Raw genomic sequence first — 70,563 nt, forward strand, 5'->3', positions numbered from 1 at the left:
GGAAGATGGTTTCCAGATAGTGTCACAAGAGGAAAAGCCATTTACAGTCTAAATGTCTCCTTAAGGAATGTGCATGTGCAAACACATAGTATGTTTGTTAGGCAGCTGAACCTATTTATAAATCAAGAATAGAAGAGTGAGTAGGCAGGCTTAGTTGTACTGACAATTAAAAGCATTTGGGATGCAGAATATTAAAGCTGAGTTTCCAGCCAGCCATTCTAAATACAAGTAGAAACACACCGAGTATCCCAGAACAGGTTTGCTAGGCCAGGATGTCTCTAGCAGAGCTGCAGGGTCAATGCTGTTAAAAGGCACCTGGTAATCAGGGAGTGGCCCTAATGATTCTTAGGTATTTTTCTTAAGTAAACAATTCTAGTTGATCTCAGGTAGAATGTGTAAAAGATAGCAAGTACACAGATGTTCCCACCTAATCATTTCCAACAGCTTGGGCCAGGCAAGAAGAGGAAGTAAAAAAATGTGCAGGAACCTTTGCTACCTAAAACATCTCTACACACCTCTGAGAATTTATGTCCACCAGGTACCAGAAAGTTTTCTTCAAGGTCATACAACATAAAGTAAGCCGTTAGAAGCAGCCAAGAAAAAAAAGAAAGAAAAAAAAAAAAAAAAAAAGGAAGGAACAAGGGCAGTGGGAAAAAAAAGAAGTCCATTCCCCACTTTAAGTCCTTCAACCACCATTTTCTTTTTCCATCACATGGCAACATCAAATTCTGTCTGTCTGTCTGTGTATATATAGAGAAAAGATAGGGGGAGGAGGGGAGAGAGTTTTGTATAATAGAACTTTCCCAGAAGGCTTCTCCAAGTATTGTTAAAAGTGGTTGGTGCCATGGCTGGTGTGTTCAATGCTTAGAGCATCAGCCCGCACACCTAAGGGTCACGGGTTCAATTCCTGGTCAAGGGCATGTACCTGGGTTGCAGGTTGGATACACCACCCTGGTAGGGGCATGTGTAGGAGGCAACCAATTGATATGTCTCTCTCAGGTAGATGTTTCTCTCTCCCCACCCCCCCACTCTCTCTGAAAAGCAATGGAAAAAAATATCCTCAGGTGAGGATTAACACATATAAATAAAAAATAAATAAAAGTGGTCCTAGCTTGTTGGGCTCAGTGGATAGAGCGTCAGCCTGTGGACTGAAGGTTCACAGGTTCGATTCCAGTCAAGGGCACATGAGTAGGTTGTGGGCTCAATCCCCAGTGTGGGGTGTGCAGGAGGCAGCCAATCAATGATTCTCTCTCATCGTTGATGTTTTTGTCTCTCTCTCCCTCTTCCTCTCTGAAATCAATAAAAATGTATTTTTTAAAAATAATAAATAAATAAAAGTGGTTGGTGTAAAGGTATAGAATTGGAGAAGGCAGAAAGCTTTTATTTATAACTGTTACTTTTCCCTATGAACATGTAAGCTTTTATAATTTAAAAAAGGGAAAAGAAAGAAAAATGACAGAGCCATCATCTCTTTTTTCTGATATCAGAGTGTTTTCTTTTCCACTTTCTCCCAAATTGACTCCTCTCCTAGCCCCACTTGCATTGCTTGTCAGGACAAAAGGCTGTCACGGGTGGGGCTACAGACACAGTGGAGGGGTGGGTAGGAAGGGAATGGGGGAGGGTGAACCATCCAGCGAGAGACCTAGAAATCTTTGTGGCAAAGCTGAGGAAGAACAGCTTCCTGCTCTGCTCCTGGGCCACCCAACCCCAGCCCCAACCCCAGCCCCGAGGAAAGGGATGGACAACCACAAATGGCCCCTTTTTCCTTCTTTCTTCCAGGTGGGCTGACATCAGCACATCATCTTCTGTGCCTTTTTCCACTCCACTCCCCAGCCTCAGTTCAACCAGGATTTACCAATAACTTCATATTTTAGGCACTCTGGGTATAATCAATATGCCTTCGAGAAACCTCCATCTAGAGTCAAAAAATACTTACATAGATATTTTAATATAATAAGATGTTAAGATTAGAAAAAGACTTCCACCCACCCAATAGTGCTGGCTCGGTGTGGCTACACCAATGACAATAGCTTGTGGCCTTCTCGCCATTTAGAAATCATTATTATTGTCCCACCAGGTCCAGGCAGCAGTGAGCAGAGCCTGCACAGGGTATCAGAGGAGCAGTACAAGGGAGGGGGTCCATACCTCCCAAGGTCTGAGCCAGATGGGCACCCAAAGGCACTGCAAGTGTCAGCAAGGTAGCAATGTGTGGTGGCTGCGGGGGGCAGAGCAAGGCAGATGGTCACATGGCGGAGAGTCAGCAGCCGAGGGAGTGGGGAAGGGCAGACAGGAACAGAGACCCAGGGCACCAGCAGCAGCACAGGCAGGTTGCTGGCACAGAGGCAGCCACTAGCAAAGCATCTGCTACCTTTTGCCTTCCTTCTCCTGAACCCAGGGGAAGCCAAAATTAGAGAGCTCCTGGCCTAAAAGCTTCGGTGTTTGTCACTGAAAATAGCCAAGTCACTAGGGGAAGTAAACATTTCAAGGAGGGAGGGTGGTGGTGGTAAAGATCTTTAGATAACCTAGCTGCTTGAGATTAGAAGTATGTTTCTCTAGTGGCTCCTGCCACTTCCACTCCTTTTAATGAGAATCACCTAACACAGGAAGTGGGTGCTCCTGGGCAAACCTCAGTACTCAGGCACCCCTTCCTGCCACCCAGAGGTGTGATGGATGTGGCAAATGGGCACCGGGTCTCAGAAAGAGGGGTGAGGATCTACCCAGAAGACCACATGTCTTTCTACTTAACTTCTCAACATGTTTGAGCAGCTGGGAGACAGGCCTTTATACCCAAGTGGGATGCTACCAGAGGACATTAATGCCACAGAGCAACCTACCTGGTTCCAACAGAGTTACCATTGTGTGCTCAGTAGTAGCATAGCGAAGGAGGCCTAGCATAGCGCATGCCACACAGCCAGAGCCTGTACACATTTACTGAGTGCAGCTGAATCCCAGAATCATTGAACTCTCATACTAGATCAAGGGAGGCCCTGTGTTCTGTAAAGTTAAATGGCTTTTGAGTCAGCTTGCATAATTTGTTTATTCACATAAGCATTTATTGAGTTCCTACTATGTGCAGGATATTTTCTCTGGTGCTAGGGATATAATATTGAGCAAAAACAGACATGGTCCCAGTCCTCAGGGAGGGTCTATGACCTTGGGGAGCCTACAAAGGGACATGAATATTAATCAATCATAAACAAATGTGAAACTGCCTCTGTTACAAGCACCTCAGGAGAAGGTACACGATGCATGTGATGAAGTGCATATTGGGATGGGACCTGGTTGTGGAGCTCAAGGAAGGGATCCGAAAGATACATAGGCATTAACTGGGCAAAGTGGGAGGGGAAAGCATTCCATGCAGAGAGAACAGCATGTGCAAAGCCGTGTGATGGCTGTGAGCACAGCCATAATCACATGTAAGCAAAAAGGAAGGCAAGCATGGCCTGGGTGACTGAGAGGGAGGTGCAAGCCCAGGCTGCCAGAGAGCTGGGGAGGGGGCTGTGCAGAGATGCCGACCATGTGTAAAAGTCTTGACTTTGTCCTGAGAGCAGTGGGGAGCCACAGCAGAGTTTTAGGTTGAAAAGGGTGGCATGAAAATACTTGGGAATTTTGAAAAGTCTCACAATAGGGGCAATATGGAGAATAACGGTAGGGTTCAGTTCAGATGCAGACAGACCTGTTAAGAGGCTATTGTAGAGCTTTAGATGCAAGGGGGAAGAAGGGGAAGGTGATGGACAAAAGTGGTTAGATTTGAGGGCTGTTTAGGAGATGAAATCATCAACAGAATCTAGTGATGGGTTGAATTTGGAGTGGGAGTTGGGGCTGTAGGGGAGACAGCATGCACTCAGCCCAGCTCCCAGCTGGCACCTACCTGGAGTACAGTGCTCTAGGATGAGAGGTTGCAGGTTTGGGAGTAAGACGGTGCTTTGTTTTGAACATGCCAAGAATGGGAGAGTATATGGTAGCTAGTGAGATATCTGGGTTTGGAGCGGAGAAGAACTGCTGAAGATCTGCATGTGTGAGTTATCTGCCTTGGAGTATGAATTTGAATCTTTTATTGGCTGAAAAAAAATCACCTATCCAGTATTGCATGGGAAGTTAAAAGAGCCAAGATGGGCTTTAATGGTTTACAGCATTTGATGGACAGGTGGAAGAGGGAGGCGGGACTCTCGGTATAAGGAGACCCCAGGCCCCCATGTCTGCTCCCAACAGGAGTGAAGCAAGGACACCTCCTCCCTGCAAACCTCCTACACTCACCATCTTGCCTCCATTTGCTCTGCCTGCAGACCACCAGCACTGATTGCATGAAGCCCTCTAACCCCATATGTCAGTCACCTTAAGGAGCCTCAGATTCCCAGCTCCCGCCACATCTTGTGCAACTCCTGAAACCAGTGCAGGGTGTTCTCCGGAGCTCACAGAACACTGTCAGCAAACGTTCCTCTTCCTCCAGCGTCTCTCCTCTGCTGCTCTCACCTGGATTACCTCTGAAGACACACCTCCCTCATAGTCTTCTCAAGTGGCAGTACATTTTCCTCCCAGCCCTAGAGGTGGAACAGATAGCCTTTTTAATCTGTGTTACTACTTCCATGATAGTCTCCTCTCCTCCCTAAAATCTCCAGCTTTGAGCATCCTGTCATCAAACTATACCAGCTGCTGCCTGTCTATGGATCACCATCTATTGTCCTGGGTCATCCACCCTCATTTCCAGAACATTGTATGTCCTAGATCATCAATACCATATAGATGATCTTTCCTCGCCACCCCCCACCTCTCTGTTCCTTGAACTTCTCACTTCCCATGATTTTGCTCGACTTCAACCACTATCCCCACGATGATGCCCTAAACCCACATTGACAAAGGAGATATGATGTAAGCCACTTATGTAATTTTAAAAGAAACTAAAAAAGAAATAGGTGACATTAATTTTGATAATATACGTTAACCCACCATATCCAAAATATTATCATTGCAACATGCAATCAGTATTTTGAAAGATCAAATGTTAAATTCTAGCCCCCATCGGAGAACACAGAAATTGCTTGCACCCCCTCCCTCAACACAGCTTTCCCCCATCAGTAATAAAATTCAACTCTGCTACCTGTAGCCATCACATTATATATATCTGAATTTCTGATTGTCTGCATTTTTAAATTTTTCAGGCTTCTTTTTTTTATTGATTTTTTTACAGAGAGGAAGGGAGAGGGCTAGAGATTAGAAACACTGATGAGAGAAACATCGATCAGCTGCCTCCTGCACCCCCCCCCCACTGGGGATGTGCCTGCAACCAACGCACATGCCTCTGACTGGAATCGAACCTGGGACCCTTGAGTCCGCAGGCCAACGCTCTATCCACTGAGCCAAACCAGTTAGGGCATTTGTCAGGCTTCTTAAGGTGACTGATAAACCATCAATGATGAGAGATAGAACCATCAATGATGAGAGAGAATCATGGATCAGCTACCTCCGGCACACCCCCTACTGGGGATCGAGCCTGCAACTCAGGCATGTGCCCTGACAGGGAATCGAACCTGTGACCTCGTTTCCTGGATCAACACTCAACCGCTGAACCATACCAGCAGAGCTAAAATGGGTTTTATTACTTGAGAGCAGCACATACACACCACCTGAAGGTCAAAATTTCCAGTTTCTTTTGGGCTTTGCCATCTGGGTGGGTCTGCTGCCCACTGGCAGAACAATCATGATTGACTCAGTGAGCCAACAGCCCTCAAGTGGTTGGCTGACCAGCACCCAGGAGCATAAAAGCTTTGTCCTTGCCAGCTTATCACCGTGAAAATACCTTCACCAAAGAATGACCTGAACATATACATGATGATTAGCATTACATATTCACCCATCCTTAAACACAAAGAGCAAATGAACAGTTACCTCTAGAATGCCTAAACTGAATAATGGTCCTTTCTTGTTCATTTTATTGCTGTGACAACACCTAGCATGCAATGTACCCACTTAGAACAAAGTTCTTTTTGCCTCATTTTATCCAAAAGGAACTGATTTATCTCAAGCTTGTCAAACACTGCATGCCTTATTTATTTAAACGAGGCTGCGGCCCGAGAGTTTGACATGCTTGGGGATGAGCATATTTCAACAGTATTTAGTATTATAATAAAACTCAGAAAAAAAAAAATCCAACATAGATTTAGGGAAGCTTCCTAGGGTAGGGGAAAGAATGCCAGGAAAGAGAAGACCTGAATTTGGGTTGCAGTAAAGCCATTTACTAGCTGTGTGACTGTAAAAATCTGAGAGACAAATAATGTTCCTTGTCTGTGAAGGCATAGCAATAGTCTCAACTTCTAAGTTTTCCTCCAGTTCTAATACTCGGTGATCTATACTTAGTGCCCTGTATACCCTTTGCGCTTTCATTGTCAGGAAAATTCCTCTGCAGCCCTCGCTGGACTTGGTTGGCTTGTTGAATGATAGCAGACTGGCAAGGGCTGAAACCTGGAGCTCCACCGACCCAGTATGCATTGAACACTACTTCGGATGAGGACCAGTTGCAGGAAAGCAGAAAAGACTTTGCAGCAAAAACAGATCCTCATCCAAGAAGGCATTTGTAAGAGGAATCCTAGCAAGGAAAGACACAGGGTTGGGGACCCCAACATTGAGGTATATTCAAGAATTTGAGAGGTAGGCTGGCAGGTAGCACCTGGTGACAGGAAAGTCTGGGAGGTAGTAACAGAGCATCAGCCACCAGGCTGTGATGCCGAAGCAGGACCAGGGGAGGATGCCTTATAGGCACGAGGCAGGGTCTCTCTCGGAGGAACTGGGCATAAAGGTGGGGTATAGGGGTCCCAGCACGGGTGGTAAGAAGACTCCAGAGCCCTAGCCGGTTTGGCTCAGTGGATAGACTGTCAGCCTGCAGACTGAAGGGTCCCGGGTTTGATTCTGGTCAGGAGCACACGCCCGGGTTGCGGGCTCAATCCCCAGTGGGGGGCATGCAGAGAGCAGCCGATCAATGACTCTTTCTCACCATTGATGTTTCCATCTCTTTCTTCCTCTCTGAAACCAATATATATATATATATATATATATTTTTTTTTTTTCTAAAGAAGACTCCAGAACCATGATGTGACATCAGTGGCTCCTCAACCCTGAGTTCATAAACACTAGCCAGGCAGCTATCTGGATGCTCAGGGACAAGCCTTCCAAGTCCATGTTGTCACTGGTCCTCCTGGCGAGTATAAAATTGACAGGGTCATTGAGTCTGGAAGAAGCAATTGCCTGATATTACATATTTGATTCTTCCCTTTCTCCATCAGTGGCTCTGGGATTTGTGAGTGCTGAGCACTCGCTTGACCTCTGATGATCCCATCTGCTCCTGCTCTCTGGGATTGATGAACTCCGTTTTTATTGCTTACCTGGCCTCCGACTCATGGTTGCCAGGGCCTGCTTCCTTGGTCCTGGCATCCTGCCTGGTCTGCTGCTGCCTGTGACCTGATGATGGCACCTCGAGGCCCTGACTATGCTTTGGGGCCTGACAAGGACATTGTTCCAGGCCCTCTGGACCCAACTCTCCCCTTCTCTGAGAAGGATGTGGGATTCCATTAGCCCAGAACCCCTGGCCTGGACTTCTGCATCAGATGTTTGGGTGGCACTCCCAAATCTGAAGTGATTCTCTTCCAGGCTTGCCCACAGACCTGCTTTCCAAAGAAAAGACAAATGCATTCCCTTCATAATCTAAACAATAGACTCTATCAGAGTCACCGGCAAACATTTATTTGGGCACTCTCCTCTGCTGAATGGAGCCACAGGATCCTGGGAAGTATGCATTCAGTGATGCTGACCTGCCTGTGTGTCTCTGGAGACTGCACCACAGGGGTTGGGTGGAGGAGAGGAGTCGCCACTATTGCCCATGCTGCCAAGCTTCTTTATCTCACTATGCATTGCAATGAGCTCATCTTAGATCCCTAATATTTTGCAAAGGTTTCAAACTTCATCTAAAAGTCAAATGAGCATTGACCTATGTTGGTCTAAAAATTGTTATCTTCCACAGAGCCCAACAGATCAGAGTTTGGTCAAATAAGGCCTTTTTGTCCTCACCACCAACCCTGGGACCAGAGAACTTCTGCTATGGAACGTGCCTTCCTTTACAACTAGCTGTCCTGAGATGTCCTTTCTTCCTCGGCAAACTTGCTGTGCCCAGGAAAGGCCCTGCCTCAGCACAATGGCTAGGACCCTCATCTATTGATTACTGGGGGAATCCAGCTGAAGGTGGGAGTGGGGGACAGAATGAGGAAGTGAACTCCATAGACCTGCACAGATTCTGTGGTACTTCCTCTGTGGAAATACAATTTACACTACCAACACCCCGCCCATCCATGACTTAGCTCTCGGTCTGCCCCCCACGTGTTAACAACCCAGCCCCCCAAGCTCCATTCTTGGTCTTCTTGTTTACTGACTGTTAAGGAAAGTATCCCACTAAAGGAATACAGACTTCCATCACTGCTTGTTCTCAGACTCTTCTGATTTCTGCCCAGACCCCATGCTATATTCCATGTACTATTATGCCTCCAAACCTTTCCCAAGGTTCTCCAGTATCAGCATACCGATTTCTGGCTGCTTACACAAATAGTGCCTCCTTGAACTCCGAAGAGCTGCCCCCAAGCAGACTGAACTTGGGAGCAGCCTGAGCCATCTCCCTGTCACCCCAGACACATAGATTCTGGTGCAATGCCTAGACTTTGACAAGCAGGAACTGAGACACTTCTGTCATCAGTACTTTCTGACAGCACCAACGACCTATAGCGGGGCTCGAAGTCACCCTGAGGAAAAGTCATCACTTTTCCATTTCAAAATTTAAGAATGTAGATAGAGTCATCCCTCTCTTCAGCTTATGGTCCCACCCTAAAAGAAAGGCAAGAGTGAAAGAATGTGTATCAAATAAAATTTCCTAAACCAAATCACCCTAATATTTAATTTTTTTATATTTTATTGATTTTTTTACAGAGAGGAAGGGAGAGGGACAGATAGTTAGAAACATCGATGAGAGAGAAACATCGATCAGCTGCCTCCTGCACACCCCCCACTGGGGATGTGTCCGCAACCAAGGTACATGCCCTTGACCGGAATCGAACCTGGGACCCTTCAGTCCGCAGGCTGACGCTCTATCCACTGAGCCAAACCGGTTAGGGCTCACCCTAATATTTAAAAACAAATGACCAAACACATAAATAATGCTTCTTCCTACAGCAGGATGAACTTTCCATTTGAGGGGCTGAGTTGAAGTTCTAGCTTCTTCTGTCTCCAGCTGGGTAATTTGGGGGGAGGAAAGTTAATTGGCCCCAAACCCAGGTTTTATTAACTGTAATGCAAAGATAATGACTTCCTTATTGGGTTGTTGTAAGAAGAGACTGAGAACTCTTTGCCAACTGTAAAGTGATATTGGCATATTATTTACTATTATTTTATTCTCTATGTTCCCTAGTCCCAGACTCTTAGATGATCTCACCTCCTACTTCTCAAAGAAAATAGATACCATCAGACAGGAATCCCATCTTCTTGACACCAAATGTGCAACCTACTGGCATCTGCTTCATCCTTCTTTCTGCTAGAAGAACGTGTGTGTGTGTGTGTGTGTGTGTGTGTGTGTGATTTTTAAACAAAAAATTGATATACTATAATTCTTATATTATAACATGCTTTTAAAATAAATATGTCACAGTATACCATGAATAATTTCCGTCAACAAATACAGTTATAAAATACTATTAATGGCCCCATAGAATTCTATTATAGACATGTACCATAATTTATTTAATTAATCCCCAGGTTTAATGTTGCTTGTATACAATCTTTCCTTATTATGCAATTAGTGCTCTGATGGATGCTGTAGATGAAATCTTTGCCCACATTATTTTTATTCCCTTAGAATATTTCTATAAATGGAACAGCTGTGTCACAACTTAGTCACAACAACAACAATGATGCATATTTTAAAGATTTTTTCATCACTACTGTCAAATTGTCCTCCAGAAAGGTTATTCCTGTTCATGTCAGAACTGGAATCTTTGACCTTGACTCAGAAGATGGCAAGGAGACTGGAAGAATGCCTCCAAATGGTGAGAAGTAAGGGGATCCTACACAAGAAGCAGGAAGGAAGCTGGCCAAGGTTGTGCCTATGATATTCTACTTTTCTATGGTGCAAAAATATACCGTAAGACAGAATGTGGGGTGGGACTGAGGCCTCAGACCTGAGTCCCTTGTGTTGACCTTAATTTAAATCATTTGGATAAATCCAGCCTCATTTAGTTGTGCTAAGGGAATTGTGGGAGGGGTTTACATCGGATGTTTGGACCAGAGTAACAGTGGAATCAGAGTCCCCCAAGGGGGGAGCAATGTTAGGTGGGAAGGCTTGAGCAGAACTGGCCATTTGGCCCATTACCCCAGACCTGGAAACTCCCAGGCAGTGCTTTCTCTGCTCCAACCATAAGGGTTTGGGTGGTGCTGTTGTAGTAACAGAGGCTGTTTCTTTTCTTTCTTTCTTTCTTTTTTTTTTTTTTTTCACCATCTTTCCTTTGCAGCTAGACAATATATTCCAGGAAGGCAGAATCCTGATACTTCTTTTGTATAACCAACAATAGTACATATGGGGAAATACTTTCTAATTCTCCCCACTGTCAAAAGAGGGTATCAGATCCTGCCACAAATTATACTAGACAACTAACATCTAAGCAGATCTACAACGGATTATTCTGTCTTCTCTCTAATGGTTTTTATAAATGTAGATTTGGCTAACTAACTAACTAACTAACTAACTATATATATATATATATCACAGAGGAAGGGAGAGGTAGAGAGACGTAGAAACATCAATGATGGGAGAGAATCAACAATTGGCTGCCTCCTGCATGCCCCTTACTAGGGATTGAGCCCACAACCTGAGCATGTGCCCTTGACCGAAATCAAACCCACAGGCCAATGCTCTATCCACTGTGCCAAACCAGCTAAGGCAGATTTGGCTAATTTCTTCATGCACAAAGATCAAAGATTAGTTTTCTCTCCATAATCTCATCTCCCAGATCTGAGATTAGATTATCAGCATCATCTCCCATATCTCTCATGTGGGGGTTCCACTAATAGTTATCACCCTAAGCTTAGCTCTCCATCAGTAATCTAAAGGTTAAAAGTTACATTCATAAGACCTGGTCTCTCGCCCTGTTACATGCCCACACCAGGGACCCCTAGCCCACTGCCCTATTCCCTTTTCAACCTGAGGAGGGACATGAAAGAAGGTAGGGAGCAAATAGACTCCAGGTTAGGTCATTGGTGCTAAAACTGCCTTTTCACACTTTGGGTTTTCTGGGCACTGCTTAGACAAAAGTCTCGTTGCCCTTTCTCAAGTGATTTTTCTGGACTCCATTTCTTGTCTGCTGTAAATAAATATCTGCCCACTTGACCCTTGCCACTTAGATTTCAATCTTTTGTTCCTACCCCACCCTCCCCACTAGCCAGAGGGTAATCCCTCCTCTCTTGATTTTAACTGCTTCCTGACATCCACTTGTCAGAGAAGACCAAGGTTCAGAAAAGTTAAACTGGATTTCAGACTATGTCTTCTAGCCAGCCTCCGGTCCTGGCATTTTTATTTCACTCCGGGTGGGATTGAATTAGCTTCATTCCGTTCCCCCATCCCCATCAGGCCTGGAGTTAGATTATTTGCACCATACATACATCCCCACACCCATCCCCGAATTTCTGGCGAGCACCGAGCCCAGGGAAGTCTAATACACGATCCGCTTGCAAATATTTCGCGATCTGTTTGGTTGGGCAAACCATGCACAGGGAACGCAGAGAGCATCCTAAACTGTATCCAATCACGCCACCCCAGGAAGAAAGCAAGTGTTTGCTGAATTTGGCGTCCAAGGCCCTTCATCCAGGCTTTATTCTCACCCCCACCCCACTTTCTCTCTGAGCATCCCCAACCCGGACCCTGAAAATTAATCCACCAGAACCTAACGGTGGGACCGGGGCGCTTTACCCGGTTCCTGGGACCCCGAGCGGGCATTCTCCGGGACTCCACCGGTCCCCGGGCGTGAGCTCAGCCGGGACCCGTGGGAGCCCCCTGTGGGGCCGAGTGAGGGCAGGAAGGGGGGGCGGCGCGAGGCCCGCCGACAGCCCGGCCCCCGAGGGAGCGCTGCGAGGAGCTCGGGGAGCGCAGCGGCGGGTTCGGGGCTGGGGGAGGCGCCCGGCGCAGCCAATCCCGGGGCCACCCCCTCCGCGGCCGCCAGCAGAGCCGGGGCGGGGGAGCCAGGCGGCGGCGGCGGCGGCGGCGACGGCGGCTGCCGCGGGGAGGGATGGAGAGGGGCGGGGGGAGCGGAGCCGAGCGGAGACAGCCGCGGCGCTGCAGAGAGGCTGGGGCGGCGGCGCGGCTCCCGGTACTCCCCCCGCGCCCGCCCCGCGTCGGCGAGGGTCCGGCCCCGGAGGCCCCGCGCCATGGGCTGCATCGGCTCCCGGACCGTGGGTGGGTACCGCGGCGGGGCGAGCGCGGGCGTAGGTTGGGCTCTCCGGTCCGGTCCTCCGGCCCCTCCCCCACCCTCTCCGCGCCCCTCCGGGTACCTCGCTCCGTGCTGCCCAGCCCGGCCTGGCTACCTTACTTTCCCTCCGCTCCTCTCCTCCCCGCTCCTCTCGCGCGCTCCCAGGGCTAGCATCCCTCTGGGCTCTCGGCGTTCTTCTCTCCGGCTCCCTCCGGCTTCCTTCCATAACCTCCCCAGGCGCGGTCCCTCTCCATCATCTCTCCATCAGCCTCTTCTCTCTCCTCCGTCGCTCTCCCCTCCTCTCCAGTCCTTCACCCGCCACCTCCAGGCCATCCGCCTCACTCTGCCTTCTTCTGCGCCCCCGCGCCCCTGTCTCCATTTGTGGAGCAGCCCTCTTCTAAGAATCCTCAGCAGCCTCAGCCCCCAGTCTTTCTCCGCACGCACCTCCCCCCCACCCCCGCCTCCATCTGGCTTGGGTGTTTTGCACCCATCTCTTTCCCTCTCCGTTGCCTTTTTCTGTCATTCGTGCCTCCCACGGTTTGCTTTGTTCACGTGCATTTTCCCTCTGGGGCGGGGGCGGGATGCGCCTCGGGGAGGGAATGGGTTCCTCGCCTGGAGGGAATGGGGACGGGTCGGCTCAGGAAGGGTGGGGCGTTAGAGCCGGTGGACGCGGGGAGGAGGTGGAGGTCTAAAGGGATCAAGAGGGGTCTGGAGCCAGCTCCCAGCTGGGTGGGGCCGGCCCTGGGAGGATCCCCGGGACTGGACAGCACCTGTCAGCTGGGGGTGGGGTGGGGGCGGGGCCGGCGCTTTATTTACCTTTGACTGGGGGAGGCGCCTCCTAATTTGTTTACCCCCCTCAATCTTTGCCCTGCTAACACCCCTGGTCCCCCACCCCCTGCACACTCCACTTACCTCTCCCTAACCCTCCAATTTTTCACATTTCAACTCCCCATTTCTCCCGCCTACACGCTCCAGTGACCTCAGGCTGAGAGAATAATTTGTATTATTATTATTACAAACAAACTCACCCTCCGGAAGCCTGATTTCTCTGAGACCTGGTTTATTTCCATGGATACCCCCCTCCTCCTCTGCTTTCACCTCTTCTCCGGGTTCTCTCCCTCCCCCTCCTTGCCCCCCACGCTCTGACTCAGCTCTCCCTCTTTTACAAAGGCCACCTCTCCCCTCCTCTCTCTCCCACTTTGCCTGCCCCACCTCCCTCCTGGGAGATTGTTCTCTGTCTGCCCCGTTCTGGCTCTCTCCACTCAGAAGTCCATCTTTCCTCTTAACCCCAAGCCACAGCCTCTGGTCTGACCCATCTCACCACTCCCCTGCAGCCCCAAGGAACAGCGGCACACTTTGGAGGGGTCCTACCTCCCTTGGACCCCTTAACCAGGAGCCTTACCTTTTGCATCAGCTATGTTGTTGCATGCTAAATGCCTCCTCAGCCCCAAGACCCCATTCAATTTACCCCTTCTCAAGAGTGGGCCCCTAACCCGAAATTCAGAATCATGAAACTTCATGTATAGCAAGGATCTATAAGGTCAGATGGTTCACAGCCATCCAACTTCAGTCTACAACTATTCAAGTGGTTCTTCCCCAAGCCTTCCAGGAGGCACCACCCTGCCCTCAATCTCAATCTCCCTTTGCTATGAACTCTGGCCTCATTTTAGCCATTACCATTCTTCTCCCCCCAAACCCTCAAATCCCTCCCAGCATCTTCTGTCTTCTCTTTGACTTGAATTCGTGTTCTTTTAGTTCCTATTTTTAAAAGTCCCCTTCACTCCTCTGGTGGTCCCCTACACTCCTCTTTAATCCATCACTTATCTCCCAACAGTCAGGTAAAATTATTCCATCCCACACTTTGCTTTCTTTGCTCTCACTGTTTCTGGGTGGACACACCCAACTTCCTCCTCTATCCTCTCCAAATCCTTCCTGTGGGACAAGTTCACCAACTCCTACGGAGGGTCCCCTACATTCCTAACACCTCACAAATAATAAAGCCCACACATAGAGCAGCTAACCCTTAGAAAAGCCCCACCCTTATTTGTAGAAACATAATAGGTGAAAAGCGCAGCTCCCAGTGTACTCCTGCATAGAAACCCTCAAGGATCCCTCAGGACAGAATGGACGCCAGTTTTCCTACTAAAACCCAACCACTGACCCTTCCATTTAAACAACAACAATAAGTGAGGTCATACACCAGTTTTTCTGAGTTTGGTATTCTTGGTTGAGTTTAAACGGAATATTTTGGCTCAGGATTATGATTTCTTCTATCAAAAATGTGGGCAGAGTAGGGATGTAAAAGGGATGGGCAATGGGAAGAAGTGGTAGCTAAGGGTAGGAAAGGGTCTAGAGAGGCAGCCTCAATGTGTGGCCTCAGCATCTGAGACCAGGAGGGGCTTTTGGGTTGGGCGCAGGGGAGTGAGGTGGAGCAACTAACCCTCTGGCCACTTCAGGGAATGAGGTGATTGCAGTGGATTGGAAGGGTCTGAAGGATGTGGACCAAATCAACATGGACAGCACCAGCTCGCTGCACGGAAGCAGCCTCCACCGGCCATCTACAGAGGTGAGGCCCGTGCCCAGCTGCCCCTCACCAAAGGACCTCTAAAAGACTCCAGAACCCTCCCTAACAAAGCCTCCCAGTTGCCTGACCCTTGAAATCCACTCTTAAAGTCCAAGCGAACATTCCAAACACTCCTTCAAACTGACACTTGAGGAGAACATTTCTCCTACATTCCTCAAAATACAAGCGAAATGTTCCACACCACCAACACCCTGATTTCCTATGCTAATCTCAGGAAAGCCCTCCCTTCTTCACACACTCTGGAAGTTCCTCGGAGGAAAGGGGTGGGGTTCCTTGCATTCCTGGAAGTGCTTGGGGTACCCATTCCCTTTTCTCTCTCCTCGCAGCAAACCCGAACTGATTTCTCCTGGGATGGCATCAATGTGAGTGCAGCTCTCCCCAGCCCAACCTAACTGGTCTTCCTTCTATTCTCCCATAACACAGTGCTCCCTCACTCCAGCAAGCCCTCCCATGCTCTACCTACACCCCAAATTTTCAAGGGTGGTTGGAGGATATGCCTCCTTGGGACTCCTGGGTCTAATGGTTTTCCCAATCACCTGCTCTAGCTCAGATCCTTCATCTAGGAAACCATGAACTTTCCCCCACATATAGAGCACCCCCATACCCTCTCATTCCTCTGTCCCTCCTCCCACATTCTCCATTCCAGCTGTCCATGGAGGACACCACTTCCATTCTTCCGAAGCTTAAGCGAAACTCTAACGCCTATGGCATTGGAGCCCTGGCCAAGTCATCATTCTCAGGTAAGATTCCCTATCTAGGGATGCATCCAGACAGGAGATACAGGCTCCTGGTCTCAGTCTCCCTGTTCCTTCTAGCCTGATGGGGACCTTCATCTTCCTACCCCTGACCTATTTGTCCTTCCTGTCAAACCTCTCTTATCCTTGAGGCTGCCCTCATATATGGGAGTCATCCCCCATGGGATGGAGCCCCCTGAGAGTGGGGTGGGGATAATGAGGAGGACCTGTTATGGGTATTGTGTGATATTCTGGAGGATGGGGGGAATGTCTGGCCCCTTAGGGATTTCAAGAAGCATGAAGGACCATGTGACGAAGCCCACAGCCATGGGGCAAGGCCGGGTGGCCCACATGATTGAGTGGCAGGGCTGGGGGAAGGCACCAGCCATTCAGCCACAACACAGCCACGAGGCGGTGCGCAGAGATACCGATGCCTACTCCGACCTCAGCGATGGCGAGAAGGAGGCACGTTTCCTTGCAGGTACTTGTTCCCCCAAACCCTCAAGAGGCACATCTTGGGATGGCCAGAGACTGACCCTTCAACCCCACCCTGTGACAAGATTGATTCTATCCATAGGATGACCATTAGACTTAATTTCAAGTACTTTGACTTGTTAATTCTGATAAGTGCCCTCAAACTTATTTTTATTATCATCTCAGAAGTTGAGGAGAATTAATGTGGGCTTGTGGGTTCTGATGCCATCTCTCCTACATGGTGGGACTATCCAACCCCTGTTCTTCCTCAATACAGGGCAAAAAGAGGCAGGGGCTGTTGGCTTAAAAAACAACAACCTCTGTTCTCCTGTTTCTTGAAGAAAAAGAAAGAAAGCCTTGGAGATCTTTACTAGCTTTAGCCCATCAGCACATTGCAGTCATGGAGTCACATAAGTGGCTCATTACTGTGACAACCACTAGACGGTCAAGGGGACCTGGGCAAGGAGAGAGTGGTTTACAGAAGAAGTTTCCTTCCAGGAAAGTAGTGTAGGTATGAGACAAGCCTATAGTGCACCTACAATGGTGGCCGAGCCCTAGTGGCAGGTCTCAGTAAGATCCCTAGGGAGAAGGACAGATCTGGAAGAGAAGGGAGGTATCTTTGTATTGGTGTGGGTGTGGTGGAAGAAATATCAGTGAGGGGGAAGGCAAACATGTAAGGGGCAGGTCATGGTGTAGAGCTGCTAGCAATGTAGGCTTCAATTTACGCATGGCTATGGCTAGAATGGGGACCCCTAAGTCTATCCATCTTCACTATTTTATCCTCCCTCCCTTCTCCTTCCAATTCCTTTAACTATCAACTTGGTGGTCCTATAATCCCATGGTGCTCTCTTGGGGATTTTCTGTTAATCTTGAGGCACCATTCCCCGCTCCCCGCCCCGCCCCCTCCTAGATATCTAGATTGCTCTGTCCTTGACTGCCTAATACCAGCTACCACTCCTAAAAACATCCACAAAATAAACTTCTGGAAATCCCAAATTTCAATCCCTTAGGATATCTCACCAGAAGACCCCCAACTCTTCCCATTAGGAATCTTAAATCTGACCTTTTGGGAAATCTCCCATGATATTGCTTTGTTTCAGGGCATGTACAAAGGCTGTGCTGTCCAATATAGTAGCCACTGGCCGAATGTGGCTATTGAGAACCTGAAATGTGGCTAGTTTGAGTGGACAATGCTGGAAGTGTAAAATATCAACTGGATTTCAAAGACTTTCTATGAATAAAAGAATGTAAAATATCTCACTAATTTTTATATGGGTTAGATGTTGAAATGATCATCTTTCATATATATTAGGTTAAGTAAGATATAGTAGTAAAATTAATTTCACCTGTTTCTTTTACTTTAATATGGCTACTAGAAAATTTCAAATCATGCAAGTGGCTTGCATTGTATTTCTATTGAACAGTGCTGCTCTAATGTCCCCTTCCCCATGCATGTGTCTAAGGGTTCTCAGAAATACCTTGTGCTAACCACATTTCTTCTCCCAGGCGTCATGGAACAGTTTGCCATTTCTGAGGCCACACTCATGGCCTGGTCTTCCATGGATGGTGAGGACATGAGTGTCAACTCTGCCCAGGAGCCATTGGGCTGCAACTATAGTGACAACTACCAGGAGTTGATGGAGAGTCAAGGTGAGGGATAGTTCCAGAATCCAACCCCTGAGGCTTAAGGGGCCTCCCCAGCTATCTATGCTACTTCTGTACATCTCTGTGCTTCTAAGACGTTCTGTTCATCCTAGCTTTCTATTCCCCTCCTTCCCCAATGTCTCACCCTCAATTGTCTGTGCTGTGTTTTTTTTAATATATATTTTATTGATTTTTTTAGAGAGGAAGGAAGAGGGATAGAGAGTTAGAAACATCGATCAGCTGCCTCCTGCACACCCCCTACTGGGGATGTGCCCGCAACCAAGGTACATGCCCTTGACTGGAATTGAACCTGGGACCTTTCAGTCCGAAGGCCGACGCTCTATCCACTGAGCCAAACCAGTCAGGGCTGTCTGTGCTGTTGTTACTGCCTTTGATAGTCTATGCCCCCACCAACCTCTATGATTCTCTTTACAGATGCCCTCACTCAAGCCCCCATGGATGGATGGCCTCACTCCTATGTCTCCCAGGGCATGTACTGTCTGGGATCATCAGATGCCTGGGAAGCAAGCGACCAGTCCCTCATTGCCTCTCCAGCCACAGGATCTTATCTTGGCCCTGCATTTGATGACTCACAGCCAAGCTTACATGAAATGGGGCCTTCCCAACCTGCTTCTGGATACTCTGCTCAGGAGCCTCCACCTTTGCTGGGGGGAGACACTGACTGGGCTCCAGGGATGGGTGGGGTGGACCTGGCAAGGGGCTCTGCAGAGGAGGAGAAGAGGCCCTTGGCCCCCGAGGAGGAAGAAGATGCGGGATGTAGGGACCTGGAATCACTTTCCCCACGAGAAGACCCCGAGATGGCCACTGCTCTCAGCCGAAAGGTATCTGACGTCACATCCTCAGGTGTGCAGTCCTTTGATGAGGAGGAGGGTGAGGCCAACAACTAGCTTCTACCCACTCTACACTCTATCTTCCACTCCTACCTGAGGGGCCTGGCTGCAACAATACCCTCCCTTCCCCCAGCAGTACAGCTGAAACCCGGGCAGAAGACCACGAGGAACCCAGGAGCTGCCAGTTCTCGCCAGGAAAATGGAGGGCCAGGATGGGATTCCATCCAGGCTTGTGCTGTAGAAACCACAGGTCCGGGGACTGAGCCCCAGGCAACTAGATGGCTGTGAACTTGGCTTGCCTGCGGGCTTCTGGGTCTGTGATGATGAAGCCCCAGTTTGTATCCTGGGGACAGGAGCCATCAACTAGATCTCTGTTTTTCACTCCTGACTTCGTCTTTCAGGAGCCTTGACAGTGGCTGTCTGAATGCCTCCTTTCTCATGTCACTTTTGCTTTTTCCAACTCTGTGTTTTCTCTGGCTGTGGTCCCAGCTTGACCCTACTGTGAAGAACAGACCTGCTGGATGTGACTCAATGAGTGTAGGGGAAGCCATGTCTCCTTAGAGAATGGAGAGGCTGCCCTCAGTGGGTAGTTTGGCTTCTGAGATCAGGAGTCATGGGGGAGGTGGACATGGCAGCCGGGGTGCACAGGGCACAAACAGGATTCTTTATATAAGGCCCACCCAGAGACCAGAGAGTCATTGATGGGACCAACAACAAACATGGCCACCTGTTCTGGGATTTTGAATATCCTGTGACTGAAAGGTGGGTCCTAAGGGTCTGGGAAAAAGGACCCAGTGGGCTGACTTCTCCAGCTCTTGCTTCCTTTGTCTGCCTTCTTCCATCCCTTGCTCCAGGAGCCCTGCTCAGAGGGGGTGACAGAATGCAGGTGTCCTGCCAGGTGGGGAAGCATGAGGGCTGTGCCTCCTTCCCTCCACCCCCAAATTCTCTGGAGCTGTTTACACTTTTCTCTTTGCCTTTTCTACATTTTTATAACTTCTTGGGGACTCAGGTTGAGTGGGGTGGAGGGAGGAGTCTGGTGCTGTCAGGCCCCTGCCCAGTGTGTTGTTGGCTGAGAATCAGTGTGGGCACTCGGCTTCTTTTTCTCCTTCTTCAGCTCCTCCCAGGCGGCCTCCCTTCCCAGGCCTCCTGCGGAGAGTGGAATCAGAGTCTTTCTTCCTTTTAGGAGGGGTTTATAGTGAGGCAGAAGCCCCTGAACCGGCTAGTCCTTCCACACCCAGTTCCCATTCCGGTGGGGACTTCTGTCCATAGCACACAAAGCCCCACACTTCTGTATGTGATCCTGACAGCAGGGCCAGGCTGGAGCAAAGGCATGGCAGCTGAGGAACACACCATGGGACCCCATTCCCTAGCCCCTGGCAGAGGGAAAAGCTAAGATGGCCATTGCCTACCTTTTGTCTCCTCTTCTAAGACTCCAGCTCCAAGGCCTTGTGTCCTACTTTGTCAGAGGTCCTATTGCTTCTGTCCTCTACTAGGAAGGGGGCACTGTCACTCTCACAGACCCTGGGCACAAACGAGCCCACCCCCCATCCCCAGATGTCTATTTCTTTGGAATGAGGAGGTTACAAGTTTGTGTCCATGTATGACCCCGACCCCCATCAAGTTCACACTTTCATAGGCATGTGGTCCTGCAATGCAATCAAGGCCGGGGTCCCATGTCTTCAGGGGAGGGAGGTCAATTGTTGGAGGAAACATGAGTAGGCCTGGTGAGCACAGATGAGTGAAGAGTTATTTACCTCATCTAAAGCTGTGGCTTGTGTCTGATCATGTGACCTGACTCCGGGGGCACCAGGACCTCTTGTCTGGGAGCTTTGGGCAGTAATATTGTGGCCTCACCTTGCACTCCTGTCACAGGTCTTGGGGTTTGCATGCTCGAGGCTCCCTCCTTTCAGGGGGTCCTTGTTACCTCACCTTGTGCAACCTGCTCTCTGGATGAATCATCTTTTCCTCTTAGTCTCATCCTCTTCCTGCCCCCTGTTCTGCCCCCATACCACAGTGGACATCCACTCCAGTGAGTGGGTTCATTTATTACAGTTCCTTTTTGCTCAGGGCCCTGGGGAGTTAGGGAAGGTAGAGGAAAGCAGTGTTCTTTCCTCCCTCCCTACCGTAGGAAGCCTTCTTTTGGTCCCTGCTGAAAGATGACTGAACGGTGGAGAAATCTAGCCCATTTGACTCCAGCAGGGCTCCACATCCCTGGTGCTGGCAGCTGGCACATGTGCAGGCAGACCAGCGGTCAGCTGGGGATCTGCATTTGCAAGGAGCTTCCCTACCACTTTGAAGAGGGAGAAGACCCAGGGAGCTGGCCTTGGACCCTCTTAGGACTCTTCTGGAAGGAGGAACTGCCTCTTTGGTGCTGGGGGCAGGGTGCATGGGGTTTGCTTATAGCCTATTTGGGGGGAGGGGAGGGGCATGTGCTGGAAGAGGCTATTGGGGGTGAGGGAGGGTTGCTTTTCCTCCGCGGTTCAAGGCTGTGCAGCACGATTTACAACAGTTCCAGAACAGGGCTGTTTTTATATTATTGTGAATGAAACTGCTCTTGCTAAATGATTTTCTTTTGGTGGGGGTGCACTTTTATTTTCAGTTTCATTTTATTAAAGGGAAACCCAAATCTTCCATTCCTCCCCTTCTGCCTCCCCCCTCCTCCCCTTCCTTCTTATCCTTGTGTTAAGGAGGGGATCTTGGTGAATGTGTTTATGATCTTTTCCCTGTCCCCACCTATACAGCCCATGCTTGTCTTCCAGGTCTGGGGAGTATCCATTTTTGTGGTCAGTCTTAGCATGTTTTCTTAATGTGACACCCCTCCCCCCCAGGCCTAAGAGAGATTCTATGACATATATTACAGAGAGAATTATATATAAATATATATAAATACTATAGATTATATACACATGGGCATTGGGCTCCAATGCCCACTGCCAGCCCCCTCCCCAGGCTACACTACAGACTCTCTCTCTTGGCCTGGGGAGGGGGCAGGGATGTAACGCTGGAGAGGGATCCAGGCTGTGTTCAATGGCACTAAACAGAATGTGGTGGCATCTTCTGACTATGAGTGTCTTATTTGGGGGATGAAGGAGACTGGGCCCAGGGGAGGTGAAGGAGGAGAATGTCACATTGGAGAGGGGACACAACTAAAGGGCATAAAGCGGGGAGGGGAAAAGCTTGGAGTGTGGGTGCAAGGGCTTTTGGATGCTCAGAGCCCCTGGGACCACTGGCAGAAAAGGCAGGCTCATGGCAGGCTCCCTGTTGCCGATTTGGGGAGGATATGATTCTGACCTCCCAAGTGTGGAAGCGCTGAAGAGGTCTGCCATCTTGACATTGAAACCCCAGCTCTCCACCTCAAGAAGAACACAGAGAACTCATCTAAGGGCTGGTGTCTGAGTGACCAACTGAAGGGTTCTTGGCAGGAGAGGTCCCGGCCAGAGCAGTTCGAGGGCAGAGCTAACCTTTGGGAAGGACAGATCAATGACCACAGTGGGAAGAAAGGGGATGAACTTTTCTAGGAAGTGACCTGGAGATGAGGTAAGGAAGCTGTGATGTGAGATAGGGAGGATTTCTGATGGAGGGTGTTTGATGGGGCAGCATGACTATTTGGCTCAAGGTGCCTGCCCCTCCCACATAGAGCCTTTTGTGACATTTTCTCTTCCAGGCTTCTCCCCCTGATAGTCTTTTTATCCACATTTCACTGTGTAAATCCGGGACAAAGAAAGGGGAATGGGATTGGCCTTTCACTGCCCCAGTAATGGCCTCGCTTGGGGACAGAGAGTGGGAGTCAGATGGAGTCTGGAGGCAAATCTCAAGGAGTGGGGAGACCATGGGGTGGGGAACTTGAGAGAAGGTTGGTCTGAATGCTAGTCACTGTCCAAATTCTTACTCCTCCTCTAAGACTATTATTATCACATTTTAAAATTCCCAGGAGGGTCAGGATATTGGCCTGATCTCCACAACTTAAGGACATACGGTCTCCCACAAAAATCCACCCTCAGGCCTGGGCCTCCTGACGGACAGAGTGATGAGGCAGTCCTGGGGTGTGGTCAAAGGATCAGTTCATCCTCATCTTCCTCATCGGTGGATCGCAGGCTGGGGCCCTGCAAGATGTCAGCCAGCTCCTCTTCCAGCCCCGGACTGTCCACCAGCTCCAGCTCCTCCAGCTCACCTTCTGCCTTGGCTGGAGCCAGAGAAAGTGGGGGTTCTGGGGAGGGAGGCAGCTCAGGGGTGTCTGGGGAGGTAGGGACCACATCCTTGGGCTCAGTGGCCCCAGTTCCATCCTCAGGCAGGTTCCAGGCCTCCAAGGGAGGAAGCGGGCCCCCAGGAGTCATTCGAGTTGAAGTTGTGCTCCGGAAGCTGGCCAGGGGAGGGCGGAGATGCACCCCCGACTTGGTGTGCCCCTCAATGGCCTTCTGCAGCTGGGAAGCAGAGGGAAAGGGGAAGAGGGTACAGAATTGGGAAGAGAAAGAAGATGGGGCAGTGTGAGTGGAACAGACACAAGAGAAGAATAGATATGATAAAAGGAAGAAGGAATGGGAAAGCGGTAGAGTGGCAAGAAAGATAGACCACATGGAAAGATCAAAGAAGACAAAAAAAAAAAAGGAAGAGAAAGGGGTATGGCCAGCAGACAGCAGACCCCTGTGGAGCAGTGAGTCTCAAGCCCCATAGCACAGATGTCCTTTGGCTCCTTCCTAGTGACCTTCAGGCCCTCTTCAGCCACATCCTATCTCCTCCTTTCCCTGGCCCTCCTCATAGAGCACCCCTATGAAACCATGTCTTGTGCCCTGAACCCCAATCCCAAACCCATGCCAGCTATGGAAGATCACAAGGCTATCTATATCTAAGGTCAAGAACTATGTCCCCTTCAGATCTTCATAGTCGTCTCCACCTGTACCCCTTGATTGCTGAACCCTCTCTCCCTCCTCCAATCTCTGCATGAGAAATAGAGAGGGAAATGGGGGGTTAAAATCATTCCTCCCCCACCTCCACATCCTGCGCCCACCCATTCCTCCTGCTGCTCAAATAGGACGCATTGCTGTTACCTCTTCCAATGCCAGCACACCCCGGAGCTTCCCCATACTGGTCACATAGGCAAGGTGGAGACCAAGGAGCGAGAACAGTGTGTGAATCTGCATAGAAAAAACAGCAGGTCAGTGCACAGTGAGCTCCACACCTCCCCTGCCCTCCCAGCAGCCTTGAGTGGTGGGTAAGGACTAGCCTTGTGCAGGGATGTCTGTTCCACCAGCTGGAAAGGGGACTGGTCAATACAGCAGCAATCAAAGCAGACAGGCTGGCTCAACTGCTCCTGCTCCCAGGCCTCAATCTGTGGGGTAGAGCAGAGTAGTCACCCCATATCTCAGCATCCCTACTAGCTGGGAATCCTGAAATATGCAACTGAAATATGCAACGAATGAGCACAGACCTTCCATATCACTAAACACCTCCCTTTTTCCCAGGGTACAACACCAGGCTCCAAATCAACCTTCAGCCTCAGGCACTAGCACCCCATTCTCTCCTTCACCACCATCACCCAAATGCCCCAAACACCTGTTATTTTCAAGCTATCATTTCAGTCTTTCCCCTCCTCCTGTCATACCCCATGCTCACATGAAACCTGACTGCTTGTCATTCCTCACACAGGTCTTCTGGCTTCTGTGCTGGTCGAAGCTGCATTTCCCTTACCTGCCTACCCGGCACTCACTCTGTACTCCTGCCACTCCCAGGCCAATGTGTTTTGCCCCTTTTTCAATTCCTGCAGCACTCTGCTGTTCTCTCCTTTTCGGGAAAGGCATGGACTGTGCTCACTCTTGTATTGGCATTTGTCTCACCTCTGCCCACTGGACACGAACTCCTGGAGAATGTTACTGGTATGGATGGGTGCCTGTTGTGAAGACACTAGAACATTTTCCTTTTACACAGTGTAGTGTGCCAAATCTTTGTTGGGTTTGAAAAGCTGTGCTGGGTCACATGGTGCTTAGTGGACTTGAGCAAAGCCATCTTTTTTGTTTGTGTTGTTTATGACAGAAGCATTAAAACAGGAAGGCCAACTCTCTTGATTTAGACATGATGCTCAAATCCTCAAGCTTCTAAAGAATCCAGGATGGCTCTGGCTTTTATAAGCAAATCTAAAATTTTCTGAAACTCTCCTCTTGTCTTACTGAAGGTTCACATGAGGACTGACCGGCTCTCACAGCACAAGATGGTGACCACTTAGCAGGTATGTCATAGAGATGATTTACTCATGACAGGCAGCCACCTTGTCAACCCTGGACCTTTCCATGATCATTTCTGGCTTCCCCTAGTTCCATTTCTGCCTTCCCTTAAGGAACAACAATAACAGAACCTGAATCAAGCACATTCTCTGTCCTGGACATTATTCCAACTGCACAGAGGTGAAGCTGGGCTTCTAACCTTGACTGCTGGTAGTGTTCCAGGTACACCCAGCTCTTGTCCAAGGGGAGGGGTATGTCTGTTCTTGAGTCTGAACTTGAAAAAGCTAAGCCCCAGTTACAAACAGGAGCTCTAACTGTGTGTACTAACAGTGTAGCAGAATTAAGTCATATCATGGGCTTCTGGAGACCTATAATTGAATTCTTTCAATATTCCCATAGGTATCATCTTGATATTGCCAAGGGTGTCACCTTGATCTAGTCTGAAAACCATGTTCAAAATAATCTGAATTCTGACTCCAATTGGATCTTATTCCTCCAAAATGTCAACGAGTCACATGGGAGCTGGGAGCTGCTTAAAGTCTCCCTTGGGAAAGATATAAACTAAAAAGGTATACCTGTCATCTTTTTGTCCCTGGCAGCACTTTATTTTCAGCAGTTATTAAGTAGCCTCATTGATCAAATAGCTGGCATTCTCTCTTTGGTGTGTTAACAACAACAAAAAGCATTATTTTGGGATTAGCATCCTACTTTTTAATTGCAGATATGACACATCTCATTCCTGCTTATGGACCGAGGAATGATTTTTCTTTTTCCTTTGTGATCATCTGTTTGACTTTTCCATAAGTCATTTATCAGAAGTGTCTGTGTTTTGAGGGGTGGCAAGGGGAGAAGGAGATTTCCTTTCTCTCTTGTCACTCCCCACCCCTTCCTTCAACCCTGGAGTACTTTTCATTTTCAGCACTTATTTATTCCGGATGTCCAATAAGATATTTATTCTAAAATAATATGCATTATGGTTTTGTCAGCTACAAAGCATGAGTCTGCATTCTCACTTACTAAATGGAATGGCTGCTGATGGACTTTGTTGTGTCTGCACACCCTCTAGGGTGTGTCCCCATTAGTACTGCTCCCAATCACTGCTCTACGTTCTTTTATTGCTCAGTGGTTGGAAAGGAGGCATAACCATGGAGACAGGTCAAGGCCATTCAGTGTGCTCGACTTTCTTGCTCATGGACTTGATAACTAGCTTTCTTGGGAAATAGGCATTTGTCCCAAGAGGCAGCACTATGAATACTTGTCCTCAGGTTGTGGTTCTTCCCAGTCCTGCTACCTGGCATTCCCTAGTTGTCCACTGTCTCAGGGCCCTGGTGGATCAGCAGAGTAACCTCTACCAGGTGCTGATCTCACGTTTATAGCCTCAATGCTGTTTCTCCACATGGGGATGTGTAAGTGCTGGTGCCCGGTGCTCAGCCTTCCTGCAGAGCCTCTGCCTGTCCAGAATGTCCCTACTGCCTACAAGATCTGAGGTTCATCTCAGCAGCATGGGCCCATCGATGCACGGAGACTCAAAACATCCCTCTTTTCAAATGACGGTGGTCCTTCTGAGAATACAATCAGGTCTCCCCACCTCTGCGCCATGTGCCCATCACCGTCTCCATAGTCATGCCTCCTTTCCAACCTCTCAAAATGCTTTCCCGCCTAGACTCACATTTTATTCTTACAACAACACAAAGAAGAAGACGGAAAAAGATGAGCAATATCTTCATTTGACAGAACAGTCCACCCCAGGTTGCTGTTTCCCTTACTTACCTCTTCAGGTGACATGTTATCCACTAAATCGGTTGAATCCTAGAGAAGAAAGATATAGGTCCAAGTTCTTTCCTAATGGAATTATAGCCATGACTCCCTGGCCAGGGCCACAGATGCCTGCTTTCAACTCATCATCCCTTCCATACAATGAAGGTTCTCCTTGGCGGGACCCCTTCCCTCTAAGGACCAGGCAAGTTCCCTTTCCCCTGTCATGCCCCCACCCCCATCCCCATCCCCACCCCCATCCATCTCTCACCTGGCTTGTTTCCTTCTTTGTGGGGCGAGTTTTGCCCAGCAAGCAGCACAGCAGAGACTGAAAGATGGAGCGCCTTTCACCTGAGGAGTGGGGAGCAGATGGAAATAGAAACAAAGCAATTCCTACCCGACCTGGGAGGAAATAGCCAGGGGCTCCCAAGTGGTCCCCTGACACTATGCTGCCACCATAGACACCCTCTCTTCTACCCTCCTAAATACTGGTAAGCCCTTGCCCCTCTCCTTGGGGTAGCATACGGAGACTCAATGAATAGGAACCCTCTCCCATCACCCTAGCCTCCCCCTCCTCAGAGTAGCAGCCCTTAGGCTGAGTGAACGTGCATGATGGGAGAATCTTCACCTGCAGGCTCCGGTGCTTCTGGCTGCTGTTTGAGGCCTGGCAGGGGCCCATTGGGCTCTTCAGGGGGCAGTGGAACAGTAGGAATGGGGTGAGGAGGAGGAAGTGGAGGCAGCTGTAAGGAGCAGTAAAAATTCTCAGTCCCAGAGAAGAGGCTGCCTAGTGCTTTCCTGCCTTTACCGGCAGGTGTCCTGGGAAATCCATCCAATTCCATTCTTCCTCCCCATTTCAGAAGTCCTATATATATCCCTCTGAATTCTCATCCGTACCATCATCCACAACCTTATCTCCTTCAGTCCTTCGGACGGACCGAGGGGCACTGCTCTCTTTGACTTTCTAAATGACCAGCATCTCCATTCCCTCTTCCTACTTTCCCTTTGTCTCAATCTCTCCTGCTCCCCGGGCCCTTCCCAGCCTGGTCACCTCGGATTTCCCAGAGAGATCTTCATCTTCATCCTCATCCACAAAGGCGAAGGACTCTGGTCGGCCCTGGGGCGAGGAGCCCGGTTGCCCCTCCCCAGCCTGCCATGCCTTCCCGTCAAAAGGCAGCTCTGACAGCTTCCTGGCCAGGTCCCGGGCTTCCCGCAGCCTCCGCTCAGGACACAGGTGGCGCTGCAGGAGGGCCTGTAGCTCGGACCGCTCCACGGAGCCCAGCAGGATCATTGACTCTGGGGGCGATCCAAGCTTAGCCCAAGGGCCTGCTCATTACCAGCCCCCTACCCCGCACCTCCACCCCGCTCAGCAGGGACAGAAAACCAGCGCCCATGCTTCCATTTTTTTCTTCAGTTTTTACCTTCTCTTCCTAAACACTCATTTCACAAATCTTGCATGGTTGACCTGACTCAATCCTTTTGATTTCATCATCTAGTACTTAGAGACCCAATTGATAGTACACTAATTGGTGATAATTGGTGCTTATTTTGATATAGTGTGTTTGCAAATAGGTGAACTTGGTATTAAAATAGGCTAATCAACCCTGTCTCCAAAGAAGAAACATTAAAGGGCATCCATGTAGGCTGAGATGTGAATATACTTTGAAAGAAGTCTACAAGGTTATTTAATTCTTTAGAGTCTGGGTCCTTCTAGGATATAAACAACAAGCCTACTTTTTCTGGGAATGTCGAAATTCTGCGACTGTAATTACATTTTCATTAAGTTTTAAGGCCATAAAATTGCAGCAGTGTTATTGAGATAAATCTTACCATTAAGTCTTAGTCATTATCATAGTGGCTGAACTACTGCTCCAATGACGAGCCCCCAGTGTACAAGACACTTAGAGGTATTGGGGTTTGGGAAAATATTAAAACTGACCTAACTTGAGCAATTTGAATACTCTGATTATCTGAAATAAGAACTATTGTAATGACTCCAAATGGCCTGCCACAATTCTTCTGTTACAGTAATTCAAACATCAGGCAAGTATTTATTCAATATTTACTAAATATCTACAAGGAGGCAGTCTGACGGAGATGGAAGTTATAGTCTCCACCCTCAATGAATACCCAATCTAGTGAGGAAGATCAGATATAGACATATAAACCGCAGTAAGAAATAACACAGAGCAGGATTAAGTGCCAATGGTGGGCAGAAAGGATGGTGAATGAAGGAAGGGAAGTTTGAAGACCCAGCTTACTAAAATCGTTCACTCCTTCATATGAAAGTTTTATCTCCTCTTCCAATTAGACATTAAAGAACAGTGATTATTTAGCTAAGTAGCAAAGAGAACTACATAAGGGGCTGTAAGACTTACAACTGGGCCTCATTATTCATGGATTCCCTATTTGTGAATTCACCCATTTGTAACACAAAATCAATACTCATGATGCTTCCTGTCATCCACAGATGTGCACAGAGCAGCAAAAAATATGGGTTGCCCCATGCACACATTCTTAGCTGAGGTTGAACAAAGTGATGCTATACCTTTTCCCCTCCCAGCCCTTATATTGCAAACAAGTGTTCTTTTCGTGGTCCATTTACTGCCACATTTTTCACATATTTTGTGTTTTTCTTTTGCTGTTTCAAATTGCCCTCAAGCATAAAGGCTATGATGTGCCTTATGGAGAAAATAAGTGAGTTATGTAAGCTTTGTTGAGGCATGAGCTATCTGCTGGCTGTAAATTCAATCTGAATGAATCAATAATATATACTAGTACTCAATAAGGTGTCTTTAAAGAGGAACATTCACAAAACAAGTTTATGCATTGATTAGTGGAAGAGAGTGGTGTGATCAGGGGCTTGCAGGAACCTAACCCTATATGTCTTCTAGGAGCAATGGCTCAGTGTAGTATCCCTAATTCAGTGTTCATGGTGACTTTATAGAACAAAACTGCAATGAATAAGATAATTGACTGTATTTCTTTAGTTGGTTTTTAACTGTGTTGTCGTGCCTGTGCTATGGGTGTATTTACCTTCCTCAGGATGATGTTCCCTAAGGAACATAGGCTGGGTCTCCTGTAGCAGACTGAGTGGCCTCTACAGACAAACCCCACCCCACAATGCCTCCTCCCTGACCTCTATGGAGCCCGAGTTCAGGTCACTAATTCAGGGGTTGTCTTCCTTCCTTCCCACCGACCTTTTGAATCAACCAATGGTAAAGTCTTGATTGTGGTGGTCTGAAGCAGGGCTTGCAACTCCCCATACGTGCAAGAAGCTGAAACAAACTTCACGTCACGTACCATGATGTCTTCAACAAAGATTGTAAATTTGCTATAGAAGGAGAAAGCATGGGGGGTTAGCCCCACCATATGCCCATCCCTTTGCGGGCCTTTCCGCTCCTCCTCTGAGGTTTGCCATTTCATCATTCACAATATTTATTAAGTACATGGGGATATAAAAATAAGTAAAAAGCAGTGCTTGCAAACATTGACCCTATCTGCAATCTCAACCTCAGCATCTCCCACCCCCACCGCATCAAGGCTGAACTAATTCCAGCTGGTGCCCCTGACCTGAGCTGGTTCCAACCAAGGTCAGGCAAGTAGGGTAGCTTCTTGACCTGGATGATGCTGTCATAGAGGGAGGGCTGCAAGCTCTGAGCCACCATGTTGGCCAAGATAACAGCCACCATCATGGGAAGGATGTGGGCAATCTGACCCGTTAATTCGAAGCAAATCACAGCTGTGGAGACTGTGTGGGACACTGCACCCGTCAGTGCTGCTGCTCCTAGAATGAGACACAGGAATGTACTGGTGGATTAGAGCTGCAGTTCTTGGCATGCAGGGCACATGGGGATGTGACGAGAGTGACACAGAGTGGGTCAGTGCCAACACTCTAATATAACCATTTGTCAATAGTAGGAGCTTCACAAAGGTAGAAATTTTGTCTAATCTCTTCTCTGATATGTTTGCTAGTGCCTAGAACACTGCTGGACACATTGCCACTCACTCAACAAATAAGTGGGGGAAAAGAGTGTAGGGGCTAAAATGCTGGACTGTTAGAAAATCATCATTTTGATCTCATTCCATGACCTTTGACAAGTTATGAAATCATTTTGTGTGCCCACATTGTCATTCCTAAAATGAAGATAGTGATATCCTATCCATTCCTGGTTTTTGAAAGTTTGTATCATTCTTTTCAATATATTTTTTTAAATTATTAATTCCAGAGAGAGGAAGGGGTAGAGACAGAAACATCAATGAGGAGAAAGAATCATTGATTGGCTGCCTCCTGCATGCTCCCCACCAGCCCACAACCCAGGCATGTGCTCTGACCAGGAATTGAACCATGATTTCCTGGTTCATGGGTCGATGCTCAACCACTAGTCAAACCGGCCAGGCAAAAGTTTGTATTATTCTTAAATGACCATTTAAAAACCCAGTTATGGCATTCTACTTTGGACCTCAGGTTTTGAGTCAACAATTTATGGGAGAGGAAGGTCACCATATGGCAATAAAGCTGGTTAGTGCTCCTATATCTAGGGGAGCATGGCCTTATTTGTTATGGGATTTAGGTAAAAAGAAAAAGGAGGGAGGAGGTGTAGTAATTCTGGGGATTTGTATTGGTCACTGTGTTAGACATAGGTTTTGGTTGGATGGGCTAATAGGTTTAATGGAAAACATAAGAGATTCATAGAGTGTTAGGGCTATAAAATATCTCAGAAATCACTTCTGAAGAAACTAAGGCTCAGAAAAGAAGCTAACTTGTCCATGACCATCCAGGTGATACAGGCCAGGGATGGGTCCAGAGCCCATGTTCCTTAGCTCTTAGTCATGTGCTTTTAAGTCCCATCAATACTGGCCTATCTGCAAGGTGAAAGTAATTGAGCCAGTCACCTGCATTCTTGTTTCCATGATTCTTTGGGGGGGAGGGGGGAAAAGCCCTTACCAAACATTCAGACACAATCCTAGGTGCTTTTATCCCTATTGTTTTATTTAATCCCCATAATCCCTCTTTTACATGAAGAAACTAAGTCTCATAGACATTCAATAAATGTTAATGAGAGTCAGAATCAAGGGTTGATTATTTGAATGCAAGTTGAATTAATAGCATTAAATTAAAACCATATTGTATAGCCTGGAATGAAGATGTCATGGGAGAGTTGGAGTGTGGGCAGTTGAGAGACTCAAATATTTGGTTTCAAGAGGGTGAAATGTGTCTCACCAATTACTGCATAGCCCCCAGGTAGGATCTTGTAGATGATGCCATCAAATAAGATACCATCAGGAAATATCATGGCCATGATCTCTCCTACCAGCCTTCCAAATGCAGCTCCTAGACCAGAGACAAAAGGAAAGTGCTGAGAGATCCAAGTTGCTTATCCTCTGTATTCCCTCCTCGGGCACTAAGACAAAATACAGGCCCCCAGAATTCCAGGCCTTTCCTTATTTTCCCAGTACCCTAGATGGTAGCTATCAGTATAATCCCAGGCTCCCCATCAGAACTCACCTAGCACAAACACAGGCATGAAGCCTCCGCAGGGAATGGGCATAGTGGTGGCCACGATGGACATCCAGAACTGAGGTAAAAAGAGGCATCAGGACACCCTCTCAACTCCGCCCAACACACACACACACACACACACACACACACACACACACACACACACTCAACCCCTTTCCCGCTATCCCCCTCCTTCCTGCTTTAAGAGCCACAGAAATGCTGGGATGGCTCATCCTTCTGAAAGCTATCATGTCTGCCTCCCTTCCTCCAGAATCAAGAAACATGGAGTTCTCAGGCTAAGAGATCACAACACTCTAAGAAAGTTCCTCCAGATGGTTAACCCCAAACCCTCCTACTTGGAGTGACTATGTTTGCCTTTATGCAATCTAGAAAAGAAGTGAGACCTCAGAGGTTCTCTGTCACTGCCCCCAAAGGGCCCTAGCCCACTGCAGCCTCTTTGATTTGAACAGTCACCTCAATAGAAGAGCTTGGAACTCTTGAAGCTGAAAGATATTTTTTTCTGAGTCAGATTATGTTTCTGAAAAAGATCCCTAGTTGGAAGTGGCAGACACCTTAAAGTCTTAGTGACTTACTGTGTGACTAATTGAGCTTTAATGTAGTTATTTACAAAGCCATTTTTATGGTGAACCTCACAGGGGAAACGAGCAACTGTCCTGTCTGAGCCATTTCCTATGACATCAAATGACTTTAAACAAAGGATCAAAAAATCTGATCCCACCCTAGCCATACAGGAAGGGCACCTTGAGAAAGCCAGGTGAGTCAGCCAGTGTAATAGAAAGGATCGTCAAGGCCCACTTTCTCAGGTAGTATGCCAGTTGAAACTGGGAAAATTTTAGAAAAAGTAATGTGTGCATTTTGTGGCAAAGAATACAAAGAATTGAGAAATAGAGTGGGAAAGGAGAAGTGCTTGAACTTTAATGAGACATAGTATATCAATTAATTAATAGATTTACATATTACTTCAAAATAAGCAAGCCAATCTTGGAAAAAGGATCTCAAACTAACTTAGTGAAAGATGGTAGCAGCTAAAGATCAGAACAAATTGCCAGGATCAAAATACTTACAATTAAAAAACTGCACCAATTGCATTGTATACTAATGAGAAGTAAATTTCTCAATTTCCTGAACCTTAGAAAGAATTCCCTTGAGCCAGAGCTGACCTCAAGAGGACGGGACAAAGGCTCTGAGAAGGTTTCATCCCAGAAACTCTGGAATGAGGCAAAACACATTGTTCTTCACGTCAGAATATCTGTTTTTAAACAGCTGAAACGGAAAAGTTGAATACACAAAGAGAATATAGACTGAGAAGTCCTGGCATGTATCGTTATTTTTGCTTTCTCTCTGTACTGGCATAGTGCTCAGGAAATGTAGGTAGGATGTAGATAGGTAGGTGAGTAGGTCAGTAGGAAGGAAGAAAAGAAAGAAATAAGAGATCTTGGTCAAATAGTATTCATGCAAAACAGAAAACACTTCTGACAGCTAATATTTGCTAAAATACCCAACAGTAATATTCACGGGGAATGTGAGGTTAAACTACAGGTGATCAGATATAATGGAGGTTACCATTTCTGACTTTCTGGAGACAGAGTTCTAGGCAACTTGCAGTTTAAGCTTCTTAAGTGCCTCTGACTTATGCTAGTTTGAGACCCCTTGAACTATTCTGTACCATATCTTTGGAATAAGTACATAAGGGATTTTGCAAAGCCATAGGGATTTGTAGGCTCAGGGCATTCTGAAAGCTTCATTACTACAGATAACAGGTGGCCGGCAGGTCTGATTTCAGAGGATGAACTTCAGATTAGCCTCCAAGATATGAGGAAGAACATAGAGGACACAGGATTATCAACACCTATAGCATGAAGATAGCACATGAGACTAGCCAAAATTTTGAGCTATTAGCACATGAAAGGGAAGATCAGGATGCAATGCAAGTGATTGGAACACAATTAACTCCCAAGATTTTAAATTCTAGGGAGATGGGAAAATAGAGAGCCAAGATCACAGATTCTACTTTATTTAGGCCCTTCACAAGAAGGATCGATCTGAAGACCAGGCAAAAAAGAATTCTGCGGAGCCTCAGGCTGTGCTGAGAACTCCGTGACACTCCATAATCATGTTAGGCTTATTGAAAGGGAAATGAGAAGTTGTAATTATATTTCACACTCATTGTGAAACCTCCTGACTTACAACATAATGATATTTTCCATGTCTTAAGATTGAGGAAGATGGAGGTTCCCTTCCTCAACATTATAAAAGATCTGAACGGAGACTTTTATCAGCCTGTACTTAGGCAGCCAGAAGACCACATGAATTTTAAATCAGACTGCGGGAAAACAGTTCTAGTCACTGTTATATTTTGATTCTGCTATGTAGCCGATTGCCCACACGCTGGAAAAAATAAAGGTACGTTTATGTGTCCAATGACAGGACAGTGAAAAATACAGTGATAGCTAAGTAATATGGATTTATAGCTATGATGATTTTATGTTTATAAATAGATAGAAAATAATAGGCCTAATGCAAACTGTTGGGTTTGAAATATAGCCCAGAAAGTGTGTGAATTCCTTTTCCTGATATACTAATGATATAAACATTTTCAAGGATGTAATTCAGTGAAAAATTAATAGTAGTGACATACAGTTGAGTTTTGCTATATCATCTAGGAAATTTCTCAGAATAAATTTTAATCGGTGAAATGGTAGATTTCCAGATATATACTTGGGAATCCTGAGAGGTGAGGTGAGCTGTGGGGGAAATGCTGAAAAATATACATTATTTTGTTTCTCTAAAATATTTCAAAAGCTTGACACTTTAAAAGTACACATGTCCCCAACTTTACCATATAGTCCAGTCTATAGGAATACCAGAAAAACACAATTATTATCATTGAATGATAAATTCTGAAATGCCATCAAAACTTGGACTTGGTTATAGCAGATGGGTTTGTATACTCAACAACAATTACAGGAAGTTGAGATTTATAAATTAGAGAAGATGAAGTCTATAAAGAAAGCCCTTCCCCCAAGAAAAAAATCCTTAACAAGACACTGTGAGCCGCTTTATGATGAAAATATAAAATATTTTGAAGGAAGAGACAAAAATTTAATAAAGCAGGTATGGAAAATGTGGAAGCTGTAGACCCAATTAACCCAAGTGGAGTGAAATAGGGGAAAACATACACAATCACAGCTTCTAGAAACCCACAGCAAATCCTGAGAATGTAAGTTACAAAGTTGGAACCTGGTGTGTCAAAGTGCCTGGTATCTCTAAATCATTGACAAGTACATCAAATGAGGAGCAACAAACAAAGAAAAAACTAAAAAAATTTTTTTCAATCATAAGTATAAGATTTGCCAAAGATCACCAATCAAGTACTTGGCACATAGAAGGTATACAACATTTATTGAATAAATGATTAAGTGAACCCACTATAGCTATTACAATATAAAAATTATTTAGTGATTCATATTCTGATGAAATACAGATTCATAAAAAGTATCATAAATAAGTTAATAGCAGAATATTCAAAAACATGAAAGTTCAGTGTTGACAGACTTTTAAATGAGAGCCCTAATATATCTATATCTTGTCTGGATTATTCAGGCAAGACATACTATTAGTAATAAGGCAATCATCAAAAAAGAAAACATATGCAATTGGCAATGGTAACAGATGTCACAACCAGGGGTGGAAATTAAAATATCTCTGTATAAGATAATAATTGAGAAGTCTATAAGTACATCATCCTTGACAGGCAGATGTGAAAAAGAATTGATGTAAAAAGAGATCAGCTTTTGTTTCCTAACTGGAGTTAGAAGAAAGTGGTTTGAGAATGGCAAAACCCTCACAGCCTCACTACCTAACCGAGAATAATAAAATTTATAAAAATTGTTTATAGTCACTAATAAAATTGATTGAAATATTTTATCTCTTTTGCAAGTCTAGAAAACAGATTACCCACTAGACTGGGGGGAAATGGATATGTAAATCAGCTAGAAATGGATAATCGGATACATGGAGAATGAAGTGCCTAATTATCTAATATGTGGGGGGCCTTGGTTAATTTACATGAGCTTTTTACACAATTATCTATTTTGCTGAAATCTATCTTGCCTTGTTTATTTGGCTGCTGTGATGTCTTAATAATTTAGTGAGTGGAACCTTTGGAAAGGTTATAATAATTTTGGCAACATCACTAAGTTGACATGAATGGAACCATTAACCTAGAATCTGTGATCGGCAAACTCATTAGTCAACAGAGCCAAATATCAACAGTACAACGGTTGAAATTTCTTTTGGGAGCCAAATTTTTTAAACTTAAACTTCTTCTAACACCACTTCTTCAAAATAGACTCACCTAGGCCGTGGTATTTTGTGAAAGAGCCACACTCAAGGGGCCAAAGAGCCGCATGTGGCTCGTGAGCCGCAGTTTGCCGACCATGGACCTAGATCATTGTTCTAGGTTCACCTATAAAAATGAGCCATTTGTGCTATGGTTTCCAAGCTAATTCTTTTTAAGTTGGATGAACACCAGATGCAGCTTCACCCTTTCTTACCCTATGCAAACCCTGGATTCCTAGGCTGAAAACCAACGAAGCTTAGGGAGTCAGGAGTGTAGGGAGAGGTACCTTCATGATAAAGAAGAGGAAAACAATGATGACAACGTTGACCTGTGGGTGGATCCACACAGCTGACCGGCCCAGGCTTTCAGGGTCACCCACGTGTTTTACCCACGTATTGTTGTCAAACAGGGTACTGATTGCTTCACGAGGCATCAACTGTAAGAGGAGAAGCAAAAGGGGGTAGTTCTCCAGGGATGTTCGGGTCTTCCTCTTTTTAGGGAACTGACTTCCAGTCGTACTTTTCAAAGGTCCCTTCTGCTCTTCTCTCATGGATAGATTTTATGCTTGGCCAAAAGTCCATATGCTCAGAAGCCTGAGGGACATCTGTGTTGTTTCCCTTTTTCCACGTGGCCCAGTCCTGGCTTAGTCCCTATCATAAGCTCAGTGACCTGACTCCACCCTCAGACTCCCTTGCAGCTGACCTCTCCAGCCATGAATTGACCCATTCCTGGTGGAAAGGTGCACGAGGCGATGACAAAGGTGACAATTCCAGGATACAGCAGGCGGCTGAAAAAGAAACAGAATGAATGGTCCCCTGAATTTAGTCAATCCATAGTGGATGCCACACTGAATTCTGGGAAGCTGAAGTTTTCTGTGGTCTCCTGTAGTCTCAGTTCTTTAAACAGAGTATCTTTCCACCAAAATACCATCTTTAAAGGGGAAACCACACCACTCACATCCTATATATAGTATCAGGGCTTCTGTATTTTATCACAAGCCACCGAAAGGCATTTAACACCTTCCACATAGATTTAAAAAGAGGAACTCATGGAGAAACCAGAAAGTAAGTGGGAAGGACTGAGTAAGGGCAGTGACTCACTGCTTAGCAAGAAGCTGGCTGAGGGCCTTGTGCTTTCGGACACCGAGCATGACTTGGCGATGCAGATACACAAATACAGCTCCCAGGAACCCACAGCAAATCCTGAGGGTGTAAATTATACAGGAATGAAGCCCCCATCCCTCAGACCTACCCATGGGGAACAAATACCAGGCATCTGCCTTCCCTTTCTACCCACCTCTCCCCAACAATTTATGCTTCTCCCATGTGTGCCCCACCTTCTTCCCAGCTTGGGTCCCTTCTAATCCGAAGATACACCCACCCCCATCTCACCACTCCCTGAGGAGGTGACCCCACTGACCCAATGACGGCAAAAGCTGGCAGTTCCTGCAGGTCAAAGGGGAAATCCATTCGGAAATTGGTTCTGAAGAGAGCAGTGATGGTATCTAAAGGATGGAAAGGCCAAGGATTATGGTGGGAGTGTCACAAAAACCTACTGAGAGGGAACCAGAAGTCATCAGGTTTAAGGATCAAGTCCTTCTTCCTCCAAGCCCAACATCTACTCTTCTATTTAATTTCTTTTTTCTATGCACAACCAGTATTTCCCTATTCCTTGTCCTATATCCTTGGGTCTTGGTCCCACTTCCCAAACAAAGCCATTCATTTCTTTTCTGCACTGCCTCACTGAGCTTCCCTCCACACCCCATTACAAACCTCCCTATTCAGGTGCATCCACCCCAGGGCCCCATACCAGCATCCTTGTTCCACACGGCCAGCACACGGAAAACAAAGGCACTGAACGTGGCTGCAAAGAACCCTCGCCAGTAGTTGTGCACAGCAAAGTAGGTAGAAGTGACCTCGATGCTGAACAATACTCCTGTAGGGGCACGAATGTAGGGTCAGGTGCAGGCAAGTGTGAAAGACTCTCTCCCTCACTCCCACCCTGTGGACCTGTTGGGAGTCTGTGCTTAATCCTTTTCTCTTGGAGTCCATGCTCTAAACCATATACCTAGTCATGGTAGCATCATTGTGTAGGCCAGGGATGTGGTTCAACAAGATATAGAGAGGACAACATATGAGGATTAGGTGGTCATGTTCTCTCCATCCCTTAGAAAGTAGGGTTGGGTGAGGTTCACAAAGCCAGATATCCATAAGGATTTAAGAGTCACTAAAATTTTTTCTGCAGAAAAGTCATGAGAGAGAAGGAAGGAAGAAAGAGAACAGAAGAGAATAGGATGGGTGGAATTTCAGAAAACTGAGTGAGGGAATGGGGAATCTGGGGCAGACAGAGCTTTGCCAACCCCCCTTCTGCCCCTGCTCCTCAAATCACACCAGGCAAGGCAGCTGCCTTCTTTCCCTAAAAGGAGGATTCAACACAGTAGAGAATCAGGTGGAGAAAGTCTCTCTCCCTTACCAGTAACAGAACCACAGTCAGCTTTGATTTGCCTGCGTATAAACTATCCAACTTATGAATATTTTACAACCATTTCTTGAAATCCTAGGCTAGATTTTCTTTCCCACGATGAAGTTCTGGGACACTTCCCCTAACCGTCTGTCACTTTATACTCAGGAATGAGAACTAATTTTAATATTAGCCTGAGCCAAACAGAAAATGTGCTAGGAAACAAGGCAGTAAAAACATAAACAGCCTCTGGAAGTGCTCTGATCTCTTAAGTTCCGTCACATCGCTCTCTTCTCCCATCCTGGATGCTCTTCTTGTTTCTCCTCTGCCTCCCTTGCCTCTGTCCAATCCAAGGCCTTGGTCTTGGTCTCCTATTCTTGTTACTCACAGATACACTTTGTCTCTTAAGTTCATTTATGCCCATAGATTCAACCAGTACTTATAGGCTACTGATTAACAAAACTATTGTTTTAGCCCAGTTCGTGAACTTCAGACTTACCAACCCAGCTGCCTACTTGATATCACTTGGATATGCCACAGGAACTTTAAATTCCACATATGCAAAGTGAAAACTATCAACTCCCCACACCTGTTTACTTCCTATATTCCCTAGCTTGGTTACTGCCACTAGCCACCCAAATTTCCTTACTATGAACTTGAGAGTTAGCCTAGATTCCTCCTTCTGTCTTATCCTTCATATCCTCACATAAAATCAATCACTAGGTTGCATCAATTTTACTTTCTATCGCTCATATATATCATCCTCATCTCTGTCTCTTCTGCCTCTACCTAGTTCAGTCTCTTGTCATCTGGCATCATGACAATGACAGTAGTCTTCTTGTTCATCTTGGATTAAATCTGTTAATCCACAAGCCAGTTCTGTCCTGCACACACCTGCCAAAGGGATGGGATCACCCTGCAAAGCTGGCCATAGCACTTCCTTATTCAAAGTTCTTCAAGGGCTCCCCTTCACTGTGACAGCATTTCCCAAAGTCAGGTCCATGAGATGCTATGAGGCCCTTGAGAAGGTCCTTGCAAAACGGATTCTGTGGGGTTGCCAGGTGGGAGTGGGGGTTAGTAACAATGAAGTCATATGTTATTTTATTCAACAAGAATGTACTGCCCGGCCGGTGTGGCTCAGTTGTTGAGTGTCGACCTATGAACCAGGAGGTTAAAGTTCGATTCCTGGTCAGGGCACATGGATGCCTGGGTTGTGGGCTTGATCCCCAATGGGGGCATGCAGGAGGCAGCTGATCAATGGTTCTCTCTCATCATTGATGTTTCTATCTCTCTCTCTTCCTTTCTGAAATCAATAAAAAATATTTTAAAAAAGAAAAAGAAAAAAGTTTTAAAAAAGTAAATTTTTAAAAAAAGGATTCTGTGGGAAATGCTGAACTTGAGCCACATTTTGCATGTCAGCATATCAAACATTCTGGTAACCTTTCCAGTTGAAAAAACACAAGATTTTCCAACTTATTAGACCTCAGAATCCCTTTTGCACATTCCATCTATTAACACCATGAATACTGTGTTCTGTAAAAACACATTGATGACAGAAGAAGATTTGACTTTGGGTGGTGGGCAGACAGTGAATATACAAATTCTAGCCTAAAGAATAAATAAAATCTACTTTCTTGTGCAAGGCCTACAAGGACCTTCATGAGTTAGCCCCCATTTACCTGCCCAGATTCATTTCCTGTTATTCCTCCCCTGTATCTTCTAGCAATACTCTTCGGCTATCATTACAGCCCCCAGAGTTTGAATGTTGTTTCTTCTGCCCAGAATATCCTGTTCTGGCTGTCTTTCCTAAGTGTCAGATCAAACACCATCTCTTATAAAGCTCTATTGACAAGCTCCCACCTCCCTACTCCCACCCAGGCAGCTTAGCAGAAGGTTCCCATTTCACTTGCCCAGGCTGCCATGGAGACACTTCTGTGAGTGATGGTCTCCTTGCCTGCCTGTCTACCCTTTCAAGGTGAGCTCCTTGAGAGCACAGGGTCTAACATAGTGCCCAGAGGGCAGCACAGAGCATGCATAATGGAAGCAAAGAGATGTTTGTCATTTTGGTAGAATGCTGAAGTCTATTTCTTTCATCAGTGTAAGTCTGCAAGGAATTAACAGTTGACTAGATAGTGAATAAGTGATCTTAATAGTAACTTTTTCTTTCAGAGTTAGTCTATGTTCATAAAATGAAACCAGTCAAGTAATGTTACCTGCAAGTCCATGTAATATTTGCCACTTAGTACAAACATTCTATAAATGACATCTTCATGGTGCTGGGAAAACTGGAAAGCCACATGCAAACAAATGAAACTGGGTTACAGTTTGTCCCCATGTACAAAAAAAGAAAAATTCAAAGGGGATCAAAGACCTAAATATAAGACCCGAAACAATAAGTTACATAGAAGAAAGTATAGGTACCAAACTTATAGACCTTGGTCATAGAGAATATTTTATGAACTTGACCCCAAAGGCAAGTAAAGTCAAAAATAAATGCATGGGACTATATCAAACTAAAAAGCTCTACACAGCAAAAGAAACTGACAACAAAACAAAACGGCAGCCATCCAGATGGGAGATGATATTTGCAAAGGTTTAATTTCCAAAATATATAAAGAACTCATAACAACCCAACTCAAACAAAGAAACAACCCAATCAAAAAGTGGTGGGCAGAGAACCTGAAAATACACCTCTTCCAAGAAGACATATGAACAGCCAATAGATATATGAAAAGATGTACAACCTCACTGGCAATTAGGAAAATGCAAATCAAAACTACAATGAGATACCACCTCATACCTGTTAGAGTGGCCATTACCAACAAAACAAGAAATAACAAGTGTTGGAGAGATTGTGGAAAAAAGGGAACCCTCATCCACTGCTGGTGGGAATGTAGACTGGTACAACCATTATGAAAAGCAGTCTGGTGATTCCTCAAAAAATTGAGAATAGAGCTACCATACGACCCAGCAATTCCTCTCCTGTGTATATATCCAAAACCTCAAAATGATATATTAAAAAAGATATATGCACCCCTATGTTCATTGCAGCATTATTCACAGTGGCCAAGACATGGAAACGACCAAAGTGTCCCACAATAGAGGACTGGGTAAAGGTGATGTGGTACATATACACAATGGAATACTACTCAGCCATAAGAAAGGATGAAATATTGCCATTTGCAACGACATGTATAGATCTTGAGAACATTATGCTAAGTGAAATAAATCAGTCAGAAAAGGCTAAGAACCACATGATTTCACTCCTAGGTGGGATATTAAACTGAAACTCATTAACACAAACAGCATTGGGGTAGTTGCCAGAGGGAAGGGGGTAAGGGGTGAAGAAGCTCTCAATATATGGTGACAGAAGAAGATTTGACTTTGGATGGTGGGCAGACAGTGCAATATACAGATCTTATAACATACAATCCCACACCTGAAACCTGTATGTTCATGTTGACCAATGTCATCTCAATTAATTTAACTAAAAAAAAAAAAAAATAAAAAAGGCATCTTCACTTTTCAATGCTTAACATTTTCTTGTGTCAAGAGCCACATTTTGTTTGTTTCTGCGGGCTTCAGGGCCATGTTTTATCTGTAGCTTTCCTATGGTCTTTCCCATACTCTACACAAGGCCAAGACAAACTTTCCTCCGTCATCTCAGAAATTCCAATTTTATGCAGAAAATTCAGGTTCTTTTCACTTTACAAGAATCTAATTTAAAAAATGGGTTTACCTGTATAAAAAGGTTCCTTAGATCTTTTGGATTTGTGAGGTGAAAGAGTAAATAAAAGTGAAAGTGGGTATAAACATTAAGTGTGAAATTTAACATGCGTAGAGATTCCAGCACACTACCCTTCATGGATAGGGACCAGTGACTCTAAGGTCAAGGGCTGACAACAGAAGGGCAAGCGGGATGCCAGCTGAAGCATTTGTTGACCTCATCTCCTTACGCAGCGCACACTGGCACAGTGTCAGGACAAGGGAACATGATACATTTTCATTAACTCTGAGCGCTTATCCATATATCATCCCCAGGCCAAGCCACTTTAGCTACCTCCTCCACAAAAGGACTGATCACATTCTCATAATTGAAAAGATACCTCTAACAGCTGGTGCATTTAGGAAGCATATGCTATTCCTATAATTTTGTTTCTCCAATTGTCAACTTGGTGTCCTTTCTGTCATTCGATGAATCCAATGACTGGTCGAAATAATCCCTGTTCTGTGGGTCTGGTTACAACGAACATTGAAGAGTAAATAAACACATACAACTGCTTTCTCTGACCATGCCTGCTTGTTAGTCATCCAGGACAAGGAAAGTAACATGTTCTCTCCTCTCTAATCTCAGTCTCGTGCAGCTTTTGGCAGGAATACATCTAAAGTGCTTAGAATGTTGCCTGCACGCAGTACTAGTGAATGCTCACTGAAAGTTAGCTGTTTTTGTCATATCCTGGTTTTAACTGGTAATACTCATACTTGGGGATGCTGACAACTGCTTGGGGGACAAGGTCAGACAAGTGGATTGGTGTAGGAGGGGTAAATCACTTGCCTCCAAGTGGGGTCCCAAAGCAACAGCCGACTCCCACAGCACAGCCCACCGTCAGCATATCAGTATAATAGTATGGCTGCTACTAGGGAGAGACAGACCAAGAGAGAAAAGGGAGGGGTGAGGAAGAGGGGCAGAGAGAGGAATGGAGAACAAGCAAGGGTGGGGAATAAGGCAAAAGGAAAGGCTTAAGTCACAGGGAATCATAGTGGTCCCATTGCCCCCGCAATTCCCAAGCCAAGACAGGAAGTGACCTCATAGTGCAAGGCCAAACATAGAAAATGAAATAAAAGTTAGGTAAATATATGGTGGGCAGGCAAGCCAATAAATGATCACCAGAGTGAGGCAGGAGGTGGGGACAATCAGGGAGAGGAGTGTCAGTAGCAAGAGAGAGAGGAAAGGACTTCAGACAAACTGCACTACCAATCAAGCCTGCATGAAATAGCCGTCAGCCTCAAAAGAACATGCAGTTCTTTGGTAGAAAAGTGTGGGTGTCTGAAGACCAGGGACTGAAGGCCCACCCACCAGTCCCTTCAGTGAGCACCCCCTTCCACCCCAAAGCTGTGGCAGCCACCCAGACCCCCCTTCCAAGTCATGCTCAGGAAACGGGTGGGGAGGAAGTGGGACTTGCCTCCGACAGGGGCTGCAAAGCAGCATCCCACGCCCACTGCGCAGGCCGACACCACGAGGTCAAGCTGCCCAGGCACGGTCTGCAACAGAGAAGCGCGCGGGACAAGGAGGGCAGAGGGCTGAGGTAAGGCGGCAGTGTAAGAGAGGTGGGTGGGGCACCGGGAATGAGGAAGGGACAGGGTAGCACGGAAGGGAATCAGGGAGGGGAACTGACACCGGGCAGAGGTGTGGACTGGCAGGTTAACAGAGGAATGAGCCGTGTGCAGGCTCCAATGCAGGGGTGCAGAGCAAGAAGAGGGGACATTACTGGACAGACACAGGCTGAACAGAGGGGTCAGGTGGCGAGGACAGGCGGCGTATGTGTGTGTGGAGAACAGGGGAGCATGGATTAGCGCCATGCCCCGTTTTAGCATCCAGCCCAGCCCGGAGCGAAGGCAGCCCTCCTGACACCCTGAACACACACAGCCCCACTTCACTGGCCTTGCTCCACCTTACCTCATACACCCCAGAGAACACAGACATAAACTTGCTGAGGACAGCGGCACAGATGCTGGCAATGTGGACAAAAGGGCCCTGGGAGAGAGACGAGGGGAGAGGTCAGGAGCAGGGGTCCAGGTGGTAGGCTTTGTGGCATTCCATGCACTAACATTTATTGCTCCAGGCCCATGCTATATGCTGGAAACACAGACGTGAGTAACACAGGAGTTCTGCCCTCATGGAGCTTCATCCCAGAGAGGAAGGGAGATGAATACACCGCATTTTATCATTTCAGAAACTTCTAAGGTCCAGGAAGAAATTGAGGGAGGGCAGGGGACAGAGATAGACAGGACCAATGAGGTGGGATCGGGGGTGTCTGGAGAAGGTGCTCAGGGATGGTCACCAATGAGTAGTGCCTTATTGAAATGAGGGTGTGCATCACGTGGGCGCCAGGAGGAAGCGTGTTCCAGGCCGAGGGCACAGCAAGCGCAGGAGCCCTGAGAGGGGAACAAGCTTACAAGGTTGGAGGACAGGAAGACGGCATTGTTACCCAAAACAGCACGTGAGGAGCAGCCTGGGAGGACCGAAGAGGGACAGCAAGGAGCCGGGTCACCACGGGCTTTCGAGGCCCAGTGAGAGCTTTGGGTTTTATTTTAAGAATGGAAAGGCACTAGAAGTTCTTGAGCAGAGGTCAGACAATCCTGATTCCACTTTGAAAAGATGACTCTGGCTGTGGTGTAGATTATGGACTGTAGCAGGACAAGCATGCCATGAGCATAACCTTGAAGAAAGCACAGCCTCTCTCTAGGTTTCCGTTTTCACATATTAAAACAAGGGCATTGGCCTGGAGTGGCTCTAAGGCAGTGGTCTGCAACTGGGGAAGACCCCCCACAAGGGGACACTTGACAATGTCTGGAGACATTCTGGTTGTCACAACTGGGGGTGCTATTGGCACTGAGGGGGTAGAGGCCATGGATGCTGTTAAACATCCTATCATGCCCAGGACGATCCCCAGAACCAATATTACCCAGCTCCAAATGTCAACAGAGTCCAGATTGGGAGACTGCTCTGAGGCCCTCCCAGCTCTGACGCTTCTGTTATTCTGCCCCAGGAGGAGGACCTTCCCATAATTTCCTCCACTCCCCCCTCCCCCCTTCCCCTTGTTCCCTCGGCTCTGACTCTTGTCCCCAAGCCCATGCCCATGCCCATGCCGATGTCTGTTCCCAGAGCCACCATCTGCCCAGCTCACGCCTCAGGGCCTGCCACCTACCTCCTTCCCCACAGGAATGCCACTGCCCAGTCCTGCAGTCAGGGCCACAACCTTGGCCACGAAGGCCTTGAGGGTGAGATATTCCTTCAGGATAACCCCACGAAGTATTGTTTTCATCTCAGGGATCCCAGAGCCTAAAAGGGTTGCAAAATGATTGTGTGCAGGTTCAAGCTGGAGGTTCAAAGCGAAATGAACATCCAGATAGTGGACATGGAGATGGGGGGTGGGGAAGGGAGAGGGCTGTGCTGGGGAGGACAGTGACAAAGCAGGGGCAAAGGCTGTCAATAGGGCCGGGTGAAGGAGGGAGAGGGATGGAAGGGTCAGCAGGACAATGCAATTATACTGATGACCCGACGTGAGAAGGTCCACGGGGAAGTTCTCACCAACAGCCTGGGGAGAGATGAGGTGGCAGAAGTGGGCGCTGAAGAGGATGAGGATAAGTGGGAAGGACACCCACACCAGGAACTGCAGAGGCAGGCTGGGTTTCACCTGGGAGTAGGTCCACTTGTAGACTGCAGAGACACGCTAGGCTCAGTCCCCTGTGGACGGGAGGTCACCGCTCCCCCCGCCCCCCCCCCCCGCCCCCCCCCCCCCCCCCCCCGCACCCTCTGCCGCACAGGTCAGCGTGCTAAGAGCATCATCTCACCGGGACTATCCCACTGAATCTCGCGAGATGGTACTATTCTCATTGGACGTGTGAGTGGGAGACCTGAGTTGCTGGAGTGCCCTGTCCCTTGCAGTTCCCACCACTAGTAGGAGGTGGAGCCCTTGCTGCAAACCACACTGGAGCTGGGACTGCGGCCACGATGTTAGAGGCCACTGGGTTGACCAGCCAGCCCGGCTTGCCAGGAACTGGGGTGCTCCTGGGTCCTAGAATGTTTGGTGCTCAAACCAAGGAAAGTCCTGGGAAAACTGGGGTGACTATTAGAGGGACATCCACAGCTTGGCTGGTGGCAGGTGGCAGGCAGGTGGCAGGGACAGGAGGAATGGATCTGGGTCTGATCTGGTCTTGTCCTGGGCCTGATCTCCTCTGCGCTGTGTCCCCCTCCCAAAACACACCCAGCTTATCCTCCGTAGAAACTCTAGACACAGTCAGGTATGGGGAGAGGCTGAGGGGCCAGGGCCAGGTGAAACCTACCCTGGAGGGTTTTGGCACTAACATAATCCATGCTCCAGCTAACCAGAGCCATAAGCAGTCCCAGAAGCACCAGAAAGATCCAATCTTCCCCTAACTTCCTTCTCACCACACGTCCCAGGCGGTAGATACAATCTATAAGAGAAAGGGGTAAAGAAGAGCGGTAACCAGTCACTGCTCAGACCTATGACTGAGGGCTGGAGAGGATGTCTCATCTCACGTCTCATTCGCCGAGTTTCTCTTCACTTCTCTGCCAGGTGCTGCCCTGCCCCTTCCAAAGGCACTAAAATTCAGTTCCCTACTGGATTCTTGAATTTCTTTCTAAAACTCATTTCTTGGGGCTGAGCAGGAGGGAAAGTGGAGAACAAGGTAAGTGAGAAGGAAGTGGCAAGAGCTGCCTCTCCTTAATACTGGGAGGAGGACTGTGGGGTGTATGCGGGGAGTGGGAGGGTGGGATATATGAAATAGGACGTCCAAGTTATTCTCCTAAGCCCTGCCCCTCCTCTATCCCAGATCACTTTATTCTGCAGTTCCCATCACCTTGACATTTAGAATAGTGGTCCTCATCTGTGCTGTCCATGGTGGCACTGGAGCCCATCTTCCTGGGCATCCCCATGCCCTGCTCCTTGTCTGAGAATTGCTCCTTTCGATGGCCATAAATCTGGACAGAGGGAGAATGGGAATGTCTGTCATGCAGAAAAGTCTAAAGGAATAGACAGAGGGAAGCACATAGACAGACAACCTTTTAAAATCCTGGGTGTTGAGGGCCTCAGGTAGTGCCATTTTGTGGTTCTCCTGCCCTCAGCTCCCCACTCTCCATTCATACCTGTCCCTCTCTCCATCTGTACTCATCTTGGTCCATAGCAACCTTCATCAAGGAGGCCAATTTCTACTCTAAGTAGAGTTAGAACTGTGCATCTGTGTCCATTAAAAGTTTTCTGTGTCACTCTGGTTACTGTATCTTAGCTTGTCTCTCTAATATCCCCAGACCCCCCCTACCCTGACTTCTCTCCTGGAATCCTGACATGGATGAGGACAGACCAGCAGGTGACTCTTGTTGCACTGTGCCTTGGTGTGTCTAGCCATACTGGAGGCCTCTGAGATGTCTGGCCAAGCTTAGAGAAAGCCCATCCCTCACTCCCTGGACTGTGTGCACCAACAGGAACGAGTCCTGAGAAGGCAAGTCAGTTCACTTCTTGTCAGAGCAGGGTAATTAGATGCTCCCCCAAAACGTGAAGAGGACAGAGGAGCACCCCTCAGATCTGGCAGCCCTCCACTCTCATCCCCAGGTAGCCTGGCCTGCCCCACTGCACTAACTCCCTCCTCTGGGGCCAGGGTCAGGCCAGGCCATGTTGCTGGTTCTGGGAGAGCCCGAGTGGAAGAGATCTGATTTCACAATATGAGCAGTTGGAGTCGGAGCTGGAGTAGTGGGCAGGCACACACTGCTTCCCCTGCTCATGGCTGTTCCGTCTTCTGGAATGAGGTTAGTGATGAGAGAGGTAGTGTTTCTGTCCACGCCCCACCCAGGACACAGCAAGAAGATACTACCTACCAATGGTGCTCAGTACACGCCCTCCCACAGGCTGTCTCACTCCCTTGGATCCCAGGCTGGTGGAGATGAGGAAGAGGGGTGCTCTATACCAGAACTGGGGAACACTGAAGGAGCCAGGTCAGTGCTGGCTGGTTCAGGGCTAAGTACCATAGCAGAGAGGGCTGGGGAGGGAAGGGAGGCATCCAATCTAAAAGGCGGGGGTGGCATCTAGGCTTGGTTAGCAAGAATGCCTGTGTGTGTGTGTGTGTGTGTGTGTGTGTGTGTATTGGGGGGGGGGGGGGACAGGGGAGGATACTGCATGTGGGTAAGGGTATGAGGGAGCTCACACACGCAGTGGCGTGGACTCCTCGGCCAGTCACTCGTGTAGCTTATGTAAGCATGCTCTCCTCATGCATGTGTGGCTTTGCCGTCCCCATAGGATTCATGAGATTGCTGGGAAAGGTCACATAAAAGGACTTGTGTCTACTGAGCTAGGTCCAGCCCTCGGCAGGATCGTCATATTTTGAATACACTGCCATGTACTCTTTAAGTTTTAAAAAAAAGTAACACTGCCCCTCCTTTTCACCCAATCCCTAATTTCCCATCACACCACCAGCTCCTCCAACCCACTGCCCCTCCCTTTTACCTGTGTGGGGTGGGCGTTGGGACGGGAGCCTGCATCCCTCCAGGGCCTGTGCTGGAGGCCCCCATTCTCCGAGGGCAGCCCGTAGCTGGTGCAGTGTTCGAAGGGCATGTACTGGTACTGGGGGGCACTACCCCACCAGCTTTGTTCGCGCCCACGCCGCTGGGACTCAGATGGCTTCATGCTCCCTCCCCCCCCACCAGGCCTTGGCCTGCTTGCCCCCGTCCAACCCCCAGTACAGCTCCTTAAGCCTGTCCTCTTGCCTGTCCCCAAGGCGTCTGGGGCAGCATGCCCACCCCCAGCTATTTATAGCCATCTCTCCATCACATGACCCCCCACTGCCACATCTGATCCGCGTGGGGTCGAAGCAGGTGTGAGAGCAGTGCGGGGGAGGGGCTGGGGTGAGAACCTGAGGGACAGCCCCGCAGGGAATTCCCTCAGCAGGGCAGCAGCACTGTCCCCCTCCTTAGTCACTAGGAGGCTGCCAGCCCCCAGCCACTGGTCCCTCTATAAATATCGCCCAGACCAGCATGGAAAACTGCTCAGCGTGCTCTCCATCCTGTGTGCGTTCAGAGCGTGTTAAAACTACACCATCCAGTGTCGCACCTCTCTTCTCCAGCATGTGGAAGACCAGGCTGCGGTGCTGGACATGGACGGAGTGATTTCAAGGTCTGGAAACACTGGAGAGTAACTCACCTGGGGGAGTAACTGATGCTGCTCTCCCATCTTTCCCTGCTGAGTTGTTCCCTGTTCTGTATCTTCCCAAGGTTTAGTCCTCGTCTGTCAGACCACCTCTCCCCACCCATCAGTGTTCAGTTTTCTCCTCCAGGTTTGCCTTTCTGTCTGCCAGGGGCTGCTAATAATGCTTTGGTGCCATCCCTTGACCCCACCTTATCTGTCACCCACTGGGTGTGGGGCGCTGTGGAAAGCAGATTGATAGCCTTGGCTTCTGGCATTTCTACCACTTCCCAGAGTGTCAGTGCACAAGCATCATGGATTTATGGGGAGGCACTCAGCTTCCGTGTGGACCGAGGGGTGCCCGCCTGTCTATCCAGTGAGTTACATAACAGGGAGAAGTGGGCCAGGGGCCGGGGGATGCAGAGGAGGGAAGGGACTATTTCTCATGAGAACCCACAAACATAAATGATGATGGGGAAGTACTCTACTATTCTTCCCTTTTTCAGGTCAATAAATCATTTTTGGCCAAGGACAAACTATTCTATCTGGCATCACTCTTTCTTTCTTTCCTTTTTTTTTGGCCAATTTTCCTAGGACATTCTTTCTCCTGTGAACTCCTTACTATAGAAGAAAAGTTGTAAACATGAGCCACTGTGTAGTTTAAGATCCATCACCAAGTGAGGCCTGTCCCAGGACAGTCCAAGTTCAGGCATGATAGGGAGGGACACTGAACATCTGGTCTACAAGTAAATTTGGATCTAGGCTAAATGGATCTGTCCAAGCCATGTGGAATGATGGATACCATCAAACGTACCTTTTCTAACAAATCTTCCGAGCTCGAAGGCGAATAATCTTACCCACCCACAAAGGTAAACATGTGCCCATTTGAGGGACTGAATCTCTGCAGGCAGAAGATAAGGAAGGTGTTCTAAGGGGTTGGTGTGAGATGAAAGGAATACTGTCTTAAAGAAAATACAGTGCCCAAGTAAAAAACATTGTATAGTATGGCTCTCCTGAAGGTAGCCAGTTCTGTAGGATCTTGATAATCTCAACAAACAAATATCTAAGACAATTCCTATTTCTTCACTATTCTGGAGAAAGTCAGGGTCTGGTTATGGATTCCGAGATTTGGAGGCAGAGATTGGTGGGACTGGGGAAGCCCTCACACTTTACCAAGCCAAGCAGAAACACCTGCTGCAATTCTGGAACCCAGATTCTGAAAAGAGGAGGGCCAAGGAAACCTACAGCAGCTAGAGCAGAATGTGAGCGGAATCCCTTGAGTTTCAGGTTATAAATCGTTCAGGTCTCATGGGTTATCATCTGCAAGAGAATAAAGTGTAGACTGTGCCCATCCCCCACCCCACCTCCTCATGGGTACAGTGCTTAGGTTCTTATTTGGACGACTAAAGATGGACTTCTAGGGAGTTCTGTGAAAAGCTCTTAATTTGGAAACAAATTCATAGGCATGCATGTATGCTCTAGTATATGTATACTGGCCCAGCCGGTATTGCCTCAGTGGTTGAGCATCAACCCATGCACTAGGACAGTGGTCGGCAAACTCATTACTCAACAGAGCCAAATATCAACAGTACAACGATTGAAATTTCTTTTGAGAGCCAAAATTTTTAAACTTAAACTTCTTCTAATGCCACTTCTTCAAAATAGACTCGCCCTAGCCGTGGTATTTTGTGGAAGAGCCACACTCAAGGGGCCAAAGAGCCGCATGTGGCTCGTGAGCCACAGTTTGCCGGCCACGGCACTAAGAGGTCGCTGGTTTGATTGCCGGTCAGGGCACATGCCCGGTTTGAGACTCCATCCCCAGTGGGCGTACAGGGGTGTGTTGATATTTTTCTCTCATCAGTGTTCCTATCTCTCTCCCTCTCCCTTCTTCTCTCTCTAAAATCAATAAAAACATTTAAAAATTTTATTTAAAAAAATATGTATACTGTGTAAGATATATACTCTTCTGAGGTTTTAAATAGATTTTCTTAAGGTCCATGATACTAAAAGATTAAAACCTAATATAGGTTTATGGAATTGCTATTTGAAGGAAGATTGTCAGAAGTGACCAAATAGCAGTAATTTCTCCTGTACTCATTGGACCTTGCCTCCCAGACCCTTTAAAAATCCTTGCTTCCTTCCCTTGCGCTCCACGAGGCCCTCCCGATAGCACTGGACAGACAGGTCTCTTCCTCCCTCTTCTGGTTTTTCAAGTACGATACACTTCTCCCCTATTCTCTACCTAACTAGGGCTGAGATGGAATAATAACGTCATTAGTCTCAGGTGGGAAAAAATCTAGAGCCCCTTAAAGTGAGGAGGGAGAAAATCTCATGCTAGGAAAACAGTCACAGATGCAATATTGTTAGTTAGAGGTGCACACACAAGGTGACCTTATTTCACATGCTAGCTTCAGTGTCCTCAGAAAGGCAGTGACTTAGAGGGTTATGGAGATAAAAGAATGCATGCAAAGCTACCATTGTCGCCCTGCTGTGGTGGCTCAGCTGGTTGGCGCCTCGTCCCAGGCACCAAAAGGTTGGGGGTTCAATTCCTGGTCAGGGCACATACCTACGTTCCAGGTTTGATCCCTGGTCAGGGTGCATATGGGGGGGCAACCAATCGATGTTTCTCTCTCATATCAATGTTTCTCTCTCTCTCTAAAATCAATAAAAACATATCCATGGGTGAGGATTTTTTAAAAAAAGTTACCATAGTGTTTGCTCCCTGGTAAGCACTGAATGTGAACTCTCGTTATTAAACTGAAGCTTTATTTTGTGAGAGTTAATGTGTTAACACCATGTGATTTTCCCTACATCATCACATTTAATCCTCATAGAGACCTTCGAAGGTAGAAATAATTTTTCTCATTTTTAGATATGGGAGACTGATGTTCTGTGAGATTAGGTACCTTAGCCAAGGTCTCTAGAATCTTAAAAGACTGAGCCAGCATTCAAATCTACTTGATTCCAAGCTCATGCCCTTCAGGTTACTTGCTTTTTTGTATATTTGAAGTCTCTGAGCCTCACTTCCTCTTCTGTAAAATGGGAAGTGACTACCTTATGGGACTGTGGAGAATGGGAAGGCTCCATGCAGTGCCTGTGACATACTGTCAGTTGTAGTGATTATTAATGACTTCCCCAGATGAGAGGCCTTCCCCCATGTTTCATTTCTCCCTGTTCTCTTCCCATTGGAGGAAAACAGGCTGGAGGGCAGCCCCAGCTCGGAGATAATTTTAGAAGAGAATCCCCTGGCAGAGGTTAGCATGGGGAAGGGAATAGACTGAACTTCAACCTGATACCCTTATTCAAGGGCGGGGCTAGGGAGGACCTGGAATCGGGCTGAGACAGATGCTCCTCTGTAATCCCAATGTGTGACTCCTCCTAAAAGCCTTCCTATCCAGAGAACAGGGACTAATGTTAGCCCCACTTTTCTAGTACTTTCTTAACCTCTCCTAGACTTTGTATCCTTCCCTCCCTTGAGGATATCCCACTGTTGTGTCTTACAGTACAGCCAACCAGCTTCAGTCCTCTCCCCATGCCCTTTGCCCCAGTGGTCTTCTCAGCCACTCCCCCTCCCTCCACCTGATATGCTTCCACTCTACTCAGTCCCTTTCTGCTCTTCCTCCTCTACATTCAGCCCCCAGCTGCTTCCCACCACATGCTCCTGCACAATGTCCCCTCCTGCTGAGCCTCCATAGCCCGCCTGCACTGGTGCACTTGCCTCTCCAGGTCTGCTTCATACACATTGCACCCCGAGAATCCAATTACACACAGCCCACTGCTTAGATCGGACCCTGGCTGCTCCGGAATTCTCTTACAACCTATGCTCACCCTAGGAAACCCGAAATCCAAATTGAACCATGAGCTATGGAATTCTACACGCCTCACCCTCCAGTTCCAGCCCAGTCTGTTTCTCCAGCCTTCACCCCATACTTGAAATATTTCAGAAGCAACACTGCTTGCTAATGACTCTTCCATCTCTTCTGTGTGAAATGCCAGTGCTGGCCATATTATGGGCAGCTGCTGGTGGTCATGACAACTAAGATGGGCTTATCTCAGGTGTGAACCTGGACATCTAAAAAAACCCACAAAATTGGCAGGGCCTGGCCAGTTTGGCTCAGTGGTTGAGCACTGACCTAAGAACCAGGTCAGTTTGATTTCTGGTCAGGGCATATGCCTGGGTTGCAGGCCTGATCCCCAGTAGGGGGCGTGCAGGAGGCAGCCGAGCAATGATTCTCATTAATGTTTCTACCTCTCTTTCTTCTCCCTTCCTCTCTGAAATCAATTTAAAAATATATATTGAAAAACTTAAAAAATTTTAAAAATTGGCAGCAAAATAAGAAGGGGTATGCCTTGTGGGGTGGTGAGGGATGCTATAAGGGGCTAAGAAAAATATGCGGGCATCGTAAGGCTGTCTGCAGACACAGAGACATAAGACACATATCAGTAATAAATATAAGCATTTATTTGGCACCTGATGGCGATGTAACATCTGGCAGTGGGAAGTGAAAGGTTTATCACCCAAATATTTCCATACAATACTGATCCAGGGGTAGGGAGGACTTGGCTACAAGTCTCCGAACCACCTGGCTCACAGAATGAGCATTTATTGAGCACCTGAACTATGATACAGGCCGAGCACTGTGCCAGGCCCCATGGGAGATGTAGAGGAAGTTGTCTCAATGTGACATATCTTCAGGGGATAATACCAGTGAATAAAACAAAACACACGAAAAAACACCAAACTGTGTATATTGTCAAAAAGTAGGATTCTAGCTAGGGTTGCTTCTTTTAACATTTACTGAAGCCCTGACATGTGCCAGGCACTGGGTACATATTGATGAACAAAAAAGTTTTTGCCCTCATGGAGTTTCTAGTAGAGGAGACAGAATGAACAAGGGAAGCAAGTAAATATTATCATAGGTTATGAAAAGTGCAATGAAGGAATTAAACAGGCACAGGAATAAACATAGATCATTTAGAGACAGAATGGCCTGAGAAGGCCTCCACAAGAAAGTGGAATTTAAGCTGACACTTGAAGAATAAACCACCCAATCAAGTGATGAGGAATGGCACTCAGTAGACCCCCAGAGAGTGTCTGCGACGGTTCATGACAGGAAAGAGCTCAGTATGTTTGAAACTGAGGAAGCCACTGGGTTGCTGCTTAGAGAAAAAGCAGTACTTAATAAGGTTCAAGGGGAAGGTGGGGCCTGTAGGCCAAGGTAAGGAGTTTGGATTTTATTTGAGATGTAATAAGAAACCAAAGGGTTCCAAGCAGGTGAGTGACATGATCAAGATTTATATTTAAAAACCAAATCTGTTATATTGATATTAGATTGTGTACAAGAATGGAAGTCAGAGAGGCCTTCAGGAACAGGAAAGTCTCCTGTAAGCACTGGTAAGGACGGCTCCTAGGGTAAACAAACATGGATAGCCATCTAGCAAAGGCCTCCCTGAAACAGAGAGACACAGGGGACAAGGAAATAGGCCATATACTATCCAAGGGGATTTAACACTGAAACAGAAAGCAGGAACAAGGAACTACATCACATCCTTGAGCAGCCAATTAAGTAGTATTTTAGACGCATCTGGAGGCAGCAGTAACCAGGATATCAGGAAGCAGGGAGAGAACAAATAGAAAGGGAGAAGGTAAGGTGACAGATTAGAGGATGAGGAAGCATCCCACCCTCACCTGCCCCTGCTGGCACTGCCAGGCTCATTCCAGTGAAAGTTCAGAGAAAAGACCTTGGGGACGTCCCTGCATAAAGTGAGTTCCAGATACAAGGCATCCGACCCCTAGCCTCTGCTGAAAGCTCGGGTTCCTCGAGTCCAGAGGAGCCACAGGTGGCACTGTCCTTCCTGCGGTGGCCTTGCTGCATGGGAGGAATGCACAGGCTGTTCCACACACACAGCAGCAGCGTGTGTCTCTAGTCCTGTTTGTCCTTCCAAAGCCACATGGGAAATGCCTACATTAAATGGACTCTCACTCTGGGACAAAAGGGGCTGTGATATGAAAGACGGGAGGTGACCTCCGAGACATCTTAACCAACATAACAAAAGCAATGACCACAATGCTACCTACAAAAGCGTGGGGCAGGAGTGAGCACACACGTGGAGGGGACCTGCATGCCTCTCCCCATAAAGCCCCCGTGCTCACACACCCTTCACCAGGCTCCTCTACGGCAGCCAAACGTGGCTGGCAACCAGTCCAGCCAGGGCCAGCCCAGGAAAAGAGCCTCACACAGCGGGAACCAGCCTGTGGGCGGGACTTAATGTCAAGGACGGCAGGCTGTGAAACCAGCCTGAAACTCCCAGTCCCTGAGAGGGAAGGACAGAAACCGCGATCCTGCAGAAGCTCCAGCACACCATCTGTGGCCCTGGTGCCGGGCGGTGGCGTCACGTGGGAGGGTGTCCGGGGAACAGATAGAGGTGCCGGCACAGGGTGCTACAGTACTCCGACATCTCCTTGCACCGGTGGAACTCTGTGCCGGGGGCATAGCCTTCGCGCTCCTTGATAAGTCCATTCACCTGGAAAGGCAAAAACCAAGGGTCCAAAGTCTGAGAATCTGGTGTTTTCACAGGAAGGGTGGAGAGACTGTGGCGGTGACTGGGCAAGGGAGGAGAAAGGCACAACACCCGGGAGGGCAAAAGGTTCAGAGCCAGACTGAGCGACTTACTTTGACAAGCATGTCGGCCACGTGCATGTCACAAGCCCTCTCAGAGAAGATTTGAGTGAGGGCCTCGATGTACCAGGAACCCCGTTTGGTGTTACGCATGGCGGCAGTCCCTACAACCAGGACAAAAGTCACCAGTGTGATGGTCATGGGATACCCTTGCATAGCTGGACATCCCAAACTAGCTGTCCGTGGCACGTTGTACCCACCCCATCAGAGCTGTACATGAAAAAGTGCAAGTCTATAGGAGAGTGTAATCGTTTGGACTGTTCTAGAATTCACAATACCTCTGAGGCAGGCATAGCCACATATCATGTCCGAGCGAGTGGGCAGCCGCATCTTCAGCAATTCCTGTCTACCAGGATCACCCTCCTCACACTCGGGGGACAGGGCGTGACCCTTTCCATCCTGCTGGTCAACCCCACGATCCGTTTCATCTGTAGGAAGGCAGACAGAGTGGACAGGATGTTATTTCCTCTCATCTTTCTTGGGCCCGTCATAGACAAGCCCAAGTTCCCTACAACCTTGACCGGGAAGAGCCATTTCCAGCTGCTGCCTCCAATCTAGGGCTGATGAATTAAATGCAAAAAAAAAAAAATTGCTCCCGTTCCTCTCCCTGCATGCATCCATTACCCCGGGGGGTACCCAAACACATGGTCTGAGCTGTCTATTCTGTGCAAGACGGGGAAAGTGCTGAGTCACATACCCTGGTAAACAGAACTAAAAACCGCCTCTGTCCATGATTCACTTGCTCACTGAACAATGCACCTGAGTCACTTGCTCACTGAACAATGCACCTGTGCTTTTTATTGCAAAACACAATAGAATATTGATAACTTGACGTACGTCATTTTGTGGTTATGTCACCATCTCCCATTTATATTAAAAAAAAAGGTTCCGCCATTTTGACGTATGTACATATGTGCTTTATGTTTTTGTTATTTATTTACCACAAGTAAAGGTAAGGAATTGTTATCTTTCTTTTAAATTTCTTTTACTGTTTCACTTCATTACTGCTGTGTATGTGCTCCATGTGAGTGATGTACGTGCTTGTGCAGGTGGGTTCCAACTAACGGCGAAAATCGTGTTACCTCGCACCGTAGGAACGGATCTCCGACATAACCCGAGGACCTACTGTATATTCAAAAGTTTTCGCAGTAGTTTCTCAACCTACCCTGAGCAATGCCCCGCCTCTTCACTGAGGCCTTACCTATCCCAGACACAGTCTTATTTGATGTTGTTTCATTTTGGGAATGTGAGGGGGTGTGTCGGTAGGAAAGAGAGACAGAGAAGACACACAACTCATCACACAAAAGATAAAAGTATGCTTTTTCACAACATTGCCTGCTCCACGCAACATTCAAGAGAGCCTAGAAGGAAAGAGAAGCTTGAAGAAATTGGGGGGGGGGGGGGGGGGGGGACGACAACCAAGATTCATTGATCCAATAAAGATTTATTATGCAACTGCCATGTGCCAGTCACTGTTTTTGTTTTAAGCTCTAGAGAGACAGTGAAGAAAAAGTCTCTGCCCTCATAGAATACGGAGAAGGTGGTATTTTTTAAAAAAACTTATATTTTTATTGATTTCAGAGGAAGGGACGGGGAGAGAGATAGAAACATCAATGATGAGAGAGAATCACTGATCAGCTGTCTCCTGCACACCCCCTACTGGAGATTGAGCCTACAACCAAGGCATGTGCCCTACCCAGGAATCGAACCCTGACCTCTAGGTTCATATGCTCAACCACTGAGCCACACTGGCCAGGTGAGGGTGATATTTGTTATAGACATTGACCATATTAACTAAATACAGAAGACAGGTGAGCTCAAGTTTAAGTACTTAATTTTAGAGAAGATTCAGATTCAGAGCCATTTCTCCCTATCCAGATCTACAGTGTGTGTATATCTCTGAATATAGGAGAAAATGATCATGAATGTCTTTCATTTTATTTTGCTGTTGACACCTCCTGAAGGAACTAGGCCAAGCTGAATGTGTCCCTCAAGAGAAAGGAAACTCCTTTCCTACCTTCAGGCCTCAGATCTGTTAATAAACGTTACTAGTTCTTTCTTTCCAATATCCCCATATTTGTTTTCCACATTATCGCTAAAGTCTCTATCCATTCATTCACTATTTATTAAGTGCTACCATACATCTATAAGGCAATGCTCTGGGCCTAGGAAAACAGCAAGTGAATAAAAACCTAAGTTCCTGCCTCACATACTCTTTTCTTAGTGCAGCTTCCTGCCATGGTGATCGTCCTGGGAAAAAATCATCACATAATTTCTTATTTAAGCTCCCAAAGCTTCATACTATTATCTGCTGAAGCCCCAAATCTCAGTCGTGACTAAAGGTTTATAACCAGCTGGCTCTACCTCCTGTGGCCACATCTCACTATATACTTACAGACGCTCGGTTTTTAAATTACATCCGGGCATACGTCTGACTCAGCACATCATTTCTTTTGGGGGAGGCGGGAAAGGGGTCATGATTTTAATCTTGCTGTGCTTGTCATATTATTATCAACCCCTGCCGCCCACCCTTTCTCCTGAAAGACTCTATCTGCTACTCCATATCTATGTAAATCTTATCATTCTGGGTCCAAATTAAGCCTCATCATATCCCCCAAATCTCTTCAAACTAAGCTGACCTAAAATGACCTACTCCTTACAACTTGCGTCTTCGTATGTTTGGTATCTCACTGATTTCACCCTTACTTACTTCAGGCCTTTAACTACTCAAAACTACTTCAGGTATACTGCTGTATTTTCCAAGTAATTTGTAGGCACTTTGGAGAGACCACATTTTCCTTTGCTTTTGTGACACTACCTAGTGTAGTCCTAGTCATGTTGTAGGACCTTAATAAATGATATTCTTTGGTGATATTAGGAGAATAAAAACATTATTAGTCATTTACATGTGTTGAACATACAACAGATAAAAGTAATTATTTGAATATTTAGACAAAGTGACCTTTGAACCAACCTATAAGCCCTTCGAAAACACTGATCATGTTGTAACAGCCACAGCTGGCAGTTTTGGGGGATTTACTAGGAGCCAGGCACTGGGCTAAGCAGGCCCTTCCTATGCACTATTTCATTTAATCTTCACAACAGCTCTATGAAATAGGCCTGATGATTCTCCACATTTTATATCAAGGAAACGAAGACAGAGGGACATCAGTGGTAGAGGCAGAATTTGATTGCAGTTAGTTTTTTGTTATTACTGGTTTCCTCCCAGTAAGTAAGCCCGCATGTCTGCTGAGCCTAGTCCGAGTCCTGGGGTAGAACTGCATTCAAGAAAGAAGAGGGAGGGAAGCAGCTCAGGAGAAGGAAGACAGGGCTGAACTGGTACCTGCTGTCCTGCATGGCACAGGGATGATGAAGCAGGGAGGCAAGGATGGCAGGGTAGGTGAAAAGTCGAGAAAAAGGAGAAAGTGGAAAAGGGGACAAGAGATAGAGGAAGAAAAAGAGGAAGGGATAAAGTGAGAGGGACAGGAAATCTTTAACCGGAAGAAGTAACAAAAAAAGCACATCAGGTTACTGGTAAGCACAGAAAAAAGTCCGAGTCCTCAGAAAAGAGTCTTGAGAACAGGCACGGCGATGCAGAGAGCTGACCGACCTGAGAGCCATGAGCTGCCCAGGTCCCAGCACACCCCATGCATCGGGGACACTTACAGAGCAAGAGAGGCGGTGGCAGCAGTGAACAGAAGGAGGTGCCCAAGGGATCCAATAGCACCTGAGAGGAGCAAACAGGAAAGTGAGAGCTGGGGGGAGGCTGCCCAGGAGCCGCCACCCCGGTGCTCGTCCTGCAGGGCACTCACCTCCACGGCAGGCCTGGATGAAGAACATTTTCGGCTTGTTCTGTAAGCTCGGGCAGCTGGCATTGTCAAAGAGCCGAAACACCTCTTGTAGCTGGTGGAAAGGAATAAGGGAGAAGGGAGGGTAAGCGGACAGTAGGACCTTCTGAGTCTTATACACACAGCAGCAGCCAGCACAGGCCGAAGGTGACAGACGTGATCCAGCACCATCCACAAGACTGCACACACCTGAAGCACCTTGCCGTCCACACCATAGACGCCGCCCTCCACGCCGTGAGAGAGGAGGGCCACAATGCAGGAGTCAGTGACGCGGTGAGCAGACAACTGGGCAAAATTCTGGAGTTTCTCTTGCATTTCCTAAAAGAAACACCTTTTAGTGTTGTTCACTATAGTCAGCACCAATATAAGCTTTTCTGTGGTGTCTGAAACCTTAAGTTATTAGAAGGAAAAGTGATTTCTGTGGTCAATGATAAGTAAAGTCAGAGACCCGTTGAGAGGCTAGAAAAAGCATGGATTCACTAGAAAATGCATGACTTCAGACACAGAATTCTGAATATAATGGCACAAAATTCACAGACTGAGATATGCTAAGAACTCCTGGATTAAAGCACATCACTAATGAAGCTAATCAAGAGCTAGTTAACTTTATCCACCCCCCTATCAACAACCAGATTTCTTTTGAGCAAATACTGTTGTACATTAGTGGCACAGGGGGCCACCTGCTGAGCGGTGAATGAGTATCACCTATGGGGCCACAAGGAAATAAACTGCTCCGTGGCAAAGGGCTTAACAGGACCATGATCTAGAGAACAGCAGACCTTCTATGCTGTTTTCTGTCTGAGACCTGAAGTGCCCAGAGACAGTGGTGATGTCTGTATAAAACATCTTGTTCAGGAAGGAGCATGCTGTCTGGAAAATTCTGTCAGAGCCATGACTAAATGCATAGGCCATGGGATCAGACAGACAGACCGAAGTTTGACCCCTGGGTTCAAAATTGGTACAAGTTATTAAGTCCCTCAAGACTCTAAGCCCATTCTGTAAGAAAAAAAGGGCTTATAGCTATGTCTGGCACATCCTGCAAAGACCTGTCATTATTATTATGTGTATGTCTAATTAAGGGTAACAATATTATCTCCCTCCCCCCGCCCCCCCCCCCCAAAAAAAAACCCTATTATTAATCAACCTTGTATTCCAATTTAAGAATCTTGCTTTATTGCCTGGCCGCTGTGGCTCAGTGGTTGAATGTTGACCTATGAACCAGAGGTCATGGTTCTATTCCTGGTCAGGGCACATGCCCAGGCTGTGGGCTTGATCCCCAGTAGGGGGTGTGCAGGAGGCAGCTGATCAATGATTCTCTCTCATCATTGATGTTTCTATCTCTTCCTCCCTCTTCCTTCCTCTCTGAAATCAATGTTAAAATAAAATTTTTTAAAAGAATTTTGTTTATCTAGCACTATGTTGCCATACACAAGTACCTCTGTACTTTAGGCATTTGGCCCATCAATCGAAAGTATACCATAATATAAAACCTGATACTAATTGTTAAACCTGTCTCCCTCTACAACTCAAGATGCCTGCACTGTCTCTCCTATCTGAGATCAGCAGAGAGATAAGTTATTTTATTATGAATTTGAATGAACTGTAATGAAGATGAGTATGCTGTCCAGGCAGAAAAGTCACCATATACAGCCCCCGACAAAAAGCACACACTTGTGTAATATGTTGCAGTGGTTCTCAAAGTGTGGTCCCTAAAGCGCAACATCAGCACCACCTGGGAATTTGTGAGAAGTGCAAAGTCTTGGGCCCCAGAAACTGTGTTTTAACAAGCCCTCGGGTGATCTGACATGCAAAGTTTGAGAACTACCAATCTATTTGTTTGCAATACAGTTGACCCTTGAACAATGCAGTGGGTAGGGGTGATTTGACACCCACAAATCCATATGTACTTCTGACTCCCCCAAAAGTTAACTAGTTATCCTTCAGTATCTGTGGGGGATTGCTTCCAGGACTCCCCACAGATAACAAAGATCTCAGATGCTCAAGTCCCTTATATAAAATGGCGTAGAAAAAGGCATACAGTCAGCCCTCCCCATCTTTAGATTTCCAACAGCAGGCTGAAAATACTATTTTCCATCTGAGGTTGGTTGAATCTGCGAATGAGAAACCTGGGGATATATAGTCTGCATGTAAGTGGACCTGTGCAGTTTAAACCTGTGTTGTTCAAGGGCCAATGTACTTCTGTTGCACATAATTGAGACTTCATTATATAAGACTTGTAAGTCTGCAACATAACTGGAAATGGAGAAATTGGCTCTGTTGAAAAAGTATGTATATTTTCTGAGCAAGTAGAAGCTGACCGTAATATTGGAAATCTTAAGGTAATAAAAGATAGACAAAATTGACTTGTTTTAAGAATATATAACCCCAAGAGAATACGTAAGTATAAAGGCTCCTCTGGAGATGACCATAACAATTTAGCAAGTAGTAGTTGAAGTTAAGTTTCTTTGTGGAAGGGAATAAAAAGACGAGCATTTTGAACTTCAGCGAGATTATTAGGTCAGTAAATAGATGACAAGAAAGTCCAAAGTAAGAACACATACTTTGTAACTGAATTGATACAACTAAACCTTTCAATAAATGGAGATTAGTCATTTGGGGAAATTTTTCCAAGGTAGCATAGCTTAAAATGGGATCTGCAGCTGTAATTAAAATTATCTGTAATTTTAATTTCAGATAAAATTACAGTACTTCTCTAAAGAGCAGTCTTGCCTTTATTTTTGGCTGAGGGTGGGGGATACAGGAGAAGAGAATAACCTGCAAACCATCTGAAATTATATGCAAAATTTTGTGGATAGCTTCATTTTGCTGGAATGACCCACTGCTTGTCCCTACACTTTCAAAGCAGTCTGCAACCTAACCAATACCATATAGCAAAAGAAAATTTGCCACTTAAAACGGGTTATTTCTTTATATATGATGAATTGTAATTCTAGAACTAGCAGCCTCATGAGGGAGATGCAATGAGAATAGACTTTGATGCCAAAGAGAAGAAATGAAAACCAACACAAGCAGTGAAAGACCAGTGAGCGCTCTCACACTGTCAAGAAAAAAGGATTCCCTAAGACTACTTACTGTTTCCAATTTTTAAACGGAAAGTAAAAAAGTTGTAATAGAAGGCAAAAAGAGGGGATCTTAATTTTTTTGGATTCTGTTTCTTTGCTCGCCAAATAATTATATAACAAGAGTTGAGTTTCTTGTGAGGTCCTTCCAGGAAGAAAGTATTCAGTGCAGATGTGTAGTGCACCAAATTCTCACCCCCACTGTGCCGACCTGATTGTACCGCATCTGAGCGTTTGGCCACTGCCAGAAACCGGTTCTGCAATGTCCTCCTCGCGTCTCTGAATCTCTAGAGCTGAGGATTAGGCTACATGGAGGGCTATCTCCCAGAGTTCAGCCCTAAGCCTTTTGCTCTTGTTACTCTTTTTCAAAGATCTCATATTCTCATTACTTTTCCTACACAAGTAATTCCCAAATTTACGTCTTTGGTCCTGACTTCCTCTGAGGCCCTCAATTCCTCACTTAATTTTTCCATCTCCCTTTTTATGCAGTCATTCAATCATCAAGCAATGAAAGTACAACCATGCCATTATACTGTTTTCACATATATTCTTTCCCTTTTGGTCCACTAGACCAGCGATCACCAACTGGTGGTCCGTGTGGTCCGAAAGGTTGGTGACTGCTGCACTAGACATTATGATTTTAACTCCAAAGTGGGTTTCCTGCCATTAGCCTCTACTCCGTTCTTTACAATGGTGTCATATTAATCTTTCTGAATCATCACGTGAATAATGCATTACTTTCTGCTAAAGAATTACTAATGATGTTCTAATGTCAAAACAAGGACGTCTAATTCCTTTGTGAAGACATCCAAGGCCCCGGGCATTCTGGTCCCTTTATCTTCAATCTTATTTCCGGCACTCTTTTGCCCTAGACATTTGGTTCACCTACTAGGTCCCTAACATCGCACATACATTTCCTGTCCACACACTATTCTCCCTGCCTAGGATCCCTTCACCACTTCTCTCACCTTAGTAACTTCTGTCCTTCAAGGCCAGTTCAAGTCTCCACTTATCCTTCAGATGATATCTATCCAGGCAATTGTTTCTTCCTCTTAACTATTGTAGAAGAAACTGTCTCAAATTTTGCTTGGTCCTTGGGAATATATGAGACGTGCTTCCTTTTTTGCTGCTGTCAAGACTTTCTCATCTAACTGAGGTCCCTAGAACTCAAGGTCCACATTTTTAAATCTCTGGTACTAATAGTCTGCCCATTCTAAGGTACTCAAAATTAGATGTTACCGCAATTGCAATACAGAACAATGTAACCAGATAATGAGAATCCAGTAGGTCTTTGATTGAGTCTGCATCAGGTTTAACATAAACAGGAATGGTGTTTATGAAATGGGCTCATAGATCCACACATTGTTCTGATGACTGTCTCTGAAAACAACAGTATACAGCTGACTTGGTGACTCACGATTGTATCTTTCACTAGCATGCATGTAAGATTCCCACTGACTACACACAATACAGAAAACCAGGACAGCATAAATTCCCAGAGCAGAACCTGTAAGGAAGCATAGAAAGCATTCCTCTTGTTAAGACTTTCTAACAGGATTCCCTCTGTAGGAATCATGGCTGATTTCCAACAGACCTCTCAGGAAAGCAGATGACCTACTTGAATACTAGATGACTGAAGCAGCTGCTCAGCCATGGCTTGGAGCAAGGGTGGCCTTACTTCTCTGCAAGAGCTGTTACTGGAAAGCTGGCAAGAACAGCATGCAAAGGAGAACACCTGAGAACCTACTGGTGAAACTGGCCTTACCAAAGTATAGCAAATACATCATTTTCCTCACAGAAGCAAGACAGCTGAGAAGAGAGAAACAGAGACCGCAGACAATGTTGAAGACAAAACAGAGACCCGTACCTCAAAAGATCAAAGTGAATCTCCCAGAAACTTTAATTTTACCACTGACATTCCAAAAGGCAATGCAGGAAAGTACTACTATTCTGAAGAATATTAATTCACCAATTGGCTATTACAATTTCAAAACAGAAATATCCAAAGGTAATAAAGTTGGAAGTGTAGCTGGTTAACTGAGGTTAATGAGGAATAACTCATAATGATGCTTATGATCTGCAGGCATCTAGTCCAGAAGTAATTTACCCTAAGATCTGCCTTGTGGCCACCCAACTCTTAAAAACAAGGAATTTTCCTATATGTTAATTCATTAAACTGCCACAAAACAATATTTACAAGGGCAATGCCAGCGAACTCTCATTTGCAACAATTTTATCTGTTAAAGTAATCTTTACAATAATAACTAGACTCCTGTTATGATTAACCAAGAAATAAATGTCCTGTGTAGCCTTGGCTTAGAAATATCCTTCTGAGCTGGTTGGGTGACTCTCAGTGTCTCCTCACTCCCTGAGTGACGGGGAATTAACCCTTTGCACTCGCTTGCTTTTTTCTCAATTCCTGCTACCGATGCTAACCGTGTCGAGTCACACTCGACATCCGAGTGCAAAAGGTTAATTTGCTGAGCATGAAAAAATGAGAACCCAACCGTGGACTTTTATTACTCAGCAGGGAGAGCACAACCTTCTGAGAATCAACACTGAAGTAGCTGGCTGACCCTAGTTCTTTTAAAAAAAATAAAAACTAGATTGCAAGGTGAGAGGCAGAAAAGAGTGAGCAAAAAGGTAAGGAGTAAAGTAACTAGTAAGACACAGCCCAGCAAGCAGAGAAGTAGCAGGGGTTTCTGGCCCCAAATGCTACATCAGATACCTGTGCAGTCTGGTCAAGTAGAACATGGACATTATAGCCCAAGAGCTTGAAGAGGGTGACTAGATTGCTGTGGTCCACATCCCCTCCAGAGCGGAAGTCCAGGTCCTTCTCTCCAGTGAAGTGCACGTTGCTCAGGACCAGTGCCAGGCCACGCGGCCGAGACTGCAACCTATAGGCCTGGGGAGGGGACGCCAATTAGACCCAGAGCTTCCTGAGGACAGAAACTGCGCCTCCCCAACTAGGTGACACATTTCAAGAAAACACAGACATCATACTCTTCTGAACCCCACCAGGTCAAGACAGAAATATGCCCATAGAAGACTTCCACCAGCAAAGACTTTCTGACTAATAAACAGGGACAGAATGTGTACACAAACTAAGTTCACATGCCCAGAAGGGACATCTCATTTCCCAACTCTTTCCTCGTGCCATTTTGCCGGACTCACCAGCTGGTGGTGTGTTCGATAGAATTCGGGAGTACAAGGCTTCACCTGAAGGCAGGGTGGGCCATCTCTGTTGTCTAGGGAGTGCTCCACAGTATCTGTGGCACAGAAAGCCAAAAGCTAGCACACAATCTATGCATCAATCCTAGTACTTCATAACTTCAGGCACCCTCTGAACTGGGGATTTAATAATTACTGGTCTTGCCTATTCCCCTAAATTTGTAAGATCCATGAGGTCAGAGACCTATTTACTTAGCCTAAATATAATTAGGTACTCAAGTCACTGAATAACTGAACTGGATATATGATAAAAGCCTTGTTTAATCACAAAGCATCTCAATTAGCAGGCTAGTGGCTGATGATGACTTTCCTCATTCTACAATAACTCAGCTTCATAGAGGAGTCAGGCCAACCATATGCAGGAATTTTCTACCTATACAAGTTGCTCCAAGGGTCAATTACCATAAAAACATCATCTGTGATGGAAGGGAAATAGGATAACCAATACCCCATCTAAACTGCCCTGCTAGTCCTGAACAAATTCACCGAGGAAACTGTTCCCAATATGAATGAAAAGTTATCACTCCAGGGCAAAGTCAGATACCAGTTAAGAAAAGGGAAGTCAATTTGTTGGACCCATTTTACCCCATCAATTCTCACCTGCAGACAGGCGGAGCTGCTTGTGAGGAGGACAGGACTCACACATCGGGAAAGACAGACTCAAGTCGTGGTCACGGCTCAACTGTAAGAAATCAGGAGCCCCGTGCAAGGTCTCAGGGAGATGGTCTAGTCCCAATAAAACAAAGATCTAGTCTCCCCACCCTGTGTCATAAATTCCTTACCCACCAAACTAACCCTTCTCAACACACCACGTGTCTAGGGCTCCATACCGGTGAGAGTACATGCTGAAGACCAGAGAGGGTTGAGAGTAACAGATCCTCCAGGTGACCCTGCTTGGTTTCCCTCAGGGCCACACAGAAGGCATCAAAAGCATGGGGACCTCTCTTGGGAAGCAAGTTGAGGAGTTCCACATTCTGGCTGAAACTGCCCACTTTGGCCTATAATACAAGAATAAAACATGAAATCATATTTACATATCTAGCTATAATTCCATTTCTCCAGATGAGCTTCCTAAAAACGTCATCATCCATTTCAAGAATTTCTTTCACAGGAAAAACAATATGGGTGAAGCCCTTCCCATTATTCCTGAATTATATACCTTTTCTGTTCAATGCTTTAGGGTAGAAGGGCATTTTCAATTCCTTAATAGGGCACCGCACCCTTTTTACACTTATCATACTCTGTTCCTACTTCTACAACCAATTTACTTGGCTTTTCTCTTTCGCCTCCAGATACCTGAATGTGCTCCCTCATTTCGAAGGTGATGATGTCTTGTTCCAGGAGATGTTCTAACAGTTCACTCAGCAACAGCTGTTTGGCCAGCAGCACTCGGTTCTTTTTCAGAGCTTCCTGATGGTCCGGATGCATGCCACACACTCCCAATACCCTACAGATAAAAGGCAGAGAGAAAGGCTGTCAGTACAGAAGATGTGGCCCAGAAGAGTGGAGTGGAAGAGGTGTGGGCAGGAAGAACAAAAGAACAGAATTTACAATAACCAAGGTTAATTTGATCGAATCTCATTAAAATCAAAGAAGTATTGAGCGATAACATGTTGAGCATAAGGAAATGATGTAATTCTTTATGGAGTATGTTCAACTGAGAGCATTGTCTGAGATAAATGGTGTCTTTAGGGGAGGGAAAAAAGCTATCTTATCAAAAATACACACAAGCACACATGTATTCATGAGAAGGAATATTCCTCAGACAGACCAATTTCAATTAAAAGAATTATTTCAAAAAACACTTCAGATCATTTATCTAGGCTGCTGAAAGTGATGTAAGTTTTAAATGATTCTGCGTTAAGAATAAAATAATTTGATACAATGGCAAAAACTCAAACCAACGGCCAGCTCTAATGGAAAGTAAATGAGACAACACACAAACACACTCTATCTAGTCTAATTATACAAATTATAACTATGGCTTTTCAAACTTTAAGTTCCTGTGACAAAATGTGACTAGAAATTATCAGAATCCTGTAAAAACTGGGTAAGTAGAAAGTATGACAGGAAGTCATAGTAGATAAATACTAATGATGGACACAATCACCATAATTTGAAATCACTTAAAGAGTTAAAGCACATAAAGGCTAAATTATTTTCATAATTTAGTTTACTAGGGATATCTTTATTTCAAGGATTCCTTAGTTTTGCTACTGGTTTGGAAAGAGATCAGTTTCTGTTTATGAACTAAAAGAATCCCATTTAACTGTATATTATCTATGTGCCTAGTTTATGTAAATCTAGAGCTCGCCAGCCTGCTTAGTCAGTTTCCAAATATATGATAGTAGTAAGAGCCTGATGGCAGTGAGAAAGGGATATGGTAATAGCTTCAGTTTATAACTTAAAACCCTATTTAAAGATCCATCTTGATCTCAAAGATGCTACAATGTGCTTCTTAGAATCAGGGAAATACCATGCATTTGTAGAATATACTTGGCTTAACTCTAGGTGAGAGATTTGTAGTTACAGAAGAAAAAAAGCATGGTCTTGGAAGAGCTGAGAGAGATCATGTGGGATCCGAAGGCAGAGGAAGTGGTCAGGAACACATTCCCAGGGTTGGAAGCAGCCAACCTATGTTACAATTTGGGTTTAGAACAGTAGTGATGTTTTAAATTCCACTTAAACTTCTTGTTTCTTGAAAGACTCCTATTACCCCAAACTTTCAGTAAAAACCTGCTACAACACAATCTACAGAAATCAAAACCATTTAATAATCACTTTCGAACATACCAAAGCAATAACAATGATAAAACTCAGGTAAAAATAAGTGTAATGAGACCAACCTCAAAGTAAAGCCATTTGTAAAAGGCTTTGCCATACTCGTTTTAATATGTGCCTGTTGCTGTTAACTTTTGATGAACATAAAACTAAAGCAGGCCTGGCCGGTGTGGCTCAGTAGGTTGGGCGTTGTCCCAGGCATTGAAAGGTTGCTGGTTCAATTCCCTGTCAGGGCACATGCCTAGATTTTGGGCTCATCCTCGGTGGGTGACATGCAGGAGGCAGCCTATTAATGTTTCCCTCTCACATCGATGTTTTTCTCTATTGATGTTTCCTTCTCATGTCAATGATTCTCTCTCTTTTCCTCTCTCTAAAATAATAATAATAACAACAAACTAAAACAAACAAAATAAATTTTTCCTCCCTTGGATCCCATGACACCATTCTCTCCAGGTCCTCTCTATGCCCACCATATTCCTCCAGAGGACCTTTGGCCTACCCTTAAATGTTGATATTAAGAACCTCTGAAAGAAGCTGTCCCTAGTCTGTCTCATCCATACTCATAATTCAATAATCGACTCCCAGTCCTTAACCCTTTCAAGTTCCATACTTGGATTTTCAATAAAAAACTTCCTTGGGTTTAATCTGAAGCATCATCTGCTTTCTTTTCTTTCTTTCTTTCTTTTCTTTTTTTTTGATAACCCTCACTCGAGGATATTTTCCCACTGATTTTTAGAGAGAGTGGAAAGGAGGGGTAGAGAGAAAGAGTGAGAGAGAGAGAAACATAGATGTGAGAGACACACATCATTGGTAGCCTCCCACACGTGCCCGGATGGGGGCCGGGATCCAGCTAGCAACCCAGGTGAGTGCCCTTGACCAGAAACAACACACCCTTTAGTCTGAGGGCCGACGCTCTAACCACTGAGAAAGCGGCCAGGGCAGCATCATCTGTTTTCCAC

At 46.4% G+C, this 70,563-nt stretch overlaps 3 protein-coding genes across 10 annotated transcripts in view; 1 reads left to right on the forward strand and 2 right to left on the reverse strand.

The window, feature by feature from the left end:
• The first annotated feature begins 12,447 nt into the window (after positions 1–12,447).
• FAM131B (family with sequence similarity 131 member B) lies at positions 12,448–18,832 on the forward strand. 2 transcript variants are annotated; one of them, XM_008153950.3, is made up of 7 exons: positions 12,448–12,475; positions 14,945–15,054; positions 15,399–15,434; positions 15,719–15,812; positions 16,090–16,287; positions 17,787–17,930; positions 18,360–18,832. In XM_008153950.3, exons 1-7 carry the CDS (start codon positions 12,448–12,450, stop codon positions 18,830–18,832), a joined length of 1,083 nt encoding a protein of 360 aa, XP_008152172.1. The 2 variants fall into 2 exon arrangements, with proteins under 2 accessions (XP_008152172.1, XP_054582423.1); XM_054726448.1 differs by lacking the exon at positions 15,399–15,434.
• A 3,395-nt stretch (positions 18,833–22,227) lies between these two features.
• Positions 22,228–49,489, reverse strand: CLCN1 (chloride voltage-gated channel 1). The gene is made up of 23 exons (XM_008153952.3): positions 49,310–49,489; positions 47,673–47,793; positions 47,136–47,267; positions 46,381–46,509; positions 45,998–46,131; positions 44,746–44,823; positions 43,624–43,702; positions 38,418–38,543; positions 38,028–38,112; positions 37,709–37,810; positions 37,311–37,395; positions 36,895–37,044; positions 32,252–32,321; positions 31,967–32,077; positions 30,316–30,529; positions 29,943–30,076; positions 27,794–28,038; positions 27,374–27,485; positions 27,017–27,096; positions 26,761–26,799; positions 23,997–24,101; positions 23,821–23,907; positions 22,228–23,196 (listed from the first exon to the last, which is right to left on the reverse strand). Exons 1-23 carry the CDS (start codon positions 49,487–49,489, stop codon positions 22,825–22,827), a joined length of 2,970 nt encoding a protein of 989 aa, XP_008152174.2. The 3' UTR covers positions 22,228–22,824.
• A 4,935-nt stretch (positions 49,490–54,424) lies between these two features.
• The window catches only part of CASP2 (caspase 2), a 17,103-nt gene continuing 964 nt past the window's right edge, over positions 54,425–70,563 (reverse strand). For 2 of the 7 annotated variants that reach the window (XM_008153953.3, XM_054726341.1), the window contains 10 exons: positions 68,120–68,270; positions 67,654–67,821; positions 67,424–67,505; positions 66,767–66,861; positions 66,321–66,497; positions 60,702–60,830; positions 60,477–60,567; positions 56,943–57,092; positions 56,659–56,768; positions 54,425–56,509 (listed from right to left, as the gene is read on the reverse strand). In XM_008153953.3, coding sequence (XP_008152175.2) covers positions 56,378–56,509; positions 56,659–56,768; positions 56,943–57,092; positions 60,477–60,567; positions 60,702–60,830; positions 66,321–66,497; positions 66,767–66,861; positions 67,424–67,505; positions 67,654–67,821; positions 68,120–68,270 — 1,285 coding nt within the window. In that variant the 3' untranslated portion in view covers positions 54,425–56,377. Of the gene's footprint in view, positions 56,510–56,658; positions 56,769–56,942; positions 57,093–60,326; positions 60,392–60,476; positions 60,568–60,701; positions 60,831–66,320; positions 66,498–66,766; positions 66,862–67,423; positions 67,506–67,653; positions 67,822–68,119; positions 68,271–69,669 lie in introns of those variants that run through there. The other 5 variants (XM_054726343.1, XM_054726342.1, XM_054726344.1 and 2 more) reach the window with 5 other exon arrangements.

Source organism: Eptesicus fuscus, chromosome 14 (assembly GCF_027574615.1).
Source record: "Eptesicus fuscus isolate TK198812 chromosome 14, DD_ASM_mEF_20220401, whole genome shotgun sequence".
In the NCBI taxonomy this organism is placed as follows: domain Eukaryota; kingdom Metazoa; phylum Chordata; class Mammalia; order Chiroptera; family Vespertilionidae; genus Eptesicus; species Eptesicus fuscus.

What these genes read in the sequence shown, in the direction of transcription:
- FAM131B (XM_008153950.3), top strand. Translation starts at nt 12,448, where the DNA reads ATGGGCTGCATCGGCTCCCGGACCGTGG. An exon ending in TCTCCTGGGATGGCATCAAT is followed by an intron (nt 15,435 to 15,718) that starts GTGAGTGCAGCT and finishes TCTCCATTCCAG; the next exon opens with CTGTCCATGGAGGACACCAC. An exon ending in GGCCAAGTCATCATTCTCAG is followed by an intron (nt 15,813 to 16,089) that starts GTAAGATTCCCT and finishes CTGGCCCCTTAG; the next exon opens with GGATTTCAAGAAGCATGAAG.
- CLCN1 (XM_008153952.3), bottom strand. Translation starts at nt 49,489, where the DNA reads ATGAAGCCATCTGAGTCCCAGCGGCGTGGGCGCGAACAAAGCTGGTGG. An exon ending in TGTTCTCTGGGGTGTATGAG is followed by an intron (nt 43,703 to 44,745) that starts GTAAGGTGGAGC and finishes TCTCCCTAGTAG; the next exon opens with CAGCCATACTATTATACTGA. An exon ending in CCAGCTTTTGCCGTCATTGG is followed by an intron (nt 37,811 to 38,027) that starts GTCAGTGGGGTC and finishes TTACACCCTCAG; the next exon opens with GATTTGCTGTGGGTTCCTGG.